At 38.0% G+C, this 72,089-nt stretch overlaps 3 protein-coding genes across 5 annotated transcripts in view; 2 read left to right on the top strand and 1 right to left on the bottom strand.

The window, feature by feature from the left end:
* LOC128612386 (ornithine decarboxylase-like) overlaps positions 1-10,261 on the top strand; it is a 22,405-nt gene extending 12,144 nt beyond the window's left edge. Inside the window, exons 2-9 of one of the 2 annotated variants that reach the window (XM_053632514.1) lie at positions 5,533-5,651; positions 5,781-5,954; positions 6,061-6,233; positions 7,830-8,052; positions 9,049-9,132; positions 9,228-9,509; positions 9,632-9,846; positions 9,954-10,261. In XM_053632514.1, coding sequence (XP_053488489.1) covers positions 5,559-5,651; positions 5,781-5,954; positions 6,061-6,233; positions 7,830-8,052; positions 9,049-9,132; positions 9,228-9,509; positions 9,632-9,846; positions 9,954-10,035 — 1,326 coding nt within the window. In that variant the 5' untranslated portion in view covers positions 5,533-5,558 and the 3' untranslated portion in view covers positions 10,036-10,261. Of the gene's footprint in view, positions 1-5,532; positions 5,652-5,780; positions 5,959-6,060; positions 6,234-7,829; positions 8,053-9,048; positions 9,133-9,227; positions 9,510-9,631; positions 9,847-9,953 lie in introns of those variants that run through there. The other variant, XM_053632515.1, reaches the window with a different exon arrangement.
* A 15,961-nt stretch (positions 10,262-26,222) lies between these two features.
* Positions 26,223-31,175, top strand: LOC128612507 (ornithine decarboxylase-like). The gene is made up of 11 exons (XM_053632786.1): positions 26,223-26,369; positions 27,450-27,580; positions 28,163-28,290; positions 28,399-28,572; positions 28,680-28,852; positions 28,960-29,176; positions 29,271-29,354; positions 29,477-29,639; positions 29,739-29,854; positions 29,978-30,192; positions 30,310-31,175. The coding sequence occupies exons 3-11, from the start codon at positions 28,195-28,197 to the stop codon at positions 30,449-30,451; spliced, it is 1,380 nt and encodes a 459-aa protein (XP_053488761.1). The 5' UTR covers positions 26,223-26,369; positions 27,450-27,580; positions 28,163-28,194; the 3' UTR covers positions 30,452-31,175.
* A 2,223-nt stretch (positions 31,176-33,398) lies between these two features.
* On the bottom strand, positions 33,399-65,274 carry LOC128612508 (hippocalcin-like protein 1). 2 transcript variants are annotated; one of them, XM_053632787.1, is made up of 4 exons: positions 65,040-65,274; positions 40,472-40,988; positions 38,819-38,924; positions 33,399-36,158 (listed from the first exon to the last, which is right to left on the bottom strand). In XM_053632787.1, the coding sequence occupies exons 2-4, from the start codon at positions 40,847-40,849 to the stop codon at positions 36,061-36,063; spliced, it is 582 nt and encodes a 193-aa protein (XP_053488762.1). In that variant the 5' UTR covers positions 40,850-40,988; positions 65,040-65,274; the 3' UTR covers positions 33,399-36,060. The 2 variants fall into 2 exon arrangements, with proteins under 2 accessions (XP_053488762.1, XP_053488763.1); XM_053632788.1 differs by lacking the exon at positions 33,399-36,158 and adding an exon at positions 36,584-36,754.
* Positions 65,275-72,089: the final 6,815 nt, after the last annotated feature.

Below are 72,089 nucleotides of genomic sequence, written 5' to 3'. Positions count from 1 at the left end.
GGTATATATTATTGTAAGTTACATCATCAATAAAGATTGACCAATGAGCTGAAATTATAACCCATAAAATGAAAAAAAAAATCTGAAACATTTTAGGGGAGAAATAAAAACTTACAATAAGCAGGTTGAATAAGTATGCATACCCTTTTATAATTGATGATGTGGTTGTGTTCAGAACCCTTCTAAAGAGTATTCCTTTGGCTCAGTCACACTGACCTTTCCTGCAGTTTCTTAGTTATAGTCTTGGTTCATCTGTAACAACCTGGATGAGTCTTCTATGTGGTCTTAGAAGAATTTTGGTAGGCCAATTCTGGGAAGATTCACTGCTGTTCCAAATTCACCATTTGGTGATAATGGCTCTCAGTGAGATTCGCTGGAGTCCCAGAGCCTTAGAAATGGCTTTGTAAGCCTTTCCAGACACTTATTTCAATCACTTTCTTTCCCAATATGACTCTGTTCCCATCTTGATTGTAAAACAAAACGTGATTGGTTGGAGCAAGAACGTGCTACGATTAGTCAGTGCAATGTGGCGGTTAGCCAATTGATTTGAGTAGACGGTGGGCAGAGTGCGTGCATCAATCCACAAACGCACAGGACATGATCCACAAACGAATGCAGGGCAGAGTTGTGTTTGTGACAAACATTTGTAAAAAATAAATAAATAAATAAATAAATTAGCAAATCTCGTTTTATGTATTTGTCAATTTAATTTATTTTTGTGCAACTACTAATATTTGTGGATCTCATTCAATGCATTTGTGAATTTGTTAAATTTTTGTATCATAATCTATTTATTTAGAATTATGAAACAATTCTAACCCCATATTTTGGATTGGTTTGTCATTATGTAATTGAACGTCAGTACAGAAATGTAAGTACAGCCTGTAATTTTATATCTTCAGTAAACAGAGGCGAGATCAATCAGGGTTTACAGGAAAATACGTTGAAACACTCATCTCTTATTGGCTGACAGTTTCTCAATTCTGCCAAATGCTAGCTCACACTGTCAGTGTGAGGAAAAAATGGATATATGCCGATTTTTTTTTAAAACCAGTAAAGGGGTTGAAACAAACAGAAACATCCTCTGATGCTGAGCAGGAAAACAAGGTATGTAAACGTCTATATGAGTTCCAGTTTATGTGAACATGATATGAGCAGAGAATAAGGAAAGATAATGTATTTTGCATGGCATTGTAGTAGCTATAGACCCATACAATGTTGTGCCTTAGTTGTGCCTTAGTTGTGCCTCCCTTTTGCTAGTGACACCAAACTAGCCTAGTTAGAAAAGTTTTATATTTTATCGGTCTGGTAGTCCTACTAACAGTGACAACATCTGAGGCAAGTTTTATGATAAATCCAACTTTTTCTGGGCGCACGGTGGCTTAGTGGTTAGCACGTTCGCCTCACACCCGTCAGGGCCCTGTGTGTGCGGCGTTTGCATGTTCTCCCCGTGCTGCGGGGGTTTCCTCCGGGTACTCCGGTTTCCAGTTTCCCAGTCCAAAGACATGCATGGTATGCTTATTGGCGTGTCTAAAGTGTCTGTAGTGTGTGAGTGTGTGTGTGATTGTGCCCTGCGATGGATTGACACCCTGTCCAGGGTGTCCCCGCCTTGTGCCCGATGCTCCCTGGGATTGGCTCCAGGTTCCCCTGCAACCCTGAGGAAGGAGTAAGTGGTAGAAGATGGATGGATCCAACTTTTTCTGATCATGGTCATACATTTACATGTACTAAAATTACTGAAAGAACTATGAGTTTCACTTTGTAGTGTATTTTTGTAGGTTTGACAGGTTTTTGAAAGGAATGTGAAAGTAAAGTAATTAATAATTAAGTAATAATCTGAACACTGCTCACAAGGCAGGCAAACCGCTCAACCTTATCCTCACATGTAAATGCGTTGGTTACTCAGTAGTTAAAATGTTGAACTACTGATCGGAAGTTTGTGAGTTCAAATCCCAGCACTGCCAACCTGTCACTGCTGGGCCCTTGAGCAAGGCCCTTAACCCTCAACTGCTCAGTTGTATAAATGAGAAATGTAAGTCATTCTGGAAAAGGGTGTCCGCCGAATGCCGTAAAACGCAACTGTAAACTGTGCCACAAAATATTATTACCCCTCTCCACACCTCGGACTATTTCTTTATCCAGTTTTCTATTTCTCTCCCCTCAAAGCAAATGGTATAACTCAAACTATCCAACTGACCTAACCAATTACCAAACTCTTCTCTTCTCTTTTAACCACAGTATCACTATAGCTAAAGCCCAGGGATACAAACAGGTAAAGAAAAAAAAAAGGTGAAAACATCATGTGGATAGAGAAATCCTGCGACAACTAGAGGGGTCTGGGGCATGCTCCACATGGAATTAAAAAAAAAAAAATAAAAAAAAAAGACATTTCCTTTGAGCTGCAGTGAGTAGTCCAAGGAGAACTTGTGCTGTTGTCATGGTCACGCACGAGACGCGTTTTCTTTACTTTTATTGTCTTTTATTGTTTTCTATCTTTTATCTACACATTGTTTTAACATATTGTTGCAACATTTTACCAAAATCAAGGTTGAATACATTTGGCCAAAATCTCATGTTATAAAAGATTAAGTGCTATGCACAGACTATTTAAGACAACATTGGCTGATCAGACGGCAATGCTAAGCTAAACTGCAAACTGTTCGCCCTCGCACTCTCTTCACCGTTCCCACATCTCAGACCTCAAATACATAAAATACTACCCTTTATAGACATAGATTTTAAAGTAAAGTGTAAAGAAAACACTGAACTTATTGAAACAAACAGTTCTTTATTTACCCTTGTTAGATCACAGTTTACATTCAGCTCTGCTGTGTGGGGAAAAAAATAACACGATCAGGCTGACCAACTCCCCCAAACACTTTCTCATCAGATCTACATGAATGTCGTAGGTGACCTATTTTGATCTCAAAAAGGTGAATTTTCACCGAAAGGTGAGGACTTTGCATCTGTGAAAGCCGCTTACTACCAAGAGAAGATTGGCAGCCCTCCTAACACCCGTACTCTCTTCACAACCATTTCCTCTCTTCTCTGTCCCCCTCCTTCCCATTCCACTACGTCCATGACTGCAGATGACTTCGTCACTTTCTTTTCCAACAAGTTTACATCAAGCAGGAACCAATTCTCCACCATAGACGCCCATATAGAGGCTCCTCTTGCATACAACTCTCAACTGGATCTGAATCTCAGCAACTCACAACTGGGGTTCCCCAGGGGTCAGTTCTGGGTCCACTGAACTTTTCTATTTATACTATATCTATGAGGCCTGTGATTGAGTTATGTGGCTTCTCATATCACTGCTATGCTGATGATACTTGGCGTTATTTGTCCTTCCCACCTGAAGATCCATCCATCTCAACCTTCCTGTCTGACATCTCAAATGGATGAAAGAATGCCACCTTAAGCTTAACTTTGCTTCTGGTCATCCTTGGGTGCCCCTCAATCAACCACAACCTCACCGTACAGCTAGGCTCAACGACAGGATAACCAACCAGGATAGCCAGAAACCTTTCAATGGCCACTTCACCTTTACAGACCACATGTCAGAAACTGCACGGTCCTGTAGGTTCATTCTGTATAACATCAAGAGAATCAGACCCTATCTCACTGATCAAGCCACACAGCTACTAGTCCAGGCTCGTGTTAAAGATGGTGGTGCGGTAGCATGCAGCGGCCGCTTCAGGTTTACTAATATGGTGCATGTTATGTGTAGCCTACACCAATGTACATTGGAAGCACTGGTGTACATTTCTGCCACTGCCAAATTCTGCTGAACATTGGAGAAAGCTAAGGAGGAATAAACGATGGACTGTGAGATGAGCTATGCAACCTTGGGCTACTACGTGAACCAGGCCCTGTGACTACGGTATTGCCTGATCCGTTGGCCGGAAGAGAGGGCGCCGGAAATGGTATGCAAGGCAGTGGAAGTGCAGAAAGCGAGCTGTTATGGTTTCAAGCTACTGTTCGTTGCTGGTGGAGTTTATGAGTGTGAAATGCTGACCATATTATCTGCCCAGACAGTTTACCATCATGCTCATTGTAGGGGTGTACATTCCACCCGGCGCTAATGCTAAGGAAGCGCTAAGTGAACTCTCGGGGTTATCAGTAACTTACAGACAGCACACCCCAACAGATTTTATATTGTCACTGGAGATTTTAACGACACAAATCTGAAATCACTGCTACCACACGTGCAAAGCAGAAACCATGGATGACTGCTGATGTGTGCTCACTGTTGAAAACCTGAGGCTCTGCCTTCAGGTCTGATGACAAAGCAGCCCTCCACACAGCAAGGGCCAATCTGTCCTGGGTTATCAGAGAAGCAAAGCGCAACTACGCAGAAAGAATCCAGTCATTTCATAAACACCAAAGACACAAGATGTATGTGGCAAGGCATTCAGGCCATCACAGACTACAAAGCTACACCACTTGTCTGTGATGATGATGATACCTCGCTCCCAGATGCCCTGAAGGATTATTACCCACGGTTCGAAGCACAGAACAACAGAGTCAACCCACGGAAAGCTGCAGTTCCTGACAACATGCCTGGCCGGGTGCTCGGGGAATGTGCTGACCTGCTTGCAGATATCCTTAAAAAGACATCTTCAACATTTCCCTGAGCCAAGCAGTTGCTTCAAGACGACCACAATCATCCCTGTGTCGAAGAAATCATCTGTGTCCTGCCTGAATGACTACTGGCCTGGCCCACACCTATCATCATGAAGTGCTTCGAGCGGCTAATCATGAAACACAAACAGTAAATTAACTAAATTAATTGTGTACGTCCAATCAAGCTGAAATTTAGCGTACTGCATCATTCTGCTAATCTGCAAGTGTATTTTGAATGAGGACTCTGTTACTTCAAAAACATTGCTGTTGTCAGCCAATCGGTTTTCAGCAGGCATTTCACGATTATTATTTAGCCATCATCATAAACCCTGATAAGTATGTTCATCTATAGCTGGGGTGTCCAATCTTATCTGGAAAGGGCCGGTGTGGGTGCAGGTTTTCATTCCAACCAAGCAGGAGCCACACCTTATTCCACCTGTTTAATTTGATTTTGGCTTTCACTAGACTCAGGAGTGGCTCCTGCTTGTTTGGAATGAACCTGCACCCACACCGGCCCCTTCCAGATAAGATTGGACACCCCTGATCTATAGTCTCTTTATTGTTGTGTAACTTGCCAAAAACTGGCCACCGGGGTTGATATTTGTGAAGGGTGCATAAACCCTGGAAATCTTCCGCTTGCAGTTATATTTTAACTGATATTTTCTCTGAAGTCTATCAAATCACTCACTTTTTGAATTGAATTTAATTTGTAGTAACTATTCAGTAAGAGATCAATTGTTGACTTCAAATGATAAACTGGGAAAATTACCCATTTTATAAAGAGCAATGCCATGGTTATCATCAGAACAGACTATGCAAAATGATCAGAGTGCAGCCATCGTTCAATATGGCAGAGATAGCCTGCTTGTCATGAACAGAAGAATAATGATACTTCACTTTCTACAGTTTTGTCTGCAACTGGAACCTAATTTATGACCATGAGTTCATTCGGCAACTTTGAAATTACCCTCCTAGAGGAAGGGTTCTGTGCAAAGGACATTGTTGAGCAGAAGATCACCTCATCAGTGAGTCCTCCCCCCCAATCACTTTTTATTTTTCTTTAGTGATATTTATTTATTTTAGTTTAGTGGTAATGTGTATAGCATGCTACTGTCAATCTTTTGTTTTTGATGATGTCTTTGTTTTCCCTTTAGATTGACAAGGATGCTTTCTATGTGGCAGACCTGGGGGATATCTTTAAGAAGCACCTTAGATGGGTGCATGCCTTGCCTCGTGTCAAGCCTTTCTATGCTGTGGAATGCAATGATAGCGGGGCTATTGTACAGACACTGGCAACACCGGGAGCAGGCTTTGACTGCACAAGCCAGGCTTGTGAATTACTTGTCTGAAAATACATTGCTTTGAACAGAATTACACAGTGTTCCAGTAGGTGTAGCAGTAGTAGAAGTTGTACTTATCTGTGTCTCCCTTTAGACCGAGATCCAGCTTGTGCAGTCTCTGGGAGTGGAGCCCAGTAGGATCATTTACGCCAACCCCTGCAAGCAAGCGTCGCAGATCAAGTATGCTTCTGCACATGGGGTGCAAATGTTGACCTTTGATAGTGAAGTGGAACTAATGAAGGTTGCTTGTAGCCATGACAATGCCAAGTGAGTAGCTTTCTGTATTTGAAGTTACAGTTATGTGTTGACATGACAAAAATGGAAGAATATTAAAGTCCATCTAACCATGATTTGTACAGTGGATATAAAAAGTCTACACACCCCTGTTAAAATGCCAGTTCTGTTTCATTCCTACTGACCGCCAGAGGCAGTGTAAAACTATTGGATTATCGCAGCGCCAGCCATATAGGTCAAGAGAATATACCAACAAAGTCACGTAGTGATGTATACTGAGCCCTGGGGGTTATAAGCCACAGTAGCTCAGCACTCTGCCTCTTTCACTTTCTTACCTGGTTGAGATATATTCACGTTGTCAAGTGCAGTGAGATATCATCCTCACAAGCTGTGTCAGCGCGCATCTATTCCACTTCACCAGATTTGGAGTATTTTAGCAGCATTTTGGTGAGTTTATATTGTTTGCATCGGTAATACTCTGTGCCTCTCTGTGCAGTCCGGAGGCTGGTGTTTTCTGCATTATAACGCAGAAATAAGGCTGCAACAGGCTGCTTTATTTCTGGAGCACGACTCGCCCCGATGCATCAGCCATAGATGCTATTCGACATGTTCCGAAGAAGGACGGTGGTTTCCACCCAAATGTCGATTTTAGGCCTCTGACAAATTAGTGGTTTTTGTGATGTAATGAAAAAAATTCACTTTTATTGTGAAATTGCAACATATAAATATCAAGTCACAAGCATCAGGAAGTGTTTTTTGTTTGGTTTTTTTCTTGGGGGGGTTGCCAAAAAACTTCCAATGCCCAGTTTGTGTGCCATCCCTTTTTTAACTGAGAATGTGGCAGTGTTCAGAATCAACCAATCACTTTCAAAGTCATTTTAAATACTAATATTAGGACACACCTGCCATCAATTAAAGTGACTGATTACCCCCGCAAATAAAGTACAGCTGTTCCTATAGGATTTTCCTGACATCTTTTTGGTAACATCTAATTGGAAAGTCATGGAACACAAAGAACTTGCAAAGCAGGTACGTGATCTCTTTGTTGAAAAATATCAATGAGGAGAGGGTTACAAAAATTTTCTAATCATTGGATATATCATGGAACACTGTTGGAAGACAATAAAATCAACATGTGGAGAAAATATGGCACAACAGTGACACCTCTAAGAATAGGACGTCCCTCTAAAATTGATAAGAAGAAGAAACTGATCAGGGAATCTACCAAGAGGCCAGAAGCAGCATTGAAATACTTGCAACAATTTGACAGAGTTGGAATGCTTTTGCAAGGAAGAATGGCAAAATATTGCTAATTCAAGATGTGCCAAACAAGATTAAATGCTGTGATAAGATTTAAATGTGCTTCAACTAGATAGTATTAGTTTAGGGGTGTGCACATGTATGCAAACTGTTTATTGTAATAATAATAATAATAATAATAATAATAATAATAATTCCTAAAATGATGATTGTTTTTCCACTTTAATTAATAGGTTAAAATTTCCCAATAAAAAGATACAAAACTTTGACATGATTTATCTTGGTTTTATTTTTATTTTTTTTACATCACAAAACCTGCCATTTTAAAGGGGTTTGTAAACTTTTTACATTCACTGTATATCTATGCAGACTAGTGCTGCGTATAGCTACAGATGACTCTAAGGCAATGTGCAGAATGAGTGTGAAGTTTGGAGCCACGCTGAAAAGCAGCAGGCTGCTTCTGGAGCGGGCAAAGGAGCTGGGCCTGGCCATCATTTCTCATTTCGTCAGCTTTCATGTCGGCAGCAGCTGCACTGACCCAGCAACATACATCCAAGCCATTGCAGATGCACGATACATGTTTGACATGGGGGTGAGTGGTCACATGCTGTGAATTTGTTTGTCTGATGATGTAAAGTGCCCCTTCATCACTGTTGCGTTAAAGGACTCAGATCATGATTTTTAAACATTTTTAAATGTTAATTACGTTTATTGCTTTATTTTATTGGAATATGTTAACATACTTTAATGTTCAAAAAATGCATTTTGTGTCATATACTGTAAATTATTGAAGTACCTCTATTCCCAGGCTGCCTGAAATGCTCTGATTTCACCGAAGCCCCTCCTTCCAAAAAGCCCACAGTGCTCTGATTGGCCAGCTGACCTGCTGCGTTGAGATTGGCCAAAAGCCTTGCATGTGTTGGAAAAGTAATGCCCCTTAGCGTTAGCCTTAACCTCCAAGGTTTCTAAAGCAATAGCCTGTTTCACACCGCACGCTGTAGCAGAACAGAGCGTTTTTTTTCGCCGTGCATGTTAATGAATGAGTGCTTTTACACCGGACATGAGCAGCACTGAAGCGGGAGTTTCGGCATCGGCTATTTTTTATACATACGTTGTACCAGCCTGGGTTCAGGAAGCTTTCCTCTGTAAAATGCACTGTGCACAAGTAAACGTTTGGGTTGTACTGCTTAGGAACAGTGTTATAAATAAACAGCAACCACTGATTTCGGCCATTTTCGGAAGGCTAAACAAAGAGATTTTTGCTTTCACAACGAAACACACAACGTCTCCACGATATGGCGCTTGAATTCACTGAAGCCTCACCTCCTTTCTTTGCGCCTGACTTTGGGCGGGATTATGCTGATTGTGCGCACCGTGACGTAGAGAAATTACAGAAGTAATATCTGGACTTCGAACAATGCATTTTGGGCAGGTCTAGAGCAGTGTTCCCTGTTACACAGAATAAATCACTTTGAAGGGAAAATATGATTTTTGGGACTTTGCAGATCTTCAGACTTGGTACCGAAGTATCGGTTCTCGTGACATCCCTAGACCCATTTAGTAAATTGAAAATTACATCTTCCCTCAGGCTGAGTTGGGCTACAATATGACCCTGTTGGATATAGGCGGTGGCTTCCCTGGCTCTGATGATTTCAAGCTGAAGTTTGAAGAGGTTAGCTTACTACTTACATTTATTTCTTAAGATGGGTTAAGATTTCAATGAGAAATTTTAACTTGATGCCAAAAATGTCATTCTGATTCACTTAGATTACTGCTGTGATCAACCTTGCACTGGATAAGCACTTTCCTGTAGACTGTGGTGTGAGGATAATTGCTGAGCCTGGCCAATTCTATGCAGCTTCTGCATATACGCTAGCTGTCAATATTATTGCTAAAAAAGTCAACATGAAGGAGCAGTCTGGCTCTGATACAAATGAAGATGATGGGACCAGTGACAGAACTCTAATGTACTATGTCAACGATAGCATCTTTGGATCTTTTCAAGACACAGTTTTTGGTTATGAATATCCAACACCCATTGTGCACAAGGTATGGAGATAAACTTGTATGTTTGGTTAGCTCTATTAAGCCTTATTAATATGTCCTGTGCCAATATATTTACATATCATTGCACAGATTATTACATTTTACTATTTGGTTTTGCTCTGTAGAAACCCAAGCCTGATGAGCGCATGTACCCCTGTAGTATTTGGGGTCATACCTGTAATGGCCTGGACCGCATTGTGGAGCTGTGTACCCTGCCTGACCGGCAGGTTGGAGACTGGCTGCTGTTTGAAAACATGGGTGCTTACACTGTGGCTGTCTCGTCCACCTTTAACGGCTTCCAAAAACCAGACATCCATTACGTCATGTCCAGATCAGCTTGGTAAGTTCAAATTTTCCTCTGGTGCTTCTAGTTACACTGAACTTATTCCTGCTGAATCCATCTGTGAAGTCTGATAAAGTGATGAATTCTTGTTTATCATGTATTAGGCAATGTATGCAACAGATCCACGCCCAGGAAATGCCAGCTCTGGTGGAGAAGCAGAGCCCTGGAAACATGCCAAGCAACTGAAAATGTGGAAGCACCCTGGAGCTTCCTGCTTAGTCCTGCTTAGTCCAGGTGCTTTAAAGCGTCGTGAAACACTAAACTACATTTTCTGAGATTTTAACAGAGGTGTTCTTATTGCAAATCATAAAAGATACTCTTAGCATCCGTAAATTTTAATTGTAGGAGAAAACATTTCATTTTTAACATTTTTTCCACTGTTTTCATCTTCCGGGTTTAAAATCTTGTCCTATCTCACGTTACAGGCAGTGATGTGGCAAGGTACTATAGTACTTCAATGATGCATCAGTGTCTCATAATTATTCATGAGCCTGCGTGTTCGTATCCTATGAGAAGATGCGGTCTCTTAATTATTCATGACAGCACGTGGTGCTTTCCTACAGATATAAGTCAAAATAGATGTGGTGCAAAAAAAAGGGTGCATTGCATTCATTTGTAAATTAAATGGACTCTAATTGAGGCCTCTAATAAGAAAAAATTGTTTGCACCAAATGTTACAGAGTACTGTCTACTGTTCTGTATTTACAGTTCTTAGTGCATGTGTTCAGATTATTGCACAAATTGACACTTTTTTTTGGCATATCCTTGTTTTGTTTACATGCATTTACTTAACCAGGGAATACAGGAGAGCATGGTTGTGTTTAGATTTTGTGTTTAATGGTGGTCTATTGCTGTTTTAAAGCCACTCTCCTAAACATCCAGTGAATTATACCTTTGATGAAATGCAGTTTAAATACATATTTAACCACTACTAGGCTTGGGATGACTGACAATAATATTGGGAATTGCTGATGGTGACAATCTATGGGATTTAAATGTCATTTGGATAACATGGTGTCTACAGCTATAAGGTCGACAAAAATAAATGTGCTGCATCTCATATGTTTTTCTTTTTAATCCATTTTGTTGTCCTATTTTGTCTATTTTGACTTTAGAGCAGAGCAACAAAATATCTTTCTCTGATGCATCTAATACTAGCAACTAGCAGCTACAGCTGACTTGTACTAGCTTGTTCTGGTATTTATTTCCCCACTGTAATGACATAAAAGAGTTTTATCACACTGCCCTTAACCTCTGGGCCCAGTTGTTCAGAAGTAATCTGATCAGATTTTGGATTGGATCTAATCTTGAAAATGTTTTGTTCAAAAGAAGGAAATAAAGGGATTCGGAAATCAGATTAGATCTTGCTTTTGATCTGGATCAAACCTTAAGTAGGTGTTGTTCAAAACTTTTTAGTAGGATTATGATACCAGTTATCCAAAAAAAAAAAAAAAAAAAAGGGGTTATCCTGATCCCAGCAGAAGGGTGGATTCAGGGAGGATTTCAGAAAAACTGGTCAAATAATAAACATTTGTATCATAGTATATACACTTATTACATTTTTCACTTGATTTGTTTAACTGTTACAGTGATAATGTAGATAAAATTTACATTAGGCTACCAATTAAGCCTTTCAGGACAATAAAGTACAAAAAAAAAAAATTACGGTGTCCCCATAAAAAAGAATCCCCCAAACAGCTGTCAATATCAAACATTTGTAAAAATAAATAAATAAATAAATAAAAATAATATTTCATTTAGCTGTCATTTGTCACTGTATATTAATTACAATGACAATCATCAGAGATGAACCAGTCAAAATTCATTTCTAACAATTGTCACTTATTGCTCTCCAAACATGAACTCTGAACGTTCTTATTTTGATAACTATTGGACATTTAGACTTTTTAGGATTTAAATTGTGTTCAAAATATCCACAATGTATTTGTGAATAATGAATATTTGTTTGTTTGAAGGGGGTGTATTGTTTTATTGTGCTGTTTTCTGATTTCTGTTTCTGTTTTCTTCAAATAAAAACACTTAAAGTGACCCCATGCTGGCTAATCTACCTGTTATTCTTTACATACATGTGCATCTCCGGAGGCTTAAAACAGCCAAGGCAGATTTAAGTGGCACCGTTTTCTCACCGACGCGAAAGCGCGAGACAAGCCTTTATTTAAACCGGTCGCTGTAATTATCCACTCATGCTTGTTGACACCACAAATAAGAACATTAAACCATGGTTTAGGAGTGTACATTATGAATCCCGGGGAATAATTATTAATCCCATGTAAAATGTGGGCAGTGTGAAACAAGATTACCCTGGATTCCGTTCACCCGGGGTTTACAATGACCAGGGTTAACTATTTTAAGTGTGAAAAGCCCTAAAGTGTAGGGACATGCATTATGTATGTCTGGCCATGCAGCCCTTCCTTTCCCACCCCAGCATTGCTACACAAATACCTAGTTGATAGTTGAGGGCAAATGTATTTGAGTGTTTTGTCGTTTATTACTTTTTTTTTTTTAATAAATAAAACCCTCCATGGAGTGTGCTTGTTCTGTACGTTTCATTTAACATGAACAGCTGAGAAAGATAACACCAGAATTTTGCCCTATTAATACATGAGCTCAAAGTGCAGACTTTCAGCTTTAATTTAAGGGCATTTACCTCCAAATCAAGTGAACAATGTAGGCATTGTTAAGGGGAGCCCTTTTTAAGGGACCAAAAAGTAATTGGACTTAGCCGTTTTAGCCGTTTTATCTTTATTGTTTCAGGTTGTTGTAGGTTAAATTATCTGCTCAGATTCAGCCAAATGCTTCAAAACCCACTGGACAGCAATTCACACTGCAGATGGACAATGACCTGAAACACACTTCAAAAGCAACCAAAGCCATGCATAACAGTCGCTAGAGTTTACACAGAATGGTGCAAAACCAAAAAACATCCAGTGAGCAGTTCTGCGAGCGTCTCAGTATGCCCAACTTGTTGAACCTTGAGTCGGATGGGCTACAAGAGCAGAAGACAACATTGGGTTTCACTCATATCAGCCAACAACAAGAATCTGAGGCTACAATGAGCACAGGCTAACTGAAACGGGTGAAGTTGAAGACTGCAAAATTATCGACTGGTTTGGTTAATCTCGATTTCTGCTGAGGCACACAAACGACGCCTGAATCCATGGACCCAACCTGTATGGTGTCAACAGTACAGGCTGGTGGTGATGGTGTAATGATGTGAAAAAATGTCTTCTTGACATACATTGGGCCCTTTAATACAGATTATGCATTATTTGAATTCCACAGTCTATCTAGGTCCAAGTCAGTACTAATGTGTTCCTAATAAAGTGGTAGGTGAATATTCTTAAACAATTTCTCAAATATTAAAGAAAATGCCAAGATTGTTTGGCATGAATTCACAAGATATATAATGTATGAAAGGTACCTCAGTGTAGGGGAACCCTACCTTTTCTCTCCCTCATCTGTCTCTCCAGAGTTATTCGCTCTGATCCCTCTTGTACATTCTCCTTTTCCTCTCTGTCTTTTACTGGCAAGTATACAGTGGAAAGAAATGTGCTAACTCAGGTGGTGTGGCTGGAAAAAGTGATCTCAGTGTACCGTCTGTCTGCAGTAAAGGCGCTACACACAACCCAAACTATTTATCATTCCAACATGTAAACATCATTAAAAAGAAAAAAAAAAGCATATGCAATGAGATCTGAAAAGCTGCCAACTGCCTTATTAATATTTTCACACATTATATGGAAAAGTGCTTTGTTGTACACTAAACTTTCTGTAGGTCTACAGAGATATCCCAGGCTCAGGGCTGTGCATTGTGACTCAAAATATAGTGTATTGGGATACATGTAAAATGAAATCTTTGATGCAGTGTGAGCAGATCTAAATGTAATTCTTTAATCAACATTTTTCATTCATTTTCACTTTAATCATGACAGTCTTAATAGATTTAGTTTAATTGTGCAGGGGCATTTCTGCACCCTTATCTTGAATTTGGGGGGAATCGACTGTCTGGCAAATATTGGGTTACAGTTCCATTTTATATCATTCCTGAAAAATCGACCATCATTAGCATCCAAATGTGCCAGCTTGCTTAAACAAACTTAGTTGATCTAACTGAAAATTCCCCACAGTTTACCTTTCACATGGCTCGAAAGCCCAGATTCTCCCATGGTGAAAAGCCAAGTAAAGTTTTTAACAGACTTTACAGGAGACTTCTCGGGGATTCGGTGGTCGCTTTAACCATTAATTGTATTTTTCGTTTTCAAGCCAACGCTCATTGAAGCGGCAATTTCCCGGCATGTTGTCATCTCCCACTCTGTTCAATCAGAAGGCGCAGATCAAAAAAGACTGGCAGATCACACTACGGTCACATGTGCAGACTCGAGCGGAGTTGTTTTTGTTTTATGCAAAAGGAATCAGGCTTTTTTTTTATCTCAAAAGTGAACTATTCAGTAAGATAGCAAATTTTTATGAAAGCAATGCGATTACAATTTCAAGCGGTTTCAAGCACTTTATCCAAATTCTAAGCACTTTTCAAACCTTGAAAACACCACATTAAAATTCAGAATTTTCAAGGATTTTCGGCACCCGTACGAACCCTGAAAACTGGACAATTGAAGATTAGAAGCAAGAAAAAAAAATTATAATAAATCACCTGTTCTTTTTCCAGTGTTCAACTGTCCAGTTGTGCGTGCGTGTGTGTACCTGACGATGGGCTGTGGTAGCTCAGTCAGCACTGCCAAGCTTCCACTACTGGGATCTTGAGCAAGGCCCTTAAACCTGAAATAAATGTAATGAGAAATGTAAGTCGCTCTGGATAAGGGTGTCTGCCAAATGCCATAAAAGTAAATGTAACTAATGTAAATGTAAGATACTCATTGAATTCTTGTATTGTGAAGTCGATATACATTCATCAGTACCTTTATAGTTATGTACGCATGACTAGGAATATAATTTGAAGCCTTTCTCCAGCCTGTTATACGGGGCTTTGCACGTATTCTTGCATATCTGATGATGGTCATTTACACTTATCTTCCAGAGCTGCAGAAGACACAGAGTGTCAACTTCAACTGTTGCACATGTGTAGTGGCAGCACTGGAAGTGCAGGAGGAGTACCAAGAAAGAAGGGGGGGGGGGGGGGGTTTGACAGGTTTACAAAACAGTATCAGTATATGAGTATATGAACATATGATAAGAATAAATATTTGCAGAATGTTTGCACTTCCTTCTGTTTTCCCCCGGCACATGCACCTTTGTACTTTTCTCTCTCTTTTGTGCGTTTCTTTGCGGGTAGACATTAAGTGCTTGCTATCACGAAATGATGGTGTTTACACGTGACCTACGACTGCAAATCATTCACACAGCCAACTGCACAACAACTTCGTATGTAGATATCGTGCTCTCTCATCTTTTTCTTCATTAACATAACAAATTACAGGAACTATACATGAATACATTACAAAACTTAACAGTCCATTCATTAGGCATGAAGTGGCTCAGAAAACCAAAAGCTTTTTAGAAATTACTCACCAAGTCACAGGAATGCAAGTCGCTGGAGTTAAAACTCTGAAAAGGTTGAATTAAAGCTATCAGTACTCGTTACAGTTTTCTAACGTCAAATTAAAATAAAAATGTCACGTTAAACTCTGACAGTATTGTAACCTTCTCTTTGTGTACTTTTCCATAAAAGCCCAGCTAGCGGACTTATTTGCATATTCTACAGGGATTGGCTACTCGAGACAGAACCAATTAAAGCAATTGGCTGATTATAACAGAATTCTCTCTCTCTCTCTCTCTCTCTCTCTCTCTCTCTCTCTCTCTCTCTCTGTGCGTTACTATTTTAGGTTAGTAACACACACACACAAACACACAGAGTAAAACACAAAAGTTAGTGGTCTCATTTGCATATTCTAAAGGGATCGTCTTTTCCAGTCAGAACCAATTAAAGCAATTGGCTGATTATAACTGCATTTTATTTCTCTCTCTCTCTCTCTTTCTCTCTCTCTCTCTCTCTCTCTACACAAAAGTTTTTTTCTGATTTGCATATTCTAAAGGGATTGGCTACTCTAGGCAGGATCAATTGTAACGGCATTTTATTTGGCTGTCCCTGTGTGTATGGAAGTATTTTGGGGACAATTTTCAAAAACAATTGCAAACTGTATTTGCAATTGCGTTTCCTAATTGTGGCATTGTAAATTGTAACATTATGCAAATAAAAATGTAAATAGTGTATTACCATTTGCATTTTCGTTTACACAGACGTACAGTGTCTGCAAAATTTCAAATGGAAAGTCTATTTGCAATTGCATTTCCCATGTCTTACGAGTTGTGATCCTGTCATATCAAAATAGCAATAGCAATTACCCCGTTTGCTATTTCACTTCCTCTGGGTCAGGTGGGGAGCCTGACAAAATTCAAACGGAATATCAAATCCCTTTGCATTTTCATTTCCGATGCCTTGCACAGAAACCTGTCAGTCAGTGTTAGGGGTGGGACTAAGTTCTGGGGCATTTTTGTATTTGGAAGTGACGTCAGTCACAGTCCATCGCATGTTAGAGCGCCTTGGGGTCGTCCACGGTCGTAATAAAGCATCTGCGGTTTAAAGTTTTTGTTGGGATGTAATTTTAACTGTAACAAATTGCCCATAAAACTAGCCAGTTTCCACAAGAAAGCATTACAGCAAAAATAGATTCATAAGACATGGGAAATACAATTACAAATGGACTTTGCATTTCCATTTGAAATTTGGCAGGCACTACGTTCGTGTAAATTAAAACGGTAATGCACAGTTTGCATTTTCAATATGTCAGTTTATGCGTCCAGAATTAGGAAACGTTTTTGAAAACATTTTTTTTTTAATTGTCTGCAAAATACTTCTATTTGTGTGTGTGTGTGTGTGTGATAGTTTTTTAAAATAATGATAATAATAATAATAATAATAATAATAATAAATTGCAAATATTCGTTTATTAATTTAATGTGTGTGTGTGTGTGTGTGTGTGTGTGTGTGTGTATTACTATCTATTTTACATAAGATTTTTGCAACACAAAGTAAAAGTGCATTAGGTAAGATTAACAGTTAAGTAAGATGCCCACCTACCCCATTCCCACCCATCTTCATGAAGCTCCACCCCCAGGATCTACTGGGGCCCATAGAGTATAGTGTCTATAAAATGACTGACAGGAGGCCCATCTAAACACAAACAAGTGTTAAGGACATCAGTTTTCCAAACAGGTTTTCTCAGCCGCTTAATACACTCGTGCTGAGACCATTGCTTAAACCATTATTTTTATTATGTTTTACATGTTTTTCAGCTTATTTGTCCAAGTACACAATAAAAGGAATTGCCTATTGCACTTTTACTGCCTGTATAAAAAGGATAGCACTGGGAGCTTTTTCATAACATGGATTTTCTCATGTCCTAACATGACTGTGTAATACCGGATGACACCTAATAATTACAAATATACAGGTCTGTATAGTCTTTAGGGTTCACCTGTACACTCCTTTGTGGTGTGGCAGAATGAAAGAATTTACTGAATGCTGGGATTGTAGGTATCATTGAAGGTATAGCACAAAAGCACATTGACACAGCCTACATGTTTATGATAGGCTGTTATTTTGAGAAAATGGACTTGAAGAGTTTCAATTTAAAATACATATACAAACAAAAAGCTGAGCTTATCTAAACTAAGCATTGAAATATTCACACTACACAGACACTGATATCAACAAACTATTCCATGGTGTCTCTAAATTTCTCAGCCTAAATTCTCATGGTGCCTTTTTCATCCTAGACTAAACAGAACATTGAGAATTAATCCAAGGCCAGGATGTGTCTACAAAAATAATGGTTAAAGGAAAACTCCACCCTGATACCCATTGAATGTGTTTACAGTGAAATATTTTTGATGTGTTTACAAATTCTGGTGCTACTTGGTTGGTTGGTGGTGTAATCTCATCATTCCTGTGAGAACTTAGTGCCTGTCTGCCACTTTAATTATTTCCATGATCTCAAATGTAAGGGATGACGGACAGATTTTGCAGTTAGCACCTAAAAACAAAAGCGCACGAGGTCAACATTTTCCAGTAATGTTAATTAATGAGATATATAATATAGAAGTGGTATTTTTAACATTATTATATGGGTGAAAATATGTAGATTTGACTGTAGATTACAGCCTAATTTATTATTCAGCCAAATGTTTTTGTAGTGTTTAAAACAATGTCTTGCTCTATTTCTGGTGATAAAATACTTTTTTAACCCAAAATACACGTTGGCTTTAACCAGTTAAATCCAGTGTAGTGTTGTAGCTTCTGTATTCGTGTGTACTGGTGTGCGTGTGTGTGGGGAGGTGTACAAGAAAAAAGCCACGTCAATCAGATGAGCAAGAATGACGCACATCCACCCATAAAGGTACACCAGATCATGTGGTATTGAATATTCATGAATGGGTGTGAGTGTATGAGAGAGAGCGTGTGCAGACGGGGAGGGCTCTGTGTTGTCTGTCTCCTCCCTTTGTCCTTACACCAAGAAACTCCTCTGACATGGATTCCAGGAAGTTTGCTCCGTGGAATGGCATGTTACAACGTGTGTGTGTGTGTGACAGTGATAACAGCTGTACATCCGGAATTTGGGGAATATTGATGGTACACCCATACCAATTATCCAACATGGTCTAGGGAGAAAAAAAATCACTCATTTACACCCTTTTTACAAATACTTATTTTTTTTATTTAAAGTTAAAATTAGCTAACAGTTTGACCTACAACCATCAGATGGGAAAGTACATTTTGTGCCAGGTATACTGTTTTGAAATAAGGACAAAAATCTCATCTGCAATGTTTGCAAGGAATGTGAAGTAATATCTGTGTTCCTCTGTGTGTGTCTCTTGTGACAGAATTACACAAACTGGATATGGTTCAGCCTATGTGCAATGACATAACAAAAAATCCCAGTAAACTACATTTGAGTCTCAATAAGCATTAGCAGTAATGCTGACAGCAGACTTGTTACCACAATTATTTAAAATAGTTTGTCTGACACACACACACACACACACACAGTTACACACACACACACAGGGGGGCGGGGGGGGGGGGTTATATCTGTGGTCACGTCAGCCCATGAAGCCCATGAATCTGTTGAACAGTGACATAAAAGAACAGATAAACACATCATCTCTATCTGTCCCTCTCTTATCAGAAAGTGATTATACACAAGCTTGGAGCAAAATGAAATAACATGTATGTATTAATTGGGGCTGAAATGACTCAAATCCATCTTGTGATCCAAATTACAGATTACACATCAAGCTTATTAATATTAATGTACACTATATGGCCAAAGGTTTGTGGACACCTGACCATCACCAATATGTGCTTTTTTGAACATCCCACTCCAGATTTAGTCCTCCTTTGCTGTTATTATAACCTCCACTCTTCTGGGAAAGCTTTCCGCTAGATTTTGGAGCATGGCTGTGGGCAGTGTTCCAGTTCAACCCAAAGGTGTTCATTGGGGTTGAGGCCAGGGCTCTGTACAGGCCATTTGTCTACCACTCCAACCTTGACAAACCATGTTTTCATGGACCTCACTTTGTGTACAGGGACACTGTCATGCTGGAACAGGTTTGGGCCCTTTAGTTCCAGTGAAGGGAAATTGTAATGTTACAGGATACAAAGACATCCTAAACAGTGCAACAGTTTGGGGGAGGTCCACACATGGATGTAATAGTCAAGTGTCCACAAACTTGTGGCCAGACAGTACAGGTAACTGTGGAGCTACTAATTATAGTTCTGAAAAAAAATCCCCCATATTATAACGTGATTGTATTAGGTTGGCTGTAAAACATGTTGTCATTCGTCCCACTTACTAATGTATTGTAAACATCACCAATGTGACCCTTATGTTGTATGGAAACTGCACAAAACAAGGCAGTATCTGTGCATTTGTTGTCACTTAAAGTTTAATGGCACCATCAATGTTTTCCAAGGAACTGCTATAGCTGTAAGCTAAGGCTGTTGCCAGAAATAAAGCTTTTTATAGTAAAAACTGTACAAACTGACTTACAGGTGTCTTTACACTGTACATATGCATTATTCTACAGGGTGTCCCAAAAGTCTCCATACATAGAGACTTTTTTGACTATGTTTGCCAACACCACATCGGTCGTGCCTTCGTTAGTGGATGTTCATGAACTATCCACTTATCGTCTGCAACACTTTCAGTCTTTTTGAATTTGTTAATAAGTTTGGCAACAGTGTTGTGCGAGTGTGTGACGTGCTTGCCATGTTTCCTGTTAAAGTCCACTGCAACCTTGTGACAGCTTCTCAATCTGATTTCAATACGTTCTTTTGTCAAAGGCATTCTTAAAGGCTATCTGAGAACTTATATATATATATATATATAAACTAAGTATGGAAAATTTTGGAAGACATTTACCTAAAAAGTGTTCATTTCCCCTATGTATGGAGACTTTTAGGACACCCTGTACATAAATTTAGGATTTACACACACAGCTCCAGCTGTGCCTGCACAACTCTTTCAAAGAAAAAAAGCCCACCTACAAAGTATAGCAGAAATTCTGACTCAGTCCTTTAGCCTTAACCAACTTAACCAACAGCATTTGTCATCTTCATAGTCCCTGAACAAAATCAGAACATCTCCTTCTTACTCATCCTCCAACTTTTATTCATTAAACGTAATGTGCTTCCTAGTGTTTGAAGCTAGAAATAGAAAATGAGCTCATGCTCTGGTTTGGAAAAAGATCACAGGATCTGTCTGGAAACACAGTGGTGAAAAGGGAACAGATTAGAAAAGGCCTGGCAGGAGCACATTTATGCCTGGAAGCCATATTCACAACCACCGCTAGAGCAATGTAGACTTTACGCATCATGAAGTTTCCTATGTGGAAATGTTGACAGACCAAATGCACTCTTCAGACTCTGAGGAATCAAATTTAAGAGTTGGTTAATTCCATTCAAGTGTGTGTCTCATACAGTATCTATTACAGCATTTATAATTTCTACATTTTTTTCAATCCATAACATTCTGATTACATTCTGATATATGATTTGATCTTTTTTTTTTTACTCGGCACTAAGACTCAGAGGACTGTGCTATATATCCTGGTAATGGTAAATAACTGCTAAGATTTGTACTATTGTTTAATTAATACAGACCTCATTAAATGTTTTACAAAGAAAAAAACCTCATGAATTGCATGACCCATCTTGTTCGCACTTATGGGTTTGAACACTATCAAAGGACAGCATCATAGCTCAAAGTCCAGACTACATGCAAATGCTTTGCATGCAGTTTAAAGACATAAAACATAAAAACATATTCATATTCAAACATATTCATGTTAAAGAAATTAAATCACTGTTTAGAGAGCAGCTGTGCAGTTAAATAAAGGTTTATTAAAAAATTATTTATAATCACTATATTATAATTTATACATTAATTTGAGGTTGCATAGTTTACATATTATGCTTCTCCTTCTTGGTCATATATAAACTACAAAATAGTAACATACAACTGAGAGAAATTCACTTGTCCTCAAATCACTTGAAAGATGATGCAACTTCCTGTTGTTTTGATACAACTTCCTGGTATTTTGAAATGGCTGTGTATTTATTGGAGTGATTATTATTATTATTATTATTATTAGTAGTAGTAGTAGTAGTAGTAGTAGTAGTAGTAGTATATTAGTAGTAATAGTATTCAGAAAAGGCAGTGTTTTAAAGGAACGACCCAAAAAATCTCAAAATATTCTAATCTAATCTCAGGGACGTTTATATGAGTATAAAATGCTTCAGAATATTTTCCTTTGTTGCTTTTCATCACCCAGATTTTTTTGATCCAGGAGAACAAGAAGCATCCTGCATGTTGTGTATGTAGAACAAAATTATAAAAACCAAATGTAATTAATTCAGCAGAAAAAAAGTGACCAAATGGTGTGACTGTCAGATTTTATGTGATTTTGGCCCTTCTGTTATGCCTGCAAATTTTATTTTGATTCAGGAGATGGCTGTGTATCTTCTCTTTAGGAAAATACACACACACACCAGTCACTTTAATAGGAACACCTATACCCCTGCTAATTCATGTCATTATCCATCAGCTAATCATACTGCAGATACAAATCAATGTTCACGTAAAACATCAGAATCAGGAAAACAAATGTGATCTCAGTGACTTTGACCATAGCACGGTTGTTGGTGCCATGACAGCCAGACAGGCTGCTTTGATGATTTTAGAAACTGCTAATCTCTTTTGATTTTCACGCACAACAATCTATGCAATTTATTTTGGTGTGTTATGAGATGTTCACCATGGTTGTAGCGAGTGGATATTTGAATTACTGCAGCCTTCCTGTCAGCTTGAACCAATCTGTGCAGTCTCCTCTGACCTCTCTTATCAATACGTTTCCACACACAGAACTGCTGCTCACTGGATGTTTTTAGTGTTTCACGCCATTCTGTGTAAACTCTAGAGACTGGTAGCAACAAACATGCCATGATTAAAGTCACTGAGATCACACTTTATCCCAGTTCTGATGTTTGATGTGAACATTAACTGAAGCTCTTAACCTATATCTGCACGATTTTATACATTACACGTTTTTCTTTCTAATAGTGTTTACACCTATTTAAAATATGTTTCCATCCATCCATCCATCTTCTATACCGCTTTATCCTTTTCAGGGTCACGGGGAAACCTGGAGCCTATCCCAAGGAGCATTGGGCACAAGGTGGGGTACACCCTGGACAGGGTAAAATATGTTTGGTGAAAAGTATTAGAAAGTTTGAATCCACTACCTTGTTGCATATTGCACATGTCATGGATTCTATTGCCCTCAAGACTCAACAAAGCTGAAAACTCTGTTCAAATCAACTGGACTTCTGTTACAGTCTTAAAAATATTTCACCACTCATCTGAGAAAGTCTTTATCAGTTCTCATAACCTTTAGGTGCATCTTAAAATATATTCTCTATTCAATTCAATTCAATTTTATTTGTATAGCGCTTTTTACAACGGACATTGTCTCAAAGCAGCTTCACAGAAATATCTAAACACAGGATACAGATTTTAAGTGTGTGAATTTATCTGATTGAGCAAACCGGTGGTGACGGTGGCAAGGAAAAAAAGTCCCTAAGATGATATGAGGAAGAAACCTTGAGAGGAACCAGACTCAGAGATGGAAGAGATTGAAAGATTGTTAGGTAAGACTGTGCTTTGCGTAAAAGAAAGTCTACTCATGGTAAACTTGAGTAAACAAAAACGTTTTCAGCCTAGACTTAAACACTGAGACTGTGTCTGAGTCCCGAACACTAATTGGAAGGCTGTTCCATAACTGTGGGGCTTTGTAAGAGAAAACTCTTCCCCCTGCTGTAGCCTTCACTATTCGAGGTACTGACATTTAGCCTGCACCTTTTGATCTGTGTAGGCATGGAGGATCATAGAAGAACAAAAGTCCGCTTAGGTTCTGTGGCGCAAGACCATTTAGTGCTTTATAAGTCAATAGTAGTATTTTATAATCAGTGTGAGATTTCACTGGGAGGCAATGCAGTGCGGATAAGATAGGGGTGATGTGTTCATATCTTCTGGTTCTAGTAAGGACTATAGCAGCTGTATTCTGGACTAACTGGAGCTTGTTTATGCACCTACTGGAACATCCAGACAGTAAGGCATTACACTAATCTAGTCTAGAGGTGACGAAAGCATGAACTAATATTTCTGCATCGTGTAGTGACATTAAATTTCTTATCTTAGCAATATTTCTGAGATGAATGAAAGCTATCCTAGTAATATTATGTCTTTAATACGTGGTCCTAGTACAAGTACGTCCGTCTTGTCAGAATTAAGTAAGAGGAAGTTAATAAGCATCCAACGTCTAATGCCCTTTACACATTCCTTAACTTTATTAAGTTGCTGTCTGTCATCTATCTGGTTTTGCTGAAGCATACAGCTGTGTATCATCAACATAACAGTAGAAGCTAATACCATATTTATGAATAATTTGACCCAGAGGAAACATATATAAAGTAAAAAGCAGTGGGCCTAAAACAAAACCTTGTGGAACTCCAAATTTAACCTCGGTATGCATGGAGAAGTCGCCATTTACATCTACGAACTGATAGCGATCGGTCAAATAAGACCTGAGCCAGCAGAGGGCTGTGCCCTTAATGCCAACAACATTTTCTAGTCTATCAAGGAGAATAGTATGATCTATAGTATCAAAAGCTGCACTAAGGTCAAGTAACACAAGCAAGGAGACACAACCCTGATCAGAGGCCAGTAGTAGGTCGTTTACTACTTTAACTAGCGCTGTCTCTGTGCTATGATGAGGCTTAAATCCTGACTGATACATTTCATGAATGCTGTTCCTATGTAGGTACAAGCATAGCTGCTGTGCTACAACCTTTTCTAAGATCTTGGAGATAAAGGGGAGATTTGATATTGGCCTATAGCTGGAAAGTTGACAGGGGTCAAGGTCAGGTTTTTTAATCAGGGGTTTGATAACCGCTAGTTTAAATGATTTTGGTACATAGTCAGTGCTAAGGAAAGAATCGATTATATTTAGGAGGTGTTCAATTACTCCAGGAAAAATCTGTTTAAAGAAACATGTAGGTAATGGATCTAGTATACAAGTTGATGATTTTGCTGACGAGATTAACGAAGCTAGTTCAGTCTCTCTAAGGGGAGTAAAACATTCTAAACATTGATCAGATATTGCTATATTATCATCTACAGGGTTAATTATAAAACTGTCTGGTTTTAATTTAATTGCCTGAATTTCACATCTAATATTTTCAACTTTACCAATGAAAAAATTCATGAAATCTTCGCTGCTATATAATGATTGTGTGCCTGTTCCTGTGGTGGTTTTAATCCTAGTTAATTTTCCTACCGTATTGAATAGAAATCTCAATTTCTTTTTTGTTTTCTTCTATTAAGGTGGAGAGATAGACTTTTCTAGCATCACTAAGAGATTTTCTATAGTTCAGGAGGCTCTCATCCATGCTGTTTGAAATATTACCAGATTGGTTTGACACCGTTTACGTTCTAATTGTCGAGTGGTCTGTTTTAAAGTACGCGTTTGATTGTTATACCAGGGTGCTAGCTTTTTCTCTCTAATTATTTTTCTTTTGAGTGGAGCCACCTTATCTAGTATGTACCAGAGCGTTGACTCTAAGCATTCAGTCACCTGATAGAGTTCCCTGGGATCAGACGATCCAAATCTAATTGATGTCTCTGGGAGGTTACTGATGAAGCTCGGTGCAGTAGCTGACGTGAATGTACGTTTTACACGGTAGCGAGGTGAGGTGCAAATATTATGATAATAAATATTAAAATCACCAACAATTAAAGCTTTAGCTAGAGAAACAACCAGGTTTGAGATAAAATCTGCAAATTCACTAAGGAATTCAGTATATGGCCCTGGGGGTCTGTAAATAATAATGAGCGGAATCGACTTATTTTTTGTGGCTACATATGTAAAGCACTTCAAAAAAGTTTAATTTATGACTAGGTTTTTGTGTGATACCTATATTATGACTATAGAAGAGTACAACACCTCCTCCTCTGCCAGTCAGATGGGGCTGATGTATATAACTGTGTCCAGGAGGACTGGCTTCATTTAGTGCTATGTACTCATTTGGTTTAATCCAAAATTCCATTAAACACAATATATTAAATTCTTAACAATTAAAGCAATTAACAATAAGTGCCTTAGATGTAAGAGATCTAATGTTTAATAGTCTCTACAGATTTAATAATTCTCTACAGATGTTTGCTGAAAACAGTTGACTGTGCGACAGAAAGAAAACTAGATAGGGCATACAAATGACAGTAACAAAACACATTTCGGAGTCTTATTAAAAATAATAACAGCAGCAAGGACCTGCTCTTATTATGCGAAATCATTACTGGGCCACATATGTAAAAAAATAAATAGATGAATAAATAAATAAATAAATAAATAAATAAAATTATAATCAATATAAAATAAAATAATAATAACAAAAAAGGAATAAAGAAAGAAAACAAAACAACTTCCTGTGATTTATTCTTTAAAGACCTCTCCAACATATAGTTAACACATACTTAAACCCTGCACTAAGTGTTTCTGTCAATGTTATCTGTCTGCACTTTCGCTTATTTGGAAAATCCAAACAAATTTAGAGAGGAAGAAACGCTACTTGTGTCACCTTTGTGAAAGTGGTGTTAAACAGGCTTTGAGCTCACATGAGACTGTAGCGCGCGAAGGCCGATAACAGGCTCGAACCGGTTCGCAGGCGTAGCGCGCGCAGAGGTGAGGCCGGTTTCAGCTGGCGTGTTGCCCTGGAAACCACTGAACTATATATGAGGGCGCATTGCCGGTCTCATTCAGAACAGAGCACGCCGGGTAGGCAAGAGGGAAAACCGCGGACTTTTTTCATTTTATTTCCCTGATTCTGGTCTAATGGGAAAAAATCTTTGTAAATGCTTTTTAAGGTACGTAACTTAAGGAAAGATAATGTTACGTTTTTCTATTTTACAGGCTGTTCTAGTGAACGGAGAGCTAACAAAGCTATAAAGTTAGCACGCTAGCGTAGTAGGTAACGGCTATGAAAGCGTGCTAGCACAAACTACAACCGCGAGTCATGCTCGTTAACTATTCGGTGCTACTAAGAAATGACTTATTTTTATGTTTGACTTGGGTTTTTTTTTGGTGTACGTGTCTATATTGAATGGGCATTGGACCCGCTAGCTAGCGAGTTAATTCGGACTGACAAAAAGAGAGGAAAAAAAACGGCTAAGCAGGCGGGACGTCCGCTTACAGCACAAAAAAAGCAAGTTAAAGTTAATATGGCGATAACTTTAATAGTTGATGAACAATAATTTTTTTTATCCATAGACTAATAGTTTTAACCGCCTTTGATCAACGTAACCGTTTTCTACCGCTTGCTCGATTTTAAATATTTATAAATCCACGTGGCCGGATGTTACAAGGCGCTATAACATGGGGTTCAGTAAAAGCTTGTAAAAGTGGTGAGGTTTGGATTACAGCAAGAGTCTGTTCACTCGTACATGCGCTATGACCAATGAACTTTAAGCAAAGCCGGTTTTTTGCCTTTTAAAATGTACGAGTCTGTGTACTCTGAAAGCTGTATTTGCGGCTATGGCCTCTCCAGGTTAATGCCTGCGTAGCACTTCTCTCATTGGTCTACACATTGTTCCTCTTTGCCTATTGGGGGACCCCTGAGGGTCCTGATGAATGAGGGTCGATCCCAAAACGTGGAGTGGTGACTTCTATACCCTGTATAATGCACTTGTGGGATTGGGATTGATCCTGAGCCGACCCATGGCTTGTGATTAAAATAAACGATATGTCTGTCTTCTGCTCTCTTATTTTTTCATTTTAGCAAGCTTAATGCCTTGCTAGTGTTCATGTCATGGGTTCTGTAATAGTAATAATATTGAAAAGTAATAATCATATCAATAACTGATCTGTTCTCTTGACACACTTATAAAAATACAACAACTCTGACTGCTGAAAGCTTGGAACTCACTTATAGTGCTTCTTCATTTCAGATCATTCGCTTGAGCAAAGCACACACTGGCCCTGGCCTTGAGGCTTATCTGAAAGGATTTAACTTCACTGGGGAGCCACCTTGGCTGCGCTGAACCTCTGACTTGTGATAATTCCATCTCTTTCTGTCCAAGTAAGTAATAGTTACTTTTTGTAACTATTTCATGCTGGAAAGCACATACCAGGTTGTATTGTTCTAAATACGTCATTTATTTAACTGATTGTCTTGGAGAGCTTTCTAAACACAATTTGTAAACTGTTACTGATGTTTTGCTTGTAAAGTGTTCGAGTATTGGTGGTACATTTCTAGTAACTGTTCAGTAATGGAAGTAAATTGAAAGATTATATACAGTTATTATTATTATTATTATTATTATTATTATTATTATATATGTATATTTTAGTATATCAATTGTTTTTAAGACAAAATTGTTCAATTATTGTGAACAATGTTTACATTGAAACACTGATTTTGCCATGAATTATAGCCACTGCTGCTGATATGGTGTCAAATTATAAATAAATATATAAATTCAGTAATGGATTAATATATTAGTCTCTGTGATAAATCGTGCATTATGTCATAGTTATCAAGAGAATGGACCGTGCCAGGTTGTCCGAGGGCAGTCCTTGTTCAATATGCTGTTCGGCAGAGATGGCATGTTTGTCATGAACTGACTGACAGTGTTTAACACCAGTGCTTCTGTTTCTACAGTTTCTTTTGCAATCAGAACTTGATTTGTAACCATGACTTCGTTCCGCGACTTTGAATTCACCTTACTGGAGGAGGGGTTCTGTGCACGGGACATCGTTGAGCAGAAGATCAGAGAGTCCACCTCATCGGTGAGTTTTCTCCTTCACATTTTTCTTTTTCTTTAGTGCAGTGGTAATATGTATAACATGCTACTGTATTTTCTTTTTGATAACAATTTTGTTTTGTTTTCCCTATAGGATGACAAGGATGCTTTCTATGTGGCAGACCTGGGGGATATCCTTAAGAAGCACCTTAGATGGGCACGTGCCTTGCCTCGTGTCAAGCCTTTCTATGCTGTGAAATGCAATGATGGCCTGGCTGTTGTAGAGACCCTGGCAATGTTGGGAACAGGCTTTGACTGTGCAAGCAAGGTTTGTAAATGTTTGTCTGAAAGTTCATATTGTTACGTTGAAAGAAATATATAATGTACCACTTGGTGTAGCAGAAACTATACCGACTTGTCTATATCTTCCTTTAGACTGAGATCCAGCTTGTGCAGTCTCTGGGAGTGGAGCCCAGTAGGATCATTTATGCCAACCCCTGCAAGCAGGTGTCGCAGATCAAGTATGCTTCTGCACATGGAGTGCAAATGATGACCTTTGATAGTGAAGTGGAACTAATGAAGGTTGCTCGTAGTCATGACGATGCCAAGTGAGTAGCTTTCTGTATTTGGAGTTACAATTATGGCATTGTGTTTACATAATGACGAAAACTCAAGAATATTAGTCCATCTAACCATGATTTGTATATCTATGCAGACTAGTGCTGCGTATAGCTACAGATGATTCTAAGGCAGTGTGCAGACTTAGTGTGAAGTTTGGAGCCACGCTGAAAAGCAGCAGGCTGCTTCTGGAGCGGGCAAAGGAGCTGGGCCTGGACATCATTGGAGTCAGTTTTCATGTAGGCAGCGGCTGCACTGACCCAGCAACATACACCCAAGCCATTGCAGATGCACGATACGTGTTTGACATGGGGGTGAGTGGTCACATGCTGTGAATTTGTTTGTTTGATGTAAAGTGCTCCTTCATCACTGTTGTGTTACTAAACTGAAATTTGCATCCTCCTGTAGGCAGAGTTGGGCTACAATATGACCCTGCTGGATATAGGCGGTGGCTTCCCTGGCTCTGATGATTCCAAGCTGAAGTTTGAGGAGGTTGGTTTTCCATTTATTTAGTTTAGTAATATAGTAGTATATTTATTTATATTGATGAGTCTTTTTTTGTTACTTTTTTTTTTTTAAAGTTAATTTAAAAAAAAAATGTTTGATTCACTTAGATTACTGCTGTGATCAACCCTGCACTGGATAAGTACTTTCCTGTAGACTGTGGTGTGAGGATAATTGCTGAGCCTGGCCGATTCTATGCAGCTTCTGCATATACGCTAGCTGTCAATATTATTGCTAAAAAAGTCAACATGAAGGAGCAGTCTGGCTCTGACGGTAAGATCCTGCTTTCTGTTGCCTTCTGTAATAATATATCTATGAAACAACAGAGCCTTATTATATTTATTTATTTATTTATTCCCTTCTGTTAAAAAGATGAAGATGATGGGGCCAGTGACCAAACTCTAATGTACTATGTCAATGATGGTGTTTATGGATCTTTCAACTGCATCCTTTTTGATCATGCACATGTGACACCCATTGTGCACAAGGTATGTTCTGTTAGCTATATTAAGCCTTAATAATATGCCATGTGACATGTAAATTCCATTTCTTTTTTTCTTTTTATTCATTGCACAGATTGATAAACATTACAATTTGGTTTTGTTCTGTAGAAACCCAAGCCTGATGAGCGCATGTACCCCTGCAGTATTTGGGGTCCTACCTGCGATGGCCTGGACCGCATTGTGGAGCTGTGTACCCTGCCTGACCGGCAGGTGGGTGACTGGCTGCTGTTTGAAAACATGGGTGCTTACACTGTGGCTGCCTCGTCCACCTTTAACGGCTTCCAAAAACCAGACATCCATTACGTCATGTCCAGATCAGCTTGGTGAGTTCACGTTTTCTGATTTCCTCTGACGCTTCTGGTTGCACTGACCTTATATTCCTGCTAAATCCATCTGTGCAATCTGATGAAGTGACTACTTTCTTCTTTATCATATTTTAGGCAATGCATGCAGCAGATCCATGCCCAGGGAATGCCAGCTCTGGTGGAGGAGCAGAGCCCTGGAAATATGCCAGGCCACTGTGGATGTGGAAGCACCTTGGAGCTGCCTGCTAAGCCTTGTGCCACCAGTGTGTCAACATAGATGCAGTACAGAGAGGTGCTGTACTACATTAATTTGTCAAATGATGGACTCTCTTGATTGTCCTCTAATAATGAAAGTCTTGGAGCCCAGTGTTACTAAATTACAGTTACATTTTCCCATAAAAATTATAATTGGTCCATGGTGCATGGGCCCAGAATATTGCACATGCACCATTCGACTTTTTCTTTTTTCTTTTTCTTTTTTTTTGATCCTTGCTTCCTTTTTTGCATTGTTACTTAACCTTGGGATAGGTACATGTATGATTTGTGTTTCTGTTTAATGATGGTCTATTGCTGTTTTACAGCCCAGTCCCTTAAACATCCAGTGAATTACACCATTAATGAAAAGCAGTCTGAATATATTTAACCACTGTGATGGACCACTGTATTCAGGAGCTTGGCATTTTATTTTATTTTTTTATTTAATTTTATTTTATTTAATTTTATTTAATTTTAAAATTTTTTTTTAAGATCTGGGAAGTCTTTTCTGACCGTTCACAGAAACCATACACATTCCTTTGTTTCTTTACCTTGGAGATTTTTGTTTTCTATGGTAGTAAGATGATAATGATGGTGATACTTAAGTAGCATTATTTATTACCATGATGCATTTGAAAATGGATATGAAAGAGATGGGATTGCATTCATGCTGCTTTCCTATGGAAACTTTTTAAAGTGTTTTTGTATTTTATTTGTTTTTATAAATAAAACCTCAGTAAATCATGTTCTTGTTTTTTGTTTTTACATATACATATGAGTGAATTACAGTATTATACGCATGAGGGTAATCAAGAATTTTAAAGGGTAGAGAAGTTTTATTTCAAGTAAGAGAGAAGACCAAGGAGAATTGTGGTGTTACAGTTGGTGTTATGTATATCTACTACCCTTAGGAGGGTTTATGTGACAGTGATCAGATCTGCAGCTTTTTGAGAGAAGTATTAAGCATAGGAACATAACTAGGAATGACAAATTGTGACCTTAGTATGATATTTTATAATATGCAAATTAGAAAAGTAAACATTTTCATAACTGACCATTAATTTCCCCCACATGACCATATTATGTACCTAGTTATTTGTGGTTTTTCTACAATTATGGCTATTTGGGTTATCCTCTTTCATACCACAGCAGGGTTGAGTTCTTGAATCTGACTGGTCAGAAAGTGTTAACTAATATGCTATAGAAGTGGCTCTGGAAGTAGTTCTGGCTGGAAGGCAAAACACAGATTTATATTAATGCACTCTAATGCATTCTAATGTGTTATCATTTCTATAGTCAAAACTCAGCGACTTGTATGGTTTACGCTCCACTTAAACTAGGACTAATATAAAACAGATAAACCATGTTTGTATTTAATAAAGATGTGTAGTAGTTGATATGGTGAAGGAGATGTTGATTTAACCTTTATGGAAAGAGTTTCCAGTTTCATCTCTTTGTAACGGTCAGTAAGTTTTCTACCACCTTATTAACTCCATGAAAGAGGGGAAAAAAAAAGGCTGGTGAGGGAACGACTGGTTATAACTGCTATGCTGAAAGTGATAACAGGAACTAACTTCTCAGACATTCCACAGCACGTAACTATAAATGGCTAAAAAGCATGACGTGTCATTCATTAATAAATGCCAAACTAATTGCTGGCAAACTGCTCTGGTATAAGAGAAACAAAACAGTTCAGGACATGATCTTGGAAAATCAACATTCTTGCAGTAATAGTAACTCCACTTTGCTCGTGCAGCACGACACCATGTCATTGATTATTTCCTATAACTTTCCTTTAAATGGTATTCCTTGCATGATACACTCATGGCGTTTCCACGTTATCCATTGTGCCGGAGAATCTTATATTTTTAATATATTTTATCCAACTCTATTCATTGTATTGGATAGAAAAATGAATGAAGAAATGATTGAATATAAATGATTCTCCTGTGTGGAAAACAGGATTCATATACTGTAACTCTCCACTCTGCCACTTGGTGGCAATGTTTCTCCATGCAAGCCTCACTCAAACTGGGGAACAATACAGTAAATGGCAGTTCCAATTTGGTGTAACATGGAAAAAAAAGCCGTTTTCCCCCTCCCATTGGCTTAAAATATTAAGTGTTTGCGTGACGTTTCCCATTTAATAAGACACTTCCAGCAATTATGAATTCCAGCTGTCTGTGCTTTGAATGTTCTACTAGCTTGCTCATTACTTTAGTAGCAGTCTGCTTTCTACCATTTTCCTGTCACACGTTCTCCATGGCTCAGTGCTCCATGTCAGCTTGGGAAGTTGCTTCAATTTACTCCAGTTCCACTGACTGTACTTTTCTCATTTAATTCTTTTAAATCAATTTATTTAATAGCAATTCCACCATCAGATCCTTCAGACTAGCATCTCAAGTGTGTGAACTCTTGCTCTCAAGACTTGGTCGATATTCCCTCCTCCACTTTGCCATGGGAATTAAACACCTGAGGAGCTCCAGGCAGGATGCATTCAACAGTGGACCTTGGCTAATTAGCCAGCACTAATAGCTGATGTTTATATGGCATGTACCTTGCTGTTCAGGGAACACATATGCAGCTGTATAATCCTCCAAGAGAGAACAAAAGAAAGCGAAAGCTGGGAGTCTATGTGAGAGAGAAAGATTTATCTAGCCTTTCAGTTCTATAGTGAAATTGCACTGGACTACAACAGAAGAAGGAAAACTAAACTCTTTGCTATACAGAGCTTTCCTGATTCTGTAGATCATACCATCAGACTTACATAAATGAACTTTTTTTTTTCAGATTATGTAATAAAATACGCTGTAGCTTCAACATGATACATGTATTCCCTTACAACATGATAAAAAACATCGAATTTGTCTGTTAATAATAATAATAAAAAAAGTCCAAAGTAAACCCTGACCTCATGAAGTAGAGTGCCCAAAGAACTACTATGAAACAGAGTCACTCATTCAATCCAAGAAGGAAGCACAAGCTTTTAATGGAAACAAAAGAAGAACGATCACAGTAACACTCCAGAGATTTTCTACTAACAGCACAGTTACAGTTCCCTTTATAAATACTGCAAGACATCTGTTATAACCATGAACAACATATCTGAAAACAAAATGTCAAGATTCACTAGATTCATGCCATAGTTGTCATGGAGGGATTTAACATGCTACGTTCATTATCAAAATTCTGACTTGATTTGCCTTCATTCCGGTTCTGTTTTCACTAGCAGTGTTTACTTAACACTTCCAGTAACACTTCATTTGACATGTTCCTGATGGCGTGTTTTTACAAGGCTTGGAAAAAGGCCAGTTACGAGGTCAGACGCATCTCCATAACTGTCTCAGTCAAGCAGCGTCTTACAAATCAAACCACAGTTTCTATGGTGATGGAAATTGAAAATGATGAAGTTGCATACACATAATCTACATCATAGAAACTCGTTATCCAACAGGAATGAAGGGAGATATAGTATGTGGCAGGCTGGTATAATGCATCAATTTGTGAATGGTAGAGTATTATTACATTCAGAGAAATAGAGAAGCAAAAAGCAGAAATGCATTCACATTGGGCTTCACTATATTCCATAGTGGTGTCCTTAAATGCACCATTAAAAACGATAAGGGCATAGAATACAAAATATCAATATTAATACGGCCATTTCATTTACAATACTGATGTAAAAAGTGCCATAATACATGCAACAGTAAGTGTCTGACACAAACATGATAAAATCATTGCTTTTATAAAAGAACAATCACTAATACATGCTGATGAATATCCATGAACAAAATACTAGAAACCTGCCAAGCAGAATGTTGCCAATATAAAAAAAATTATAAAACAGTTACAAATAAAAACACAGCAAATTTTATACCCTAAAATAAAAAACAGAATAAGATCAGTCCACATTGCAAGCTGAATAATGTGGAAAAAACTGATTCTATAAAAAAGTTTGCATTTTCAGCCAGAAATTATGAACGTGCACAAAGTACTCTCCAACATAACACATGAAACAATTAATAATAATAATAATAATAATAATAATACAAACACTTTATACATGAAAATTAAAATAAGACTTCTTGAGATAATTACAAATTCTAATGGTTGTGAGGGATTTATTCTGAAACTCTTACGCAAGGCAAAAATGGATGCATATACTTATGCAAGGCATTGTATATAATGACTCAATCTGAGATTTCAGACACAGCGTGTGTCTCACTGACTGAAACTAATGCCAAAGTCACATTTGCACCTCCGATACCAACTACATTTAAAGAGAGCTTAAAGTCTTGTTTTGCATCAGTTGTGTGTCTCACTGCCTTTAATCAGCTGTATACCTACTTACGTGAGATTTACTCTTCTGGGCATAGATATAGGAAATCCAAATGCCATTTTGGGTTACATTTCATCTCTCCTGGCGAGGTTGACTTTCCAGAGTCCAGATTTCCAGATTTTACTAATGGAGCTGAGTTTAGAGCAGCCATGAGCATTTTTCGGTAACCCCCAGCACACTATATACAGCATTTCGATAAAATAATCATTGACACCTCAAATTAAGAGAACAAGATTATTTGGCTATATCCTGATGTACCTAAGATAGCTTGGAGTGGCTGCTGCTTTAGCTTACATTATATTACTTGGTGAATTTATAATCATGTGTTGTTAAATTGGTATTGTTACACTAAGCATATACTTTGTGATATTTTTTTAATATAATCTTGTTAGTTCTGGTTCCTGGTTATGTGGATTTAAAAAGTAAGTCTTGAAATCTCTAATCTGATTTATTATTAGACTATTATAGGCTATTATGTCAGGTATTGGTTTATGATAACTTCTGTCTCACTGTACATTTTCGTTTAGTCTACATCCCACTTCTTTGCCCAAGCTTCTAGCAGTTAAGGTTATCAGCATACATGTACTGTATATTTGCATTTAAATCACCTGTCTGTAATAAAGCAAATTTAGTTGGATTTTTGTCAAGGTAGAGTTGCACCACTTTCATAGTCTTACATTGGTTTGTAAGCGATTCTAACCGTTGCTAATGTTGTGGGGACATTGACGTATGAAAGGAGACTGCAACAGTGGCTAATGAGACCTATATTTCAGGGAGTTAGATCTGAACTCTCCACGGCCATCAGTAGAAAATCATTTGATACAATAACTCTTTGTAAATCACTCATAACACACCCACCAGCTCAGTGTGCAGTTTAGTAGATTACACACACACACACACACACAATTTAGCCTCTTTACTTAAAATGTTAGTAAATCAGACCCCTAGTTTCAGGGCTAATCATGAACATAATTCCAAGCAGTGCTTCTCTTCTCTAAACATTTCCCATTATGACCTGCTGTTATACTACATACATACACAACATACACAACAAAATATTCCCAGTCTATAACAAGTTGTAGTTTTTAGTCTACGTGACAGGTAATAGGACTGATAAAAGTGCTCACTGACCTCCATTTAGCATTCACATTTCAAAATTGGTCCCTAATGCCACTGAGAAATTAGTAAATGTGATGATAACAACAACAACCACATTCTTATGCTTACACAAACACTTACCATGTTCACTTTGGACTCGAGTGAACACTGTTAGTGTACTGTGGTTGTTCCACTCAGAACTGACTGGCACTGCTCGGGTCACACTGGAGGAGGCGGACGATCGAGGGGTCGCTCCTGGCACCTTTAATAAACTCCTCCAGAGAAATCTTTCCTACAGGAGCACAGCAGGACATGAGCTTTAACGACAGTTAAGTGCTATTAAATAGTCACTCTGCAATAATGGCACTGTACAAGGATACAATTTGCAAATGAGACATAATTAATCACTGTAATATTATCTGAGTTTATATCCTGATTGCTCTCAGATGCTTCAGTTTAGTGATTCTGTATGGAGCTTCTCTGATGCATTCAAATAATACCACCAAATCTGGCCATAATAATACAGCCCAATCCTTAAATATGAACATTATGACTTGCTTAAGTAAGGAATAAATCACAATGAGATGTGCTGTTATAGGAAATGAATCAAATTCATGGTGAAATGGTGCATTGTAAAAGACAACAGTCCCCTCAGAAACGATTAGAACAGCAAGGCCAATTCGATTGTTTTTGCTATACATTGAAAACATTAGGGTTTGAGAGCAAAATATGAATATGAGACAACAGATGACATAATTTCAGGTTTCTTCATATTTACATCTAGATGTGTTAAACAACATGGCAACTTTTGTTTGAACCCACCCTTTTTTTCAAATGATCATACTGGAACATGTGACTGATCTGTGTTTCTTGCTGCCCAGGTGTGTCCTGTTAAATTGAATTGTTCAAACATATTAAAATCTCTGAATGTTTAATCTTGGTTTGAGCCCTAGGTTTCATCTGTGAAGACTGCATTTGTTGTTAAAAAGGATAAACCAACATGTAGACAAGAGAGCTGTCTATGGGAGAAAAGCAATCCATTTTGAAGCTGAGAAAAGAGGGAAAATCTGTCAGAGCCATTGCACAAGCATTAGGCATAGCCAATACAACAATATTGTATTTGGAATGTCCTGAAAAAGAAAGAAACCACTGGTGTAATAACAACCAGATATGGAACAGGTCAGCCAAGGAAAACAACAGCAGTTGATGACAAACACTGTGAGAGCTATGAAGAAAAACCCCAAAACAATAGTTAGTGACATCACCAACAACCTCTACAGGGCAGGGGTGAAGGTATCACAAGGTATATCAAAATGATGGAAAGGCCAAGGTGTGGAGAAAGAAAGGATCTGCTCATGATCCAAAACAGGAGTTCATCAGTCAGGCATGGTGGAGGTAGTGTCATGGCTTTTTTGGGTGCTTCTGGAACAGGCTCACTAATCTTTATTGATGATGTAACTCATGATGGTAGCAGCTGAATGAATTCAGAAGTTTGCAGGAACATTTTGTCTGCTAACTTAGAGAATTCTGCCTGCCAATTTACAGAGAAATGTATCCAACATAGTCAGGAGGAACTTTATCATGCAGCAAGGCAATGATCCAAAACACACTGCCAACACAACAAAATAGTTTATCAGTGGAAGTTTTTATACTGGCCAAGACAATCACCAGACCTTGACCCAATTGAGCAGCAATTCACCTCCTGAAGAGGAGACTGAAGTGAGAACCGCCCCCCCCCCTCCCCCCCCCAAAACAAACAACAACTGAAAGAGGCTGTGGTAAAAGCCTGGAAAAGCATCACAAAAGAAGAAATTAACAATTTGGTGATGTCGATGAGTCACAGGCTTGATGCAGTTATTGCAAGCAAGGGATATGCAACTAAATCCATCCATCCATCCATTTTCTGTACCACTTATGTTACACAGGGTCCTGGAGAGCCTGGAGCCTATCCCAGGGGACTCAGGTCACAAGGCAGGAGACACCCTGGATGGGGTGCCAACCCATCACAGGGCACACTCACACACTACGAAACCAAATATTAAGTGTTATTGACTTTAATTTGCTTCAAGACTTATATGTTCCTATACTTTTGCTTGACTAAAAATTTGATTGGGTGCTCTGATACAAAAGGTTCTATGTTTTATTTTGTTTACCACAGTGGTTTTCAAAGTGGGGGCCACCAGGGGGCGCCTGGGGGGCCTCAACAATTTGATGTGTAAAATAAATACATGATATATATATATATATATATATATATATATATATATATATATATATATATATATATATGCATTACTATAACATGTTATTTGTAACAATACATATTAAAATCACATTTGCTATACCTAACTTTCTAATTGCTAAACAGACAAAACATTCCTAAGATGTAGTTATTAATAAAAAAAAAGGGGGGATATATTCAGAAGTCTGTATTTTTAATGTGTTTTAAAGACATCTTGCAAAAGGGGGGCCTCGGTCAAATGTTAATGCCATATGGGGGGCCTTGCCCTGGAAAAGTTTGGGAACCCCTGGTTTAACACTTCTAGATGTAAATACCAGGAAATAAAAGCTGAAATCTTAATCTCTTGTCTCATATCCATCTTTTGATCTCAAACCCAGATGTCTTTTGTGTATAGCACAAACAAATGAATTAGACTTGTTGTTCCAGAAGTTTCAGAGGGGACTGTATATCTGATATTTTATTCCTGTAGACTACTTCAAACCCTCAGACTCAACAGTGTGAGATACAATTTGAAATTTTCATGAAAACATTTTGGACATAATTATGCAGTTATGGCACTAGAGTGCATTAAGCATTATGCCACAGAAGTATGCTTAAATTTTCATAAAACTTCTACTGAACAGATTCTCTCTGAGGACTGGAGGTCAGGTGGAGGGCAGTACAGTAGGAATAATGAAATTTATCAGTGTTAGTGTTTTTCCTATTTTTACCATCTTTATTGGTGTCCATCTGTCTGAAAATCTTGTCAGTTCTCTTCTCTGGAGTGGACTCATCCTCTGGCATCTTCATCACAGATGAAACCATCTTATAGATTGCCTGAAGGAAAAAGTCAACCTGTTACCTAATGTGCAACCTAGCAAAATAAATAAAGGTATATGTGTAGTTATTTACTACAATTTAGTAACTGTCTTTAAAATGAGACCTACTCAAATCGCTCATAATTCTGTAAAACTATGATTGTTTGGGGAAAATATGGACTAGAAAATCTTTTCAGAAGATTTACTAACTAATTAGTCCAGGTGTTTTCAATGTATTCTCACTCATAATCTCCATAATTTAAAGTCATGGGATTTTTAAATGTGTTACAATCATTCATGTCTTTCATTCCATTTTACCTTATTTACATAATTATACCTAATGAATATTCAGAGATTTTTCAAACTGGCTCCTTAGTATTCATGACTCCTATAAGCATACTTTCAAATTCTCTTTACACTTTCAAATTTTTTACACTGTATATTATTTCTATATTATTTAATTTTCTGGCTCACTAAAGCTTCTTACAGGTGTCCCAGAGGAAAACTGACATTAAAACAGTGAATAAAATGCACATTAGGCAGCGTAATATATGAATCCCCAGATATTTTGGATGGCAGGAGCACAGGGACATCTAGTCTGAAGGACGTTAAATAAATCAAATGAGCAATCAATTTTTCTGAATATATTAACACATAAGGTCATGAATGTTAAATGTTTTTATTTTTATTTAAATCGCTGATTAATTTGAGACCTTGGTATTGTACTGTTCCATTGGACAATATTATGAACATGTTATTCACATTTAACTGAATACACAATACAGTGCAAAAGTTTTAGGCACATGTAAAAAATGCTGTAAAGCAAAAATTCCTTCAAAAATAATAAAATGAAATGTTTTCTACATTTTAAATCGTTTATAAAGAGCAGGAAACATCACTAAACTAAACTATTTGGTGTGACAACCCTTTTTGAAAAAATGCTTCAGTAGTTTCAAGTACACGTTCTGTAGTTTTATAAGTAAATTGGCTGGTAAATTCTTCTCTAAGCATCTGAGAATCTGCCACAGTTCTTCTGGAGACTTTAGCTGTTGCACTTGCTTACTTTCTGACCCAACAGTGAAGTCATAAAATAAACATCTAAGACAAATTTAGCATTTAGTACTTGGTACCGAAGACAAAAAAATGATCTTAAATTTGTATTTTTAAGGTTTTTTCGGGCATTTTGGCAAAAAATTAGTTAATCACATAAACCTCATCAGTGGACGATACTTTATTAGTTATTTAATTAGATTAAGATATTACTTAATAAGGAACTGCCAAGTAGAACCTTATAAAAAATAAACAGTATTTGATCTTACAGTATAATAAAGTTCTGTGCCTGGGCCATGTTCAAAATGGACTTTATCACTGTCTGAAAATTTAGAAAAAGTAAATTAAAGTGTAAACTTTGTGGAGCTGTAAATGTAAAATTGTGAGTTTTGCTAGCTGGAAAGTCAAAATTTTGATTCAAAATATCTTCACCCAGATGGATCCTTATAATACTAAGGTCTGAGAATGTTATTTCTAAAACGTGTCAAACTTTAAATGAGAAATGTCTGCTCTTACCTGTACGATTTCCAACATCTCTGCTCGGCTGATATAACCATTGCCATCCAGGTCATACATACTGAAGGCCCACTTCAGCTTCTGCTCCAGCTTCCCTCGTGACGTCACACTCAGTGCGATAATGAACTCTCTGAAGTCAATAGTCCCATCACCATTAGTGTCGAATGTTCTGAAGACATGCTCGGCAAATTTGGAGGCGTCTCCGTATGGAAAGAAATTGGCGTAGATTTTTTTGAACTCGTCCACAGTGAGGTGACCTGTGGGGCAGTCCTTCAGGAAGCCCTTATACCACTCCTGCAGCTCGTGCTCACTGAACTCGGTGTTCTCGCGCAGATCGTTGAGCACCTCCGGCCGCAGCTTACTGTTCTGTTTCCCCATGATGCTGTTTCTCTTCTCTCTCTCTCTCTCTTCACAGTGCTCTCCTGTGTTCAGGCTTTGTCTTCTTCCTCTTATCTTCTTTGTCTTCTTTGTCTTCTTCCTCTTATCTCCTCACACCTCACACTCTGTCCAGTGACCACTGAGCAGAGAGACAGTGAGAGTGAGCTTATCATGTGGAATAAGAAGATAAAGTCTACGTGGCTGGTACAAAAAGATACTTCTTTCTTACTGCGGATGCCAGAATTTGCTTTTCTTTTTCGTTAAGATTTAAAATGTGCTACATTTAACACTGCATCTGAATTACAATGCTAAATGGTTTCAATATTGCACAGAGCTTAGTGTTTGGAAATAACAGCTAGGGTTAGAGCAAATAGTTTTTCAGAATACATGAGAGCATAACGCCATGTTAATTAAATATATATATATATATATATATATATATATATATATATATATATATTTTTTTTTTAAATCTCCAATCTCCATATCTGATTAAAAAAATATATATATTAACATACTGAAAACAAAGATAGAGAAACAAAAGACATAATGCATGTATTTAGAAACAGAGCACAGAGCAAATATTTATTTTTCTCTTGTCATGTAATTATGATGTTCTCAACTCATTATCTAAGCACGTGGGATGGAAATTTGGAGAGGTTTCACTCATAAAATCAGTGCACAAAATAATTAAAATTGTTTCAATGTAAATTCAAATATCTTTAAATAATTCATCAGCTAAAGTTTGTGTAATAAGGCTGTGTGTGTGTGTGTGTGGGGGGGGGGGGGGGTATTTAAACACGTCCAAGTTAATTTGTTGTCTGAGTACTAGGTTAGAGTCAATTCCTTACATATTCCTTCTTTCGCTTTCATGGTCCAGGCCATGCGCTGAAATGCTGCACCTGACCTTTAAGTGTTAGCTGTAGTGAAAAAACAATGTACTCTGGTCAGTACGAAAATATGCCCTGAGAGGTGACTAGCTTTGATAGGCTTAATGAAGACTGCAGCCTTGTTCCAAATGGCTATCCCCACTGTGATAAAATTATATGCATCCCACAGGCCTCGCTCTCATCGCTATCAAAAACATCCATTTCCTGCTCCATGTAACAAAGAGGACTTGGCTGGATTTAATGGATGCATGTGCAGAGGTTTATTGGATACACAGGGGTAGCTGGGTAACCAGAAGACAATAGTAAAAACACAGAGCAGGAATCAAAGTGCAAGAAACAATCCAAGTTTAAAACAGTGCAAAGCAGGTAAACAAGTCACATGGGTTATGCAAAGGCCAAAGGTCAAAACAGAGAAAAAGACCAAAACAGGCAAATCACCCAATCAATACTTCGTAAAGCATGCTGAAAACATTAACATTTAAAACAGGTGAAATAAATTGATAATCATGGCAATGATGATAGAGACTCTGGCTTGTGCTGGTGTTGCACTGTTTGCATGTGACAAATTTATTTAGCACCACTGTATGGATGTTCAATCATCTTCAGTACCCGCTTTATCCTGGTCAGGGCTGCACTGGAGACTATCTAGGGAACACTGGGTGTGGGCAAGAGAAATGTTTGTGATACCAAGAAAATTTGCACAAAGCCTTAGAACACATAAAAAAGTAAAAGGAGTTTTCCAAATATTTGGTTCAAGGTATAGGGCATTGCAGCAGCACACGGGTGAGCTGTGAACAGAACCTCTCTACTGCCACACTGCAGGATCATTCAGTAAATCAGTCAACACACCTTAGATCAACCTTATATCAACATATACTTATGTGCATACAACACTGAGAGACTAATACATAATAATCACATTTAATTTGGCATCACTACCCACAATCAATCCATTACTGCCTAAATTGGTTTAACTATGAGACAATATGGTACCTATGGATATTATTTATTCAGCCATGACATTAACATGGGATTATAACGGTGCTTTATAGTAATTGTGTTTTACATATTACATATTTAACCATAATACATTTTTTCTTATGTAACCGTGGGAATTTATGTTACTCTTATGACACTGCTATAGGTAGTATAGGTATAGGTAGTCGAGAAAATAAAAACCAATGAAGTCACGTGGTGACGTGACCTGAGTGGAGGTGATAAAAGCCACTGCAGCTCAGCACTCCACCTCTTTCGCTTTTCTCGCCTTCGGTTTACATCATAGTTTTTTTTCATCACATCGTCAAGTGCAGCTTTCTCAGAGCAGTGAAAATTCCCATTCAAAGTGAATTCTCCGGACTTGAGCCCAGTGTTCCCGGGATAGGCTCCAGCTTGTTTTTGTTTTTCCTTCTAATTGCAAGTTGGCATTAAGATGATGATGATTCAGCATGCTCTACAAAACATTAGTAGAAAAAAAAACTAGGAAAGTCTAGTATAGCTGAAGTTTGAGTAGCCTAAGGGAAACACTGTCAGTCAAAAACTGAAAACTTTCACCCATGACTTTCTGTCCATAAATAGTACTGTTGCCCGAGGAATGAAAATAAAAATCAATATCTCTTCACTCACAGGGAAAACTGAAGCTCAGACTATAGTTTAATAAGTTAGAGGTCATTAATATATCATAGGAGCATTAGCTAACCAGATAGTAGCAAATGTTTATTTCTGAATAAGTTAGCTATCAATATAAATGGTTAAATTTGAATGCCCTCATTCATATAGATAGCTGCTTTTAATTAACAGCATCTAATCTTCCTATGGGAGCAATTCATTTTTTTTTTGCTGTACGGACGGTTGGCACATTACGTTAGATCAGTTTGACAATTTTCACAGCCACTGAAAACACAAATTAATGTTGGTAGCGAAAGTTTTCAAAATGGTTATGATTACACTGATATATCTACCGTTATCCACTGAAACACTTGAGTGATTCAGGTTATCTTGGCTATCCAATGAAAAATTGGAGACATCACATGTAAGGGAAAACAATGATGGCACATGGTGTTGTACTGTATGAAAATAATCAACGACGGGGTGGTGTTTCCAAAGTTCACTTTTTTTTTCAAATAACTGTCCCGTTATTTGATTTGCCTGTCAGAACTTATAGATGATTAAATCAACTTCTATCACTTCTGACCAATCAGAATAGAGAATTCAGGAACACTGTGGTATAATTATTAGGACATATAGAAAAGCAGTTTTCAACCTTTAATGACCCTGAAATAGATATAGTAAGACTACCAGAACAATGAGAAACATCAACTTCTTCAGTGTGCATAAATACAGGGACCGCATTCATACCCCCCCACATCCACCCCCCCCCCCACCCACCCAGGTGGGTTCAAAACCAGATGTTGCATCAAAGTAATGTGCCAAGATCTGACACACACTACCTAATAATGAAAGAAATATCCACCAGCTGCCATGCCCAGACCAAATACACCTTCATACACATGCAAAGCTTACATCAGTGAAAGTAATACCTCTCATTACACCTTCAGTTTTACACCTACACTTTTACTGTTCATAGAGCATCTGGATCCATGACAGACTGTGCCATGTTTACCTGTTTGCATCACCTGTTTTCATGCTGCATCAACGATAATGCAATACAATATTACAATTCAAACTGATGGTGAATGACAGATTATAAAATTTTGGAAACTAACAGACCAAAGACTGCAGTGTTAAAGTCTGCCAGAGACTAAGCCAAATCCCCTTTTGAAGCATACTGATTCCCCATCTGGCAAAATGCAGAGGGAGAAATAGTGAATATTGATCAGAGGAAGAGATGTGTCCAGGGGAATGGAGTTAATTGCACAAAGCACAGCTCCTTGCTGTCATGAGCTCTGATGACAATAATAGGGCTGTGGAGTAGCTCAGGGAGTAGCGAACCAAACCACAATTCATATCACTGAGCGTGAAATGACATCTGAGTCACACATAAACCATTCAGTCACATTTATTTATTGGGGATTAGAAATGGGAGAAAAAAACGATTATTTGATTCATCATCATGCTCACAATTCTACATTAATACATAAAATATACACTTATACATAGAAATGTATGAAAAATATCAACAGTACCAAATATTAAAAATAAACACTATAAAATAAAGCTGTCTTACATAATTTAAATAATGGTTTCAATATGAACATGAATTATCTTGTAATTTTATACTACCATTGACAAAGAAAAGTGAGTAGTAAGTAATGGCTTTGCTATGCTTTTGTACTGCACAAAAGCAGAGAAAATTATGACAGCAATATCATATTTATACTTAGCATAAGCTTTAATGCTTCTGATTTGTTTTTTATATATTATGCTACCGTAATATTTTCCTGTCACTGATATGTAGCAATATGTAGTTAAACTCGACTACACACACACACACAGTAATAATTTACAGGGTGAATTTCACTAGGCTTCATTGTCACCATATGCTCAATACTTAGCAGTCCTTCCAGGATTCGAATTGCAAACTTCGGAGAAGCTTGCAATTCCTCAAAATTACCGCAAATTTTCCACAGATTTTGGCCAAGTCGTGTCATGTGACATCATCACAACGTGCATTCAGTCAAAGCCCTCTTCGATTCACGTGCATCGAACATGAGTGCAGCTAAAAGGTCTCATTTACCAACAAACATCACCGTGAAAGACTTCGTGCAATTGCAATTTTGCCAATTTAAGTAGTTTTCCACAATTTTTTTAAAAAGCCACAGCAAAATTAAGCATTTTTGCTGCAACAATCATAATTTAAAAAAAAAAAAAAAAAAAAAAAACCCTGTGAAATCCTGTACAGACTGACTTAGGCTATAACAATGTTGTTGTAGAAGCTATGTCAAATAGAACACCATTTGAGGTTTTGATTTGTTTATTTTGCGTATATAATTAGAAAACTGGTAAATAGATAAACATTATGATGTATTTATTTCATTTAGTTAAATTGTTTAGGAAATGTACTTTGATAGACCTTCATTAGGTAACTATATGTAGAACATGGGATTTTAAACATGGCAATGTTGAATTTTTTGCTTTCAATTACAATATTAAAGCTGCAAAATGAAATGTATTTTTGGTTAAAAATGAACAAAAATCAATTATTCAGCAACTACATAAAAAAAAAATCAGTGTTTAGAACTGTCTCCTTACCTTAGCATGATCCACAATGGTAAGCTTATAACAATGATTTGTATAACAACAATTTGAGCTGTTGGGTCAGATTTGCTGGGAAATGGCAGCTGACGTCATTGGTGACGTCATTCGTCTTTGCGTGGTCTTTGCGAGGCTTTTGAGAGGTGGCAAAAACTCAGAGGTACTGATACTGACGCAGAGAAGGCTTTTTATTCTGCTGTACAGGGAAGACATTTCAGTGGCTCAATAAGTAGCTAGCTATCACACTTATTCGCTTGATTCAGCTAGTTGTCGAGTTTCCTATGTTGTGTTTTTTTGTTTTTGTTTTGCTTTGGTCAGTGTGGTAAATTGCACTTATTTTCTGCTAGCTATGAGAGACAGCAACTCACATTTACTCCAAGAAAACTTGGAGCTAATATACGACCCAAATGTGTTGCCATGAGACGAATAAGCAACTGCAGCTTCAAAAACAAGCCCGATATTATTATAGCCTGTTACAGCCTCGATGTAAACAGACTGAATAAATGACCCTGCAACATATTAAACTGAAACCACTCGCAATTTGAAAAGCAAAAACAGATTTTATTTAATAAAAAAATCATCAAATGGCAACAAAATTATAGGGAGGACAGGCACTATCCACTCTTCTCTGATCACCTGCAAGCAGAACATTAGTGGAGAGATGGAAAAGGGGATTACATTATTATAACTACTATTAGTATATATGAATATGTTGTGCTTTTTTTTTGTTATAACCTGTAATAATTGTGGGAATGTGAAATACACCACAGCACCGATATTATTGTGAGGCTGTGAGCAGACAGTGTCAATGCATTGGAGAAAATAGCGACCATAATCATAAATAAGGAAGTCGCTTGTCAGATTTTCCTAACAAACAACCATATTTTTTTTAAAACAAGCCCAAAAAACCGCAAACCCTCAACCCATGATTTTTTCAAGCAACTTTAGAAAAAAAGAAGCCTAAAGTTGCGTATAACAAGCGGACTTGGCAACTCTGATAAGTATAACTTTAACCATCAGATTCATGGACGCAGAGGAGCAGTGCTGAAGCACAACCCACGTTTAAAAAATACTTTAAAAAAAAAAAAAAACCTCCGCAAGTAACTTATATTTCAAACAGAAATGGCAATAGACAGGCAAAAATTCAGTAGTGCTGCTTTAATGCTATTTTTTTTTTTTAAATGACAAATTTTGACAGCTGTATCTGAAATACATTATTTTTCATGATGGCTGAAAATATATGCACGGCAAGTTGTTAATAGGGAAACAAATCATAACGTAGGCTATAGGAAGAAAAAATGCAATGCATCAAGATGACAGCGTCATCACACCCTAAATCGAAATCTGATTAAATCATGAGTTCCCTAGAGATCAGTGCTGCTCCTGCATGACAACCCGTTTTAATGAATGTCAACTAAGAAAATATTGATGCTTTCCCCATCACAAACCCACTGACAAAAGAAAGAAATAAAAATTTGTTTCATGGATCTAGTTTAGTCTTTATGAACTTATTGAATCAGTCTCATTGTCCTCATACTTATTCATAAAGGCACAATGGAGAACAACAGGATATGGGGGAATAAATGCCCACAAAAATATCCTGTGGGTTTATGGGTAACAAAAGACTATACCTCTTCCGGCTGTTGCCTTAGCTTAAATAACTGACTCCTCCAGGGAAGGAAGGAGTTATTGAAGAAAGATCACAATACCTCAAAGAGGATGTTGACAGAAATACTCACATACACACAATCTCAGAATCGAGGTGAAAGTAAATCATCATTAATTAACAAGCAAGTTTACAATGCAGTAGTAATCATGTACAGTACTACGCCTTTACAGAAGTTTCATAATCAGGTTCCGAGAAGTTTTTCCTGCTTTTCTTCTCCAGAGTGGACTTTCTTCAGCTCTAAATATACAGTTATTAAATGCTACTACAGTAGAAGACACAAGGCTCTAGAGACTGCAGATAGACCTTTCACTCCCACAAATTCTAACAGTGAGAAAAGATTCTGTGTTTCAGTGGAGGTGTGGGACGTGCTTGCCTGTTTTGGAACGCTTCAAACCAATGAAAGAAAATGCTACACTATTGCACATAACGCCCAGAAACACAGCATGGATGAATTGTATACTGTATATACTGTATTATATACACACAGGAAGAGCAGAATGAGTTGTAGAGCTAGAAAACAGACCGATATATCAACCTCAAGCATGTTGCACAGGAGTATTTTCAAAGACTTCCTGAAAGTGGAGAAATGATGAAAATAGGACAATTTAAATACTATACAGTATTTACACTACTTTTATACAAGGAAGATAGACTGAAAATAACAGTCAATTGTATTTTTTAAAATTATTACTATTTGTAGCTGATTAGTGTTGAAATCAACTGATTACAATAATCAAATTATATCAACACATCGAAAATTGCACTTAGTGGGGACTTTAAGCTTCACATGAAGCATAAACCTTCCTTCCGAGCCAATTTTTAAAAACGCTTAAAGAAATAATCAAACATGTTTCGGTCTAATCTCAATCTACTGCACCTGTAGCATATATGCAATTACCACAGAAAATAATTTCAAAATCTTTCCCTGTACTGAGAAAATAACTGAAGACTTACAGAAACTTGCTTATAACAGGCATAAAGTGTTTGAAAGATTTTTTCATTAATTCTTTAAGATATTTGTAAAATAATCTGTAAATCTATATAATTCACCCTTTTGAGATGGGACTGCTTTTCCAAGGGAAAATGTATTACTAACCACAAAAGTGATGAGGCCCCCTTGGTTCTGCAAATAAATACTAAGGTGCCAACTGTGCTAACAAGAAACTCCTAGCAGGCAGAGAAAGAAAATAAATTCCCTAGTGTATATAATTGGACGAGACAGATGTTTTCAGATATGAGCCGAATAACAGTGAGAAAATGGTGAGGAAAATATGATGCCCTCCATTTCTTTACCAACCAAAGAGACCACAGTCCAGTCTTCTTGGTTTCTAGTGACTCACAATACAGTAGCGTGTAAAATCACAGGTTAAAGTTCACCTAGATAAGGTCAGTGCAAATCAAAAGTAACTTCTTTCAAGTAATCTTTCATGTTCCAGGTCCTTTCGGTTGCAAGGAGTCATAAACGAAAATGTATCAGCTGAATCATAGATGTTTGCACCACTCTGGATTCCGTTTACTGTATTGCTCAGCACTACTGCTGGAAATTTGGATAAAACCTCCAAAAGAACATCTTTGCCAAGATGTTCACTCATGTCTATCTCATCCTCATCTCATTTTATAATTTCTGGATTCCTCTGGTTTTCGGTCTGTAATAACTCAGTGGCGCCTTCACTGTGGCAGTGAACTCCTTCCCACACACAGGCTGTTACACCACGCGAGAGGAACCCAAGCTGTCAGCTCCTCTCTCTTTCTACTGCTCAGTATCTCACTCTTAACCCACCACGTGTGACCTTCAGTGGAGAGATTCTGACTGTGTAGAGGTGTGTTTCTTTTTTTAAAAAAAAAAGGAAAGGTGACTGCTCTGTGTGAAAAGAAACTTTTTTTTCTCTGGCAAGTTTGACACCTTAAAGCATTATAAAAGGCTGTGAAAGTAGCCCACGTATGTACGAACACTAGCCACTTTCCCCCCTCACAATTCCTGCTCAGAAATAGACTCGATTAAGCTGCAGAAACTGAGCTGCAGCCAAAAGACAATTGCACCACCATAGGGTATCGAGTAATTGATTTGCATTAATTTGACCTGAAATTTATTGTTATATTATCATATTATAAAAGAGATTGAAATTACATGCAGCATTTCATGAACTAATGGTGCTGTATTCAACTGAACAGCAACCATTCATCAACACTGTTACAAGAACTGGATGCTACCAGCCATATGTTCACATCAAACAACAATGGCTTCATCCCTCCCCCCCTTACTCCCAGTCCCCTGTAGCAATTTCTTTCACACCATCTGGTCCCAGCGACTGAGAGAGAGAGAGTGAGAAAGAGCTAGAGAGACAATAAAGCTACAACTCAGTCAAAGCTCTCATCATTAATGCATGTCCTCAGGTATTCACTCAACCAGGTCAACCCACAATGGAGTAACCTGACCAGGCCGCACGGTGGATACGAACAACACACACACATACAGGATAATACAAGCAGGATACGTTCTCCAAGCCAGAGTTCTTAATACGAATTAATGTGAACAGAAGTGCGGAGAAAATGTATTTAGCTGTTTATGAATTGCTGCTACGCTCAGCATTAAGAATAACAAATAATTTCCATGCAATACCAATAGTATAAATACAAAAAGCAACAGATGCCAGTTATTGGCATGTCTAAGTTTAGTGTCTTGCACTTTCCAGTCCCAAAGTGAACGCCTCCTTTCAACTGCTGAAGAATGTGGGCACACATAGCAATGTAGAACTCACCCATTCAGTATAGATCACTGCACAGTGCTAGGTTTTGTCAAACTAGGCATGTGCACAGGTACTGAAATACTAAAAGCATTATTCATGTGCTTATTATGGCATGCATCGCCATGAAGGCAGAAAGAAATTATGAAAAAGAATTGCTGCATCTGGTGGGACTTTTATATAGAGAGCAACATCGTTGTGGTGTGCAAGATATAGGGACTAGAATAAAATAAAATGAGGATGGGAGTGGGCAGCCAGATATGAAGCTCAAGGGACAAAAGATAACTCACTCTATGGCCAAAAGTATGTGGAAACACCTCCTAAATATTGGCCACACTCATTGCTAACAGGTACATAAACTCAAGCACATAGCCATGCAAAGATATCGGCAGTAGAATGGGTCATGATGAAGAGCTCAGGGACTTGTGGCATAAGATGTCATAAGATGCCACCTTTGCCACAAGTCAGTTCGTGAAATTCCTGTCTTGCTAGATCTGTGCCAGTCAATTTTAAATTGGATATTTCTGAAATGGAAGTTTCAACAACAGCTCTCCCACAAAGTGGTAGACCACGCAAACTCCCAGAGTGGGGCTGCTGAGAGTGTGTTTAAACACTCACTACAGAGCTCCAAACTGCCTCTGAACTGAAGTAACATCAGCACCAGAACTTTGCATCTGCACACAAGCCTAAGATGCCAAGCGACAGCTGGAGTGGTGTAAAGCATACAGCCACTGGACTCCTGCACAGTGGAAACATTCTTTGGATTGATGAATCATGCGCCACTATCTGATAGTCTGATGAATGAATCTGGGTTTGGTGGATGCCAGGAGAACGATACCTACTGTAATGCCAACAGTAAAGTAGGTGGAGGGATAATGGTCTGGAGATGTTTTTCATGGTTTGGGCCCCTTAGTTCCAGTGAATGGGAATATTTACAGCACAGCATACAGAGACATTTAAGACAAATTGTATGCATCCAGCTTTGTGGCAAAAGTTTGGGGAAGGCCCTTTCCTGTTCCACAATGACTATGCTCCTGCGCATAATGCGAAGTCCATTAAGACATGTTTTGACAGGTTTGGTGTGGAGGAACCCGAGTAGCCTGCAAAGAGCCCTGAGTTCAACCCCAATGAACACATTTAGGATGAATTGGAATGGCGATTGCCAGACAGTCTCTCATTCAACATCAGTGCCATCAGCATCATATTAGCATTAGCTCATGGTTTTGGAATGGGATGTCCAACAAGCTCATATAAGCGTGATGGTCAGGTGTCCACATACTTATAGCCATATAATGTTAACTTAACCTACAATGGACACAAATCAAGTACTTCATGTTTGCAGATTAATCCCAATTTATACCAGAAGCAACATCTCAACCAAAGTGTGACTTTTTTTTTTTCATTTTACACTAACATTTGTGTCTCTTTATTCACTGGCTTAGTATATACAGTGCTGTGAAAAAGTATTTCTTCGGTTTTTGTGTATATCTCATACTAAATAGTTTTAGTTTTTATTGAAGCAAGAAAAGTTATCCAACACCTATCACAGATGCGAAACACTAATTGCCTCCTTAAAATTAAAATCTGGTTGTGTCACCTTTAGCAGCAATAACTGCAGCCAAATGCTTCTGATAACTGGAGATCAGACTTTCACTTACTTCTAGGACTAGGACTTACTCCTACACTTTGGATCATTGTCATGCTGCATAATCCAACTGCACTAGAGTTTCAAGTTACGGACCAAGACCAGACATTCTCCTTTATGTTTCCCTCAGTTATTGCAAGTTGCCAGGCCCTGAAGCAGCACAGCATCCCTACACTATCACACTGCCACCACCATGGTTGACCGTAGGAATGATGTTCTTTTTGTGGAATTCTGTGTTTGGTTTATGCCAAATGTAACGGATCCCTGTCTTCCAAACAGTTCCACTTTTGACTCATCAGTCCACAGAACATTCTCCCAAAAGGTTTGAGGATCATCAAGGTGTGTTTTGGTAAAATTCAGATGAGCCTTAATGTTCTTCTGGGTTAGCAGTGGTTTTCGCCTCGCCTCTCTTCCATGGAAGCAATTTTTTACCTTTCTGATAGTGGAGTCATGAAAATGACCTTTATTGATGCAAGAGAGGCCTGTAGTTCCTTTGATGTTGTCCCTGGAACGTTTATGACTTCCTGGATGAGTCGTTGCTGTGCTCTTGGATGACTTTTGGAAGATCTGAAAAGGTTTAATACTGTGCTGAGTTTTCCATTTGGAGATAACGGCTCTCACTGTGAGTCCCTGAGCCTTTGAAATAGCTTTGTAACCCTTCCCAGGCTGATGTATTTCAATCATCTTCTTCCTCATCATTTCTCGAATTTCTTTCAGTTTTGGCATAGTGTGTTACTGGTTAAGACCTTTTAACCAACTTCATGCTGTTGAAAAAAGTTTTCCTTAAGTGTTGATTTGATAGAACAGGGTTTGCAGTAATCAGACCTGGTTGCGTCTAATCAAGCTGAACCCTATTATGAATGCAGTTTCATAGATTTGGGGAATTAGTAACTCCAGGGGCAAATAAATTTTCACACAGGCACAGATGGTACTGGATAACGTTTTTGCTTCAATAAACAACTAACAATTAAAAACTGTATTTTGTGTTTACTCAGGTGGCCTTTGTTTTATCTTAGATTTTGTTATAATTTCTGAAACAATTTAGTATAATATATACACAAAACCAGAAGAAATCAGCAAATACTTTTTGACTGCACTGTACAACGTAACATGGAAATATCTCTTGTGACTTTAAGATTACTATAAACCTGCACTGCCAATGTGGTCATATAGAGTTTGTTAATCCAATCAGATTTTCAAACATCCTGTCCACAAATATCAAAGTTGTAGCCTTTTAAGCTGCAGCAGCTATAGTTTGCAGAGTTTGAATTTTAACAGACACCAAAGTGTTCTATGCTAAACCCCAATGGCTGAAATATTGAGCTAATTTTTAGTAACATTTTGCTGTGTGTGTGTGTGTGTGTGTGTGTGTGTGTGTGTGTGTGTGTGTATTTTTAGATTTCATTTAGATTTAAGCCATATTAACTATGGTTTATTTTCCTCTACTAGTTGTAAACATAGATCTATTCACTAACTCTTACAGATATATGAATAATAAAATTAGGCTAGAAGGCATGCAGACTTTGGAGAACATTGGCTTCCAACACCTCTGTTCTTTTATAAGTAACAATGACAATCATTGTGTATGTCAGTCTGGTTTCGAAGAAGCATCATAGTACAGAAGCAATGCAGGCTAAAGTGTTTAATAATCTATTGCCTGGCTCACACTGAGGATAGATTTCGGCTGTAGTACTGTAGTGCTTGACAGATAGCTAGATGCTGGTTGATCTCAACCTTACAAGAAGATGAAAAACATCTAGATTGGACTATTGTAACATGGTGCTTGCTTGCTGCCCTGCTGACTGATTAAGTAAGTTTTAACTAGTTACTGAGGCCAAATCTTTACCAGAAAAACTGCTTATGATGACTAAAGCTCCAAATATTACTGATTGGCTAATGCTAACGCAGTATAGCCCACCCCAAGCAGTTCACTCCCTGAAGTAGACCTGATGTTAATTTTGAGTATCAGTAATAGTAGAGGTTAATATTAATAGTAGTACTAGTGGTAATAATAATAGTAAAAAGCCATAGTAATAATGAATAGTAATAATAACATGCAGCAGATGAAACAAACATCTGCAAACCTTCTATTTCACATTTATACTTCAGTTAAAAAGAAGGTCAGTGATGAAGGTGATGACTTAAAGGAGTCATATGTTTTCCTTTTGTTTGGGTGTGTAATGTATCTGTTTGTGCATGTATAAGATCTGCAAAGTCACAAAGCCAATAGTCTACCCCAAAAGGGATTTATCTACACTGCTCCAGACCTGCCCAAAAACGCCTCGTTCAAAGTCCAGATTTACTTCCGTAATTCCTCTACGTCACATAGTGCACTATCAGCATAATCCTACCCAAAGGCAGCCATGAAGAAAGAAGGTGAGGCTTCAGTGAATTCAGGCACCATGTCGCGGAAACGCTGTGTGTTTCAGTGCAAAAGCAAAAACCCTTTGTTTCTCCTTCTGAAAACTGATGAAATTCGTAATCAGTGGTTACTGTTTATTCATAACACTGTTCCTGAGCAGCACAAAACAAGCGTTTGCTTGCGTACAACACATTTTCCGAAGCTTAGAATTGGAGGCTGACCAAAGGGACGTTACATTTCTGACACACGCTTGAAGCTTTTGGCCAATCACAACGCAACAGGTCAGCTGGCCAATCTGAGCACTGTGGGCTTTTCGGAAGGAGGGGCGTGTCAGGCAGCCTGGGAATAGAAGTATTGCAATAATGCACAGTATGTAACAAATAATGCGTTTTTTGAACATTAAAGCATGTTAATGTTTAAATATCATGATATGACTCCTTTAAAGCTCACAAACACTCATGCAAACAATAAATTCACACAATGCATCTTTTCCCTAGTTTTTTCTAGCCTGAATGTTGCCTAAACACACAATTATATTTTTACATAAAGTTAAGTATAGGTGCATGTTGGGAAAAGGCTATATTCCTAATGGTACCATAGATGTGTTATAGCAAGTACTGCCATATGGACCTTAAGAATAAAAACATAGCATATACATATTGCCCATGCCACACAAGATGCTCTTTTCTAACAAACTCTATGAGAGATGGCCATTACCTTGTATTTTACTCTTGTTCAATGAGATATCAGAGATAGCATTGACTTAATGGTGGTGTTCTTTATATAAGGACAACCACGGACAACTTGCAGAAATCACCTTGAAGGAGGTCAATAGCAAGAACCTCAAGAGATCTTGTACACCCCTGGCTATTCTACATTTTTTCCTATTCACATTGTTGTGGCAGGTGGCACAGCTTTTCACTGTTATCCTGAATAGATTATGCAAACCACCAAGGCTTTGAGCAATAGCTCATCAAGATTTCAGAATATTGAGGCAAACCACAGTGTGCACAACTGGACAATAGAAATCATTAACAACAACCAGCAATGGCCACATTGAGTTCCAGACTATAAATGTGTCTGCTTTAAAATATTTTCCCTATCTACATCTTCAAACTACAATTTAAAGTATTGCAATTAAGAAGTTCAAGACCTTTCAGCAATATTTTATGCAAAGAGTATTGACCAAACCATTAGCTGATCTTGACTTGCATGGCTGATTAGAGCACTGCTCATCTCATGTAATTACTGCTGACTAGCCCCCCTTCTGGTACAATTAAAACCAGATTTTCAATGAATATGGTGATCCTCATTTAAGTACAAATCAATTCCGAAAAATATGCCCCATCCCTGCATAATATGTAAAGTAACAGTGCCATCGCTATAATTAGGTTACGTTCATTCAGTGGTTCATTCACAAAACAACAGTCATGCAAACAGCCTGACACATGGAGCTACTTGTAAGCTGATCAACACCTCAGAAAAATCCACCCACCATTTCCAGCACTGCCTGAAAAATCAGCCATGTCTGATCCCTGTTTCCTGCCAGAGCAGCATGGAGAAGCTCCCTTTCTATAAATGACTGCACGGAAACCCTGACAGAGGAAGAGTGACGCCTTGTCTAAGCATGGAAGATTTCCTGTGTGAGGTGTGAAACAGTCTGGTGTATGTGTGTGTATGCATGCAAGATATATAGTTTGCTATAATTGTTGGATAATAACAAATCTATCAACGTGCTAAATGAACTCCAGTTTAAGCATTTCTTTCTGTTTTTTTGTTTTTTTTTATAACTACACCTCCACTTTCATTTCCTTCATTATCTTTCCAGTTTCTGTGTTGTTCACATAAACCATAAGACATATGTCCATATTAGGCATGTTATGCAATGCCACTATCTGTATCTTTATTTGTATCAGTTATCTGTATTCGGATTTGTAAACCTGAAGTAGGCATGGCCTTAACCATAAGATTTATTATTATTATTATTATTAGTTTTGAAACCTATGACTATGCCCATGGGAACAATATAAAACACTGTAAAAAAACAAGATGTAGAAATGCCAGCACTGTCAGCATGGTGTGTGTGATCCTGGTTCTGACAGTTCCTCAACCTCAGTAATATATGCAATATTTTCAAACAAATGTAATTGGTTCTATCAATCCCAATGCATAGCTCTAGTCTCAACCAGATGCCGTGTGAACCTTCCTGGTAATTTACTACAAACAAAGAAACAAACTGACCTAATAATGTGCGTCCAATTCGTATCTCTAAGTGTACCCGTTAATACATTATCTATTCTATTGGTTACATCCCTAGTCTATATGTCTTTTGCTAATGTGTATCTGGATTTATATAATAATTCTTTAGTATTTTATTTGGCCAGTATATCATTAACACTCAAAGGAAACAAAACTTGGCACGTGCATGTCAGGCTGATAGAGAATACTGTGTTTCTGGCTCAGTGGGAATAAAGGCCATTTCCCACACACAGAGCTGGAGTGACACAGACTCTCCTTGTCCAGAAGTTCAGTGTAGTCCACCACTGCAGACGTGCAGGCTGCTTAATCATTAAAACACACACACAGACACACACACACACACACACACACACACACACACACACACACACACAGAGTTTCCTGCCTGCAACATTTCCCCCAGCATGATGTAGGCATTTTCCGTGACACTGACACGTAGGACGTTGGTTTAAATGTTATTAACTGATGTCAACCCAAACTGTATACTGCACCTTAGTACTAAGCTAGCAAACCATTACAATTAACAACAAAACAACCACAAACCAAATGTAATTCTTCCAGCTCAATCAACTGTAACTAAACAGTAGCCACATCTGACCTTGCCTGATTTCTAAGAATCTTACTGAGTGGAACAGTCTAGAGATCCAATGTCAATGAGTAATAGAGGAAAGTGAGTGTGATTGGTTTAATGAGCCACATGAACACAGGTGATTGAACAGATAGGTCTATTAGGTAAATGATATAACTGAAACCACCACCCATGTTCAATGAAACATGGCAGTACTTTGTTGCACTATTATTCTCAGAATACTGCTGTATTTAATGGCTATTAAAATGTACTTTTGTTTACTTTGGTTTTACTGTGTGGCTTTTAGGTACTACAGTGATTCAACTCTGAATCATGACTCTGAACACTCATACTTCTGGGCAATTTAGATTATGTTTTTGGAGGTGGGAGGAAACCACAGAACCTGGAGGAAATCTACATGGTCACAGGGAGAACATGTGAACACTGCAGTACTAGAACCAAGCAGTACTCACGCAGTACCCCGATTTCAGGATCAAACTGGAGACCTGGAGCTGTGAGGCAACAACACTACTCACTGCACCACCATGCCACATGGCATTGTATCAGATTAGATTTTTTTTTTTATCCGATCCATTGCCATATTTATGCTTTGAACATGAGCATGTGGGATGTTAACACAAAAAACATAGATCGCACATGAACTTGTCAAAAAACAACCTGCCATTGAGACTCTCATGTTTCACACACCTTAAACAAAAGATTGCATCAAGGCGCTGGGCTTCTAAGAGAATGTCAATATTGGTTCACTATCTGATCAGCATCAGTTGATAGCTACCAGCCAGTACTCAGCATTCTGACATTCAGTGTGTTCGACTTTGGCTGCAGCTGGATGTAACCGATCGGCGAGAGTTAGTCGCTTACAGTCGGGGGAGGAATTGAAAATGGAGCCATCAAGTCGGACACTTTCTGCTTCCCATAGTGACACTCGCGCGGTGTTTGCTTTCTTTACTGCAGACAAAGTGGATTAGATGTAATATTTCTCAGATAAACAGACATCTGAATTTTACATGTAGCAACCAGAAACACTTTTCACTGAATAGGTGAAGTTAATACTGTGCCTGTATGTACAGGAAGAAAGTTTTATATATAAAAAAAAAAGAAAAAGACAAGACTATTATTTAAAAACCAATAAAGTGGGGTCCATATTTTTTGCATCAGTTTTATTTTGTTAAACATGACACAATATAACATTAAGATTACATGAAAAGGGTTTTTACTGTTATAAATAATATGGATTTGTGAGCCATAGAGGGACGGAAGGTGTCCGAATAAACATGAAAAGCACGTCATCGTTGAGTGAATGGTAAATGGTCTGCACTTATATAGCACTTTTATCCAAAGTGCTTTACACTGTGTCTCATTCACCCATTCACACACACACTCACACCAATGTTAGCAGAGCTGCCATGAAAGGCGATAACTTGCCTTCGGGAGCAACTTGCCCAAGGACACTTTGGTATGTGGAGACATGTGGGCCAGGAATTGAACCGCCAACCCTATGATTAGTGGACAACCCGCTCTACCACCTGAGCCACAGCCACCCATCTGGTCAATCGTGAAATAGCTGTGCAGAGCCGCTCTGTAGAAGCTGCACTGGATGAGAGAGCCTGCTGCTCTAGCATCGCTATCGCGATACTTTGATGCCATACATCACAGTGACATGGTGTCAGCTCTGTCCCAAGTTGGACAAAATATTGTCATCATGGGTTTGATAGATTCCTGAGTAACTATTTTACTTGCTTATGGTGAAATACACTTAATTGAATAGTATTCATTAATTTAAGCAAATTCTAGTTCAGGTTTTGATAATGAGACATGACCTTAAGATTATAAGGTTCTATCTTCCATTCATTATTCACCCAGATAGAACCTTATAATACTAAGGTCATGTCTTAGTATAAAAACTTGTCCTGGAATTTGTTTTTGCATATAATAAATGATGATATAATACTTTCACAAGTCCATTAGGAAATCTGACTGCTTTGGTTTCTTTAGATCTTATACCATATGTAGTTTTCTTTGGCGTTTTGTCATTTCATAGACATTTTTTGATCTGAATAACCAAAAAGTGAATTAATTTCTGCTACATTTGACACCTCTTATTGAACTATCGGTGATGCTCAGAGCGTCTGCCATTACTGGGCCTATTCTGCGCCGCCTGCCTGATGGAAGTGCTGACTGATCTTGTTAGCTTCCCAGGATATTATTCAGTTATTTTAATCTGTGCTCATAAGATATTCTTTTGCTTTCTGTCTCTCTGAAATTTATATAAACTCTCTCTATGTGGACTGGTCTTGAATAGTGTGCTACAACCAAGGACATGACACATTTACCATTGTTTTATATGCCATTATCATAAATGTTACACAATTTAAAAAGTCTTTGAGCATGTGAAGGAATGAAAATGGTCTACAGAGTTATTGTAAGATAACAATGGCAATTAGGGCTGCAACAACTAACCGATAAATTCGATAATTAAAATAATCAACAACGAATGTCATTATGGATTAGTCGGGTCTGTGATGTCACTGTAGCCTTCAATTTGCACAATGTTTGAAGGACAGCATTGGGCAGAATGTGAAATAACATTTTTTTTTTTAATAAAAATGGCCTTTTAATCCAACTAATCGATCAATCGACAGATTAACTGATTATCAAAATAATCATTAGTTACAGCCCTAATGGTAATGAAATGTTTTTGCTAGCTATGCCTTTAAGAGAATTTCCTTCTCTTTTGAAGAAAATAACAGGGTGGTGAGAAGCAGCCAGACATGAAGCAGAAATCTGTTACCATCATGAGGTGTATGATTTTCCACTAACAGCAAATCCCATAGTGTTTTATTCCTCTAATACCACAGAAATTGGCCAATGATTACAATTTTGTATTTATTAAAGAATGACACATTATACTTTTCATGTTTATAACCACATTTTTTTACATGTTGTGGAAAGCCTGTGAAACAAGATAGTTTGTGTTATCACTTATGTTATAACAGCTATCAACAGCTATCAACTATACAACATTAAAACTATAAAACATTATTACTATAAAACTATAAAATATTTTAATTAACAGTGAAATTTACTATAACAGTAGGGTTAATGTAACTTTAACGTTACTCCATTTCACATTAAATAAACAAAGCAAACTATTGACTGCAAAAGTAATATGCAATGGTGTCTTCAACAGCGATGAGGGCTAGTATTCTCAGTTGGTGCGGTCTGAATGTTTTGAGATAACCAATCTTTATGCCAAAGATAAATAACCAACCTCATATGCCTCATTTAGCAGTACGCTAATGACTTCTATTGGTTTGATGTAGGAATAAAGCTATTGGTATAAGAAATTAGGACTATTGTTTTGGGATTTCATGCTTTAGAGATTCAACCCCATACAGAAAACTGTGACTGCATGACCATCAGGGCCTCATGAAAGATCTCAGACCTTAAAAGGCTTTTTCACATCTGTTCATTCACAGATATTGTTCTCCATCTCTCTCTTACTCTCTCTCTCTCTCTCTCTCTCTCTCTCTCTCTCTCTCTCTTGCTCTCTCTCTCTCTCTCTCCCCTTTCTAGAGATCTGAGCATCTTGCCTACCCATCATCCCCCATTCCATCCCTACACATGCATTTGTACAAGTGAGATGGAACTCAACTAACATTCAGCTTGCCACTGTGGAAAAAATGTAGGAGAAATAATGAAAATGTGTTAGGAGACAAACCAGGGCACTTTTTTCTATTTCATATTTAAGTGAATTTTCATGATAGCTAAAGTGATTTCACCAATTTCATTGTCACATTTCTTTCTCTTTCAATCCCTAATCCCTCTGCTTGCTTCCTCATGCTACTCCTTTACAGCTACTGTAATTCACACACATACTGACACATTTAATTCCAGGTTACCAGGAACCTAACGACTTTCTGAAATCTAACCGACAGCTATGATTGCAGACTGGCATGGAAAAGCACATATTCATTCATATGCATTCCTACAGGAAATTTAGTCATAATGTTCTATATCTAAAATGGGACTGAAGTCATAATGATTCCTTTTTTATTCGATGCCACTTTCATTTCCAACGTTGCCATGAAAAGAAAAAAAAGGACACAGCCAGGGTCTACAGCGCATGTTTTTGTACTGGGGGAGGAAACTGGAGTACCCCCACACAGGGTAGAGGTGGGATTTGAATCCCCAACCCCAGAGATGTGAGGCAAACGTTCATGTGTGTGTTATTCCCTCATTATTTCAATTATAAGTAAGCAGATAAAAGGTTTAGAGGTTTTAAATTTGCATTTAGAATCTGTTGCTGTTTGCTCTCAATATGAAAGTCCATAGAGCTGCCACTGCCAGTGAAGCAAGCAATCATTAGGCTGAAAAATCAAAACAACTCCATCAGAGTGATAGCAAAAACATTAGATGTGGTCAAATCAGTTAAACCAAAACCATGGAAAACAACTTGTGGAGAGTGACAGAAGAACTCTTTCCCTGGTAAAGAAAAACACTTCAGCAGAAGAGTTGGCCAGATCAAGAACACCCTACAGGAAGTAAGCGTATTTGTGTCAAAGTCAACAATCAAGAGCAGACTTCACCACAGTAAATACAGATGCTTTACCACAAGATCTAAAACATTTGTAACCCTCAAAAACATAAAGACCCGATTAGAGTTTGCCAATAAAGCCCAAACAGTTCTGGAACAACATATTATGGACAGATGAGACAAAGATCTACTTGTACCAGAATGATGGGAAGAGAAGAGTGTAGAGAAGGGAAGGAACTGCTCATGATCTGAATCATACCACCTCATCTTATTGTGTGGGCATGCATGGCTGCCACTGGAATGTATTTATTGATGATGTGACTGCTAACATAAGCAGCAGGGTGAATTCTGAAGTGTATAGATTTATATCATCTGCTCAGATTTCGCCAAATGCTTCAAATCCTGTGCAGATGGACAATGACTCGAAGCATACTTTGAAAGCAACCAAAGACTATTTTAAGGCAAAGATGTGGAATGTACTGCAATGGCCAAGTCAATCACCTGACCTCAATCCAAATGAGCATGCATTTCACTTACTGAAGGCAAAACTGAAGGTAAAAGGGCCTAAGATCAAGCTGGAGCTGATAACAGCTGCAGTGACGGCCTGGAATAGCATCACCAGGGAGGAAATCCAGTGTCTGGTGATGTTTACTGGTTTCCAGACTTCAGGCAGTCATTGACTGGCAGTTTGTCATAATCATAATGCAGTGGCCCTTCAGACATTGCAGGGCTTTTACAACAAGTGTTGCATGGACAAAGCGAGGAAAACAATCAAGGACTCCAGTCACCCACATCACAGTCTGTTCTCCTTGCTGCAGTCTGGCAAATGCTATCGCAGCATGAGAGCAAACACAGAGCGCTTCAGCAGAAGCTACTTTCCACAAAGCATCTGTCTCACTAATGAGGATGCAACTTAGGTACAGATTAAATTGCACACAATTCACATGCACATATTGCACTTTATGACCATCTACTGTACCTCTTACCCTGGAAAATTCATTTTTAAAAAAACATACCTACACACAGCTGCATCAAAATAACACCGTCTTGTCACACTGTCTACTGTCTTGAAGCACTATTCCTGTCAATGTCTCTTGTGATCTTTTTCGTTGCACAGTCTTGTACTTCTATACCATGTACTTGTACACCATTACCACTAGTCACTATAGACTCTTGTACTCCAATCTATTTGCACATTCCTGCTTGCATAGGTCTGTAGAGTCTATTTATAGTCTATTTATACCACACTGTATGTAGATCCTGTTTAGCCTTTGTTTGTTTGATGATGCTGTTGTAACGTATGAAAACACAGCTCTGGGACTTGCTACCAAGCATTTCACTACAATTATCATACTGCGTATATCTCCCTGTATGTGACAAACAAAACTTAAAGCTTTTTCAATTACTTTTGATCCCATAAAAAAGAGAAACCCACATATAAGTGCTTGAATTCCCACAGTGGTCACTCGATTTTTGGATGTAAATACCCTTAAATTAAAGCTAAAAGTCGTAAAGCATTATTCAATTTTAATATACTAAGGTAGACAGCTAAAATAATAATATCCAAATATTTATGGGCCTGACAGTATGCAAGTATAATTTATAGTGTAAGTGCAAGTACTCTGCAACAATTAATAGTGAATTTTTAATTTAACCAACAATTCCAGAATTAAAGGAATCATCGAAAGTCTTACGAACATGTAAGAGTGAAGCGAGGTTGGAGGAATGGGAGTTTGGAACCACCGGTGATATAAGAAAATTCAAAAATATAAACTAATGTACATACCACCATGATCATACAGTGAGATGGAGCCTGTGCAATAAGATGTACCTCGTCAACAAAGCAAAACTGAAAACAGCTCATCTTTGACAAAAAATGTTGCGTTTCATTTCAATAAAATGTTTAGATAACTGGTCAAACCAGATGTATACAACACAGTATACTGTAATACAGTTGAGTATAAAGGAACCAACATACCACCAAAGCTAAACTGTAGGAAGCATGTGACCAAGGGGAAGAGAAAATACAGACCATAAAGACTGATGTTCATGATGTTCATTAGCATATTAGCTCACGAAAACACTTTGGTTACACATGCCCAATCATTTATTTACTTTTTTATTTGTATCTAATAATGTATTTACATTTCCCTTAACAAGATCATTTCATTTTACCATATCAAAGGAGGGATACCTTTGACACATCCCCGCTGAAAAAAAACAAACAAAAAAAAAACAATATAAACCATCACAGAAATTCTAATGGTTTCCACTATAAACCATCAGCTGTTAACCATTAAAACAATTACCAAATGGTTTCCATTTCATAGTAGGACGTATTATATTAAGGACATAGGTCCTTAATGGTATCCACTAGACAAAGCATAGCACCAACAGAAGGCAACAAATTACCAGTAGAGACCCACAGGGACCATTACAATTCCCATTATAACCATTGAAACCATTACAAATTCTATGAGGGTTTCTACTGTCTGTTTGTTTGTTTGTTTTTTTCAGCAGGGAATGTCACACATCCCTGCCAAATTTCTGTAATTACTTTCCAGTGTATTTCTAAAGAAAGTGACACATCTACAACCTACTGGTTTCTTCTAATCAGGTGTTTTGCCTTTTACAGATGTGTTTTTATTTTCACTGACCACTCTAAAGGTTTTAATAAGTACACAACAACTAAACAACACACACACACACACACACACACACACACACACAGACACACACACACGCAAATGATTTTTCCAAACCTGTTTGATTAAAAATTGACCAAGAGACCAGGATTTATCAGTAACAACCAACTTCCAAAAAGTGACTGGAATAAGCCTTTGAACATGAAGCCTAACAAATTGGAAAGATTAAATAAATATCCTTATGGGAAAATGTATAACCAACACAATGTGCTTATATTATATATGTATATATATATGTACTGCATATATGTATTATATAAGCTCTCTAAAGTACATGTTCCCCAATTCCACATGCTCTGTAAATTCATTTCAATAGGCTGTGAAGCATCTAATAGAACTACATTACCAACAGGTCAAGAGAAAGTCATCTGCTGGATGCATTTGAAACATGCATGCGATTAATTCGAATAAAAATCGGTAAACATGAATAGCTGTCTCCAACTCAGCAGAATCCAGCTGTAGTTTCTCACTAATGTGCTATGAAAGTCTATCCTCCACTAAACATCAGCAGGGAGACAGTTTGCAGGATATTAATATGTCGAATAAGTCGAGTAAAATTACGTCGAATAGCTACTCACCAGCTCCACTTTGGATGATCCTTTGTTTTGTTTTTTTATTATTATTTAAGAGATGCGAATCAAAAGTGAAAACCCCCTTTACAAACACACAAGACGCGCCGCCTCTCTTGAACTACGCCAGCCGTGGGCAGATGTGCAAGTCCTATATGAAAAGTCCAACAAAGTGCAAAGCTGTAAAAGCGTGAACAATAATCGTGTCGGTTTGAACTGCTCACAAACGCACAGGGCTGTGAGATATCTAAAAAAGAAAAGGTCTAACAATGTCACAGACCGAGCTTCACTGCTGCTGATTACACGGCACTGCCTCCTGCAATGGACTCGACAAGTTTAAACGGACGCCACATGAGTTAGGGGCGGGGAATATGAGTCATGCATTCATCATCATCATCATCATCATCATTACCATCATCATAAGATCCGAATTAAAATAGTTTGATGAAGGGAGACCCGGGAGCACCAAGAAGCCTCTTCAAAGGGGATCCCATCACAGACAACAGATGGGCTTCCTGACTGTATTTCTTCACTGGTTTGCAACCTGATTGCTATGGAAACTCATCTCATCATAACTATCAACAACCAAATATCACAGTTTGCTATATATTTTCAAAAATGTTCATATAAAACACTGTATCAGCAGTACACCAATGAAATATTGTGGCTATGGAAAGAAACTGGATGGCACAGTGGGAAACACGGCAACCTCGCAGCTGCGCGTTCTCCCCATGTATGTGTTGGTTTCCTCCAGGTTCTCTGGTTTCCTCCCACCTCCCAAAAACATACATGCATGAGCACTGGCTACTCGGGGTGGACTGTGTAATCTAGGTACTGCTGTATATACAATGACTACACGCACACACACACACACACACACACACACACACACACACACACACACCGATTCAAGTTTTTCCATGAAAACATAGTGTATTTGCCATTCATACTGTTCTACTCAATAGCTAATACACATATTCACTGCCCATAGCCTTGTTATTTATTTATTTATTTATTTATTTATTTATTGTATTCTATCCATCTATCTATCTATCTATCTATCTACCTATCTATCTAAACTGTCCCTAGCTGAGTGTGTTAGTTTCCGGAATATGCTCCAGATCAACCATGATCCTGACCAGGAGAAAGGTCTTATTGCAGTGGACTGCAGTGTGCTTTCATTCATCTTCAACACTTAACCACTTTACCCTGATCAGGGTTGTGGTGAATCTGGACACTATCCTGGGATCACTGGGCACAATGCGGGAGAATTCACCCTGGATGGGATGCCAATTCATCACAGGCTAGTGATTTCATACATCATTTTAAGTAGAGATACAGTATATAACTGTATGGTGTACTTTAATTATATGAATTCTACTGTAAAGTAATTATACTGTAATACTGTTCAGTAAATAGGGCATATTCAAAAATGAGATAAGAAGATAGAAGAAGATCATTTGAGATTAGACGACACACTTCAGAGAGGAAATATATATATGTATATATATATATATATATATATATATATATATATATATATATATATATATATATATATATATAAATGCATTTCTTTCCAGGAGATCTCAAAAGAGGACCTCACTGACTCCAAAAATACATAAGAACATCTTAAACAGTTACTTAAAACTTCTTTTATTAAAGTCAGATGGTGGAAAAAGCAGTATAAAGAATGTTATATAATGTTCCTCAGGAGAGAGTGTGTGTTAATAGCAAATTACTGCCTGAAAGGCTGTCACCACACTAACCATGCTGTTCTGTTCTCTGGGCACTGGAGAATTCATTACAGCACTCGCCCAATATGAGATCATTAGTGTGGGAGAATAAAGGATCATGAACTTTTGATGGCTGAAATAAAGTTTTCTGTTAAAACTAAATAAAAAAAAAACAAAAAAACGTGGTGGTGATAATATTCAGCAAGATCTCACCTAAATAAGTAGTCTTTAAATAATTGAGCTTGTCGTTCTGTTATAATGCAGAACGTCAGCTTTATTTGACATTTTTATGTGCACTTTGCCTTTTATATTACTCATATAATTGAACATTAACAACAAAACTAACAACAGATCTAGAGTTGATTGTTCATGTGCCATTTGCATCTAGTGTCTGTTGTTATTATCTCCTAACATGCAGAGGACATAAGAAGTGTCATGAATGTAATAAATACCCTGAGTATTCTCAGCATTTGGCCTGTGAAAATCATCAGTGTGCATTATTAAAAAGCACGAACACACTAGTGAACTTGGCAGTGGATTAAAAAGGGAGGTAGTATGAAGGTTTGGAGTTTATGAAGAGTTTATGTTATTAAGAAAAACGTTTGGACAGATCAAAAGCATTAAAAAGTAGGTGAAGATATCTCAAAGGTCACCATATAGCAGGGTTTTTCAGTCCAGTCCTCAAGGACACTCAGATCGTCCACATTTCTTTTGCTCTCTCACAGACCCCAATGCTCCTACACGTTCATTAATTCATCTTCAGTCAATGCTTTATCCTGGTCAGGGCTATGTTGGATTTGGAGTTTATACCAGTAACACTGGGTGCGATCCATCCTTAAATGAGATGCTAATCCATTGCAGGATACCATACACACACATTCACACCTAGAACTCATTCATACCTAGGGGCAATTTAGAGTAACTAGGATGTTCTGGGAGGTGGGCGTAAACCCCCAGAACCCACAGGACATCTCCTGAGATACATAGATAGTAATCAGAGCACAGGATCGTACCAGGGACCCTGGAGGCATCAACGCTACCCAATGTGCGACCGTGTCAATCTCTAAACAAACAGTATGATCTAAACCATGTAAATCAAGAACTGTGGAGTCCACAAGGACTGGAATGGACAACACAAAACCAGAATTCACCAGCATGATCCCACAGGATTTAACACAAGATGCTGACCACGTCCAAGTCCAAGTCAGGTTGCTAAAAGACCATAATAAAGCCTGTAGAGTTATGGACAGATTAACACATACCATAGTGATGGAATGATTAAAGTGTTGAGAAAGGAACTGCTAATGAGTCATATCATTTTATTTCTGAAGCATGGTGGTGTGCAAGTCAAATTTGCTGCTTTGAACTCAAAAGCCCACCTCGGTAATCAAATGACTTAAGGTTTTTCGTCAGTAATATTTCCTTTATCGCTGCATACACTAATGTGCAATGTTTAGGATAAAATATTAGCCACTTTTTATATTCTCACTGTTACCAAGAACAACCATAGTCAGGAGATATCAAAACCAACCCTGACCAGAAGGTAGAATAATTATTTAATCTGTAGATGGGACAGATGGTATTACTTTCTTCCCTGTCAATCAGCTTGACACTAGCAAAAGACATCACGTATATAAAGGAATGCTCCCATACAAATGCGTTCAGCTGCCCACTGATGCATGAGCAGAAGTTAAATAAAGATTCATGCTTCATGCATCTCAATGAAGGAAGCTTTGTCACTCTCCTAATAATAAGTACACAGTTTAATTTGCTCAATACATCCCAACAGCCAATCACCTTGCATTATAAATGATGACATTTTCAAGGCAAGACCACCAGATGGCAATAGAGTGCTGTGATAGGGTTATGCACCCACCACAGCACACACTTGAGTGGATGTTAAAGCATGTAGAATATAAAAGTATAAATGGATGTGATGAAAAATAAAGGTCAAAATCAGCAATGATGGCAATAAATATTCAATGGGCTTTGTAAGTGGTTTGCACAGTGGCCGAATATTAACCAATACCGTGAAAACAAAGCCAGGACATTATGATGTGCAACAACTACAGTCTATGCTTTTAGCTATTTTGGTCTAAATGTGGTCTAGTTGTAGTTAGTTAAGAGTGTGTAAGGATTTGATTTGGTGACATTTTAAAAAAACCAAGGCTTAGTATCCTGTTAGGGACCGTTGAATCTGCCAAAGAAGGGTGATATGTGTATCAGAGATCTCTCGGAAAGAAAAGACACCTTTTATCTCTGAGATATCTGTAGAAGATGTGAGTGTGAAACAGGCTTCACTTTCCTCCAAGGACATGTAGTATATTTGCTTAAGACTACATCAAATCAAGGACGAAGATCTATTGGCTTCCGTTCTTTTCATCGGTCGGAGACATGAAAGCTCCTTTGAGAGTTGGCAGAAGCTCTGAAACCCTGGACCAGGCGAGCATAAGTCTGCCATTGATGAGGGAAAGGAAAGCGATCTGCTCCACAAAGCATCTGTTCATGCTCCTTTTCCCACACTTCAGTGGGGCAAGAAAGGGTTAGATCTCAGATGACTTTGATGAGCAGCCATCTCTCTCATAAGAAGAAGGGAATATTAAGAAGTGTTATTTTGTAGTTCATCAGTGTTGAAGGCTTGTAGTTGTAGTGGAAGTGGTAGTAGTAATAAGTGACTCATTTGCAGCACTTTGCATGTTGTCGTTTGAGTGTTACTGGACTGTGAGGTACAAAGTCAGGGTATTTCAGAACCGTTTGTAATACATTATGAGATGAAAATTTCTTTTGAATTTCTTTGAAAAGTTGTCTCTGATTGATGTCATGTTATTTCTCATTTTGATCCAGATGGCCTTCTGTGTGATAAAAGTTTAACTCTCAGAAATAAAGGTACCAAGCTTGACTTTTTGTTGTCACTAAGGTGGTACAATTAAGAGTACACTTTTTTTGTATCTTTAGTATTTGTGTTTTTTCTTGGAAATAGGAATATATTATACATTTAAACATAATTTAATACATAAGGACCACTGATATACCATTAAAGCTTGGCTCTAAAAGCTAATTAAAGGGGGGGGGCACTTTTCCAGGTAAAGGATACATAGTAAAGGTAGAAATCATGCATCCTTGATGGTACCATGCCAGCGACAAGGTTTTCTTTATTTCTGAAAGTGCTGGAACTTTCAGCATTGATATGCATGTGCCAGTAATAACACCATACATCTCAATAATATCTTTACATTCCATGAGCATGACAACACGATTATATGACACATATGGATGTAGTATAAGATGAGTGCACAGACTTCATGTCCTTCTCTTAACCCTTGTGTGTGCTGTTTGATAGCTCCGTAAACTTTCTCTTTCAACCTCTCTGCTGGTGCCATGATAATATCCATTTTGTCCAGACACCATGAACTTGTGAAATTTAACAGGGAACAGTCAGAGCTGGACTCAGCCACCCACCTTTACTTTTCTAGCACCCATAAATTTTAGTGCTCTGACACCTGAGATTAACATGGCAAATTCACACCACGAAGTGCTGGAGAAGATACGTTGTTATGTCGAAGTAATCCTTCATTTACACTGTTATTTTACTTTTCAGTGTCCTAAAAGCTTTCCATAATTCATATTTCATCTTGTCACATTTGAGGGATGAAGAACGTTGAGAAAGAAGCTTCCTCGTAGTAGTCATAGCATTTCTGGGGTTTTAGGCCTTTCCTACATTATATGGAAGCACACCCATTTCACAGCTGGATTAACTGGGGAAAGAAGGAGCACATGGATGCGGTCTGACTGCAGTTTGTATAAGATTATCTCTGTTTATACTTTAAAAAAAAAAAAAAAAAAGGATTCCTCATGGGTTTTTTGGATAGTTAAGAGTTTTAGGTTTCCTAAAAGGGTTTTACTTAGAAGTAGCATGCGTGTGTGTGTCTGTATGTGTGTTTAATCCTAGGAAAACGTTATTCTGAGCTCCCACATTCCATTCTCATCTCTGCTCCAATGCTGGCGGTGCTTGAAAGTCCATGGAAGGGGATACAGCTCTTCTAATCTCAAACACACACACATTCCAGTCATTCTCTGACTTCATTCTAACCTGCTGCTGTATCCCATACATGGATGTCAAAGATCTGTGTATAACACCAGCTTTGATTGATTTATTTATTTATTTGGATGCAGGTTTATTTACATGCCCTTATCCAGAGTGACTTACAACTTACAACTCAGCAGTTCAGGGCCCAGTAGTGGCAGCTTGGCAGTGCTGGGATGTGAACTCACAACCTTCCATTCAGTGGTCCAACGTCTTAACACTACGCTATCACTGCCCTTTAGGTTTATATTTTTCATTCTTTCAATATAATTTCTTTATACATGACTATAAATGTGTCAAAAACACATTCACATAAGGAAATTTTGGTGATGTTGGAACTTTGGAACTTCATGGTGAAAAAGAGCTCTAGAGATTTAGTATCCAGGTTTTAAAAACCTAAGAATTAAAGGAGGATTTTAGTGTTCCCATTTGCCTAGCTGGTATCCCAATCTGGCATTTGCATATCTGTCATGTAATGGCACTGTAAATGATATAAAAACATAACCTCAGAGCTATTGAATTATGTGCTACAAAGTAAAGTAAAAAAGCGGATTATGCTTAAAGTATGTATTGTATGTGGAACCCCATCCTCTCCTCTCATGAGTCTCAGCCCACCCACTGCTTTTCCTGCACATTTTTCCACACTATATTAACTTTCCTGCAGGAGTTTTATGGATTAGTGGAGCAAACAGGATGCTCTTTAGCGTCTATGGAGCTGCGACTGCTAAACCCTCTATTAAAATCTGTTGCTTCCTTTAGCATACACAACCTACTCTTTACTGGCTCTGTGCAGTCTTGTATATTGTGCTATACTTTTAGATACCAAACTTTGGACTGTATATATTTATACAACCAGTATATATAATGTAAATACAGTATACATTCACTGTCCACTTTAAAAGGAACACATGTACACCTGATCATTTATGCAGTTATCCAATCAGCCAATCATGTGGCAGCAGTACAATGCATAAAATCATGCTGATATAGGTCAAGAGCTTCAGTTAATGTTCAGATCAAACATCAGAATGAAGAAAAAGTGTGATCTCTGAGACTTGAACCATGGCATGTTTGTTGGTGCCAGATGGGCTGGTTTGAGTGTTTCAGAAACTGCTGATCTCCTGGAATTTTCACACACAACAGTCTCTAGAGTTTACACAGAATGGTGTGGAAAATAAAAAAGCATCCTATGAGCCGAGGGTCTGCAGGCTGAAACCCCTTGTTGATAAGAAATATCAG

The sequence above is a fragment of the Ictalurus furcatus genome, chromosome 9 (genome assembly GCF_023375685.1).
Source record: "Ictalurus furcatus strain D&B chromosome 9, Billie_1.0, whole genome shotgun sequence".
Lineage (NCBI taxonomy): Eukaryota > Metazoa > Chordata > Actinopteri > Siluriformes > Ictaluridae > Ictalurus > Ictalurus furcatus.
Note: the sequence above shows the minus strand (reverse complement) of the source record. Positions and strands in the feature narration are given on the sequence as shown.

Bases quoted from the DNA above. Each gene is read 5' to 3' on its own strand.
- LOC128612507 (XM_053632786.1), top strand. From the start codon at position 28,195: ATGACTTCGTTCCGCGACTTTGAATTCACCTTACTGGAGGAGGGGTTC. The intron at 28,573-28,679 runs GTTTGTAAATGT...ATCTTCCTTTAG, and splicing joins GCTTTGACTGTGCAAGCAAG to ACTGAGATCCAGCTTGTGCA. The intron at 29,355-29,476 runs GTTGGTTTTCCA...TGATTCACTTAG, and splicing joins CCAAGCTGAAGTTTGAGGAG to ATTACTGCTGTGATCAACCC.
- LOC128612508 (XM_053632787.1), bottom strand. From the start codon at position 40,849: ATGGGGAAACAGAACAGTAAGCTGCGGCCGGAGGTGCTCAACGATCTG. The intron at 38,925-40,471 runs GTAAGAGCAGAC...TTTTTCCTTCAG, and splicing joins AGATGTTGGAAATCGTACAG to GCAATCTATAAGATGGTTTC. The intron at 36,159-38,818 runs GTAAAAATAGGA...GTGCTCCTGTAG, and splicing joins GATGGACACCAATAAAGATG to GAAAGATTTCTCTGGAGGAG.